This window comes from Xenopus laevis, chromosome 5S, assembly GCF_017654675.1.
Source record: "Xenopus laevis strain J_2021 chromosome 5S, Xenopus_laevis_v10.1, whole genome shotgun sequence".
Taxonomy (NCBI): Eukaryota; Metazoa; Chordata; class Amphibia; order Anura; family Pipidae; genus Xenopus; species Xenopus laevis.
The window spans coordinates 142,168,176-142,240,264 of record NC_054380.1 but is presented as its reverse complement, the minus strand read 5'-3'; the positions used below and the strand labels follow the sequence as shown (position 1 = coordinate 142,240,264).

At 44.4% G+C, this 72,089-nt stretch overlaps 1 protein-coding gene across 1 annotated transcript; it reads right to left on the bottom strand.

Annotated features, from left to right (window-relative positions):
* Positions 1 to 41,355: 41,355 nt before the first annotated feature.
* On the bottom strand, positions 41,356 to 45,885 carry LOC121393127 (dystrobrevin beta-like). The gene is made up of 3 exons (XM_041565153.1): positions 45,555 to 45,885; positions 42,835 to 42,854; positions 41,356 to 41,593 (listed from the first exon to the last, which is right to left on the bottom strand). Exons 1-3 carry the CDS (start codon positions 45,783 to 45,785, stop codon positions 41,569 to 41,571), a joined length of 276 nt encoding a protein of 91 aa, XP_041421087.1. The 5' UTR covers positions 45,786 to 45,885; the 3' UTR covers positions 41,356 to 41,568.
* Between the last annotated feature and the right edge of the window lie 26,204 nt (positions 45,886 to 72,089).

Genomic DNA, 72,089 nt, shown 5'->3' with positions numbered 1-72,089 from the left:
GCACACTTCTTCATCTTCTTCATCACTGGAAATGCTTCTTCATCTTTTTCATCACTGGGCATGCTTCTCCATCTTCTTCATCGCTGGGCATGCTTCTTCATCTTCTTCATCACTGGGCATGCTTCTTCATCTTCATCATTGGGCATGTTTCTTCATCTTCTTCATCACTGGGCATGCTTCTTCGTCATTGGGCATGCTTCTTCATCATTGGGCACACTTCTTCATCTTCTTCATCACTGGGCACAGTTCTTCATCACTGGGTATGCTTCTTCATCTTCATCACTGGGCACACTTCTTCATCTTTTTTATCACTGGGCACGCTTCTTTATCACTGGTCATGCTTCTTCATCTTCTTCATCACTGGGCATGCTTCTTCATCTTCTTCATCGCTGGGCATGCTTCTTCGTCTTCTTCATCACTGGGCATGCTTCTTCATCATTGGGCACACTTCATCTTTTTCATCACTGGGCACACTTCTTCATCTTTTTCATCCCTGGGCATGCTTCTTCATCTTCTTCATCACTGCGCACACTTCTTCATCTTTTTCATCACTGGGCACACTTCTTCATCTTTTTCATCACTGGGCACACTTCTTCATCACTGGGCACGCTTCTTCATCACTGGGTATGCTTCTTCATCACTGGGTATGCTTCTTCATCTCTTTCTGTTTCGTAAATCCTCAGATAGAAACACTCTGCTCCATTACAATTCATTCCATCCTATGCAAACTAAAAAATCACTACCCAAATCGCAATTTGTCCGCGTCAAGCGGATTGTGACAGAGGGCAGTTTACAACAGGAAAGACTGAATGAAATGGAGAATAATTTTTTGCAGAGAGGTTATCCCCCAGGTCTTCTTAAAAAGCAACGTGAGGGGATTGAGGATCCTCTGGTAAATCCCCAATGTGATTACAAAAGGGATCAAAAACGTATCCCTTTTGTTTCTAAATTCAATACAGCGAGCCAAGAGGTCGCCAAGATTATACGAAAACATTGGGGTATACTAAGAGATGGGGTCCCTGAGGTAGAATCTTTCCAAAATATGCCACTTATGTCATACAAAAGGAACAATACCATTGGATCCACTTTGGTTAAATCAGATTTGGAGGAAATTTAAGGGAAGAACGGGTCTTACGCCCTAGAAATAATGGCACCTTCCCCTGTCTGTCGTGTAACTGTTGCTCCAATGTCCTTAAAGGGATGTCGTATATCACCGCGGAAGGGCACCCCGATAAAAATTCATGGCTTTTACACATGCAATACTACTTTTGTAGTTTATGTGATTAAATGCCCATGCGGACCGATTGTATGTAGGGCAGACAACCCGTGCCATCAAGGATAGAATACGTGAGCACAAATCCGCAGTGAAACTTAAAAAACTGGATCAGGCGGTTTCCAGTCATTTTGCTGAAAAGGGTCATGGGGTCCAGCAATTAAAGTTTCAAGTAATAGACAATATTCCAATACTTCGCCGCGGTGGTGACCGTGTTAAAATGTTACTTAAAAAAGAAGCTAAATGGATACGCCGCCTAGAAACGCTGGAGCCCCATGGCCTTAATCGCGAATATGACTTGCATCCCATATACCGATAGAATTTTAAAGGTTGTTTTTAATCATAACATTATGATCAAAAATTTTTTATAAATATTGGTCATTTTTATTGTTTTACAGATACTGTACTATGAGATTCAAACCTTTACCGTGATGAATGCAATTACCAGGAAATAAGTGGACACTTTATCTATGTACTACTATGTATCTGACAATGTTGCCTTTATGTGTATATACATTTTTTCTTTGTATCAATTAATTCTGATCGCTCACCTATAGAGGGCGATCTAATGTGTGAGTATAAAACCTTGCAATCTGCAGTAGTTCATTAACTTGACAAAAGGCCATGGAGGCCTGAAACGTTGTTCGTTTGAGATCCAAGCCAGAAAAATCCAATAAAGGCTTTTTAAGATTATACATGATTTGCATGGTGCTGTGATTCCGTCTTGCATTGCTTTTCCGGTTGGAGTGGACAACCTCGCACGTGCACCTGCTTGATAAATTTGTGGTTTGGGTGAGTGCTGACCAATTGTTCCAGTTCTTCATCTCTTTCATCACTGGGCACACTTCTTCATCTTTTTCATCACTGGGCACACTTCTTCATCACTGGGCACGCTTCTTCATCACTGCGTATGCTTCTTCATCTTTTTCATCACTGGGCATATTTCTTCATCTTTTTCATCACTGGACACACTTCTTCATCTTTTTCATCACTGGGCACACTTCTTCATCTTTTTTATCACTGGGCACGCTTCTTCATCTTTTTCATCACTGGGCATGCTTCTTCATTGCTGGGCACACTTCTTCATCTTTTTCATCACTGGGCAATCTTTTTCATCTTTTTTCATCACTGGGCACGCTTCTTCATCTTTTTCATCACTGGGCATGCTTCTTCATCACTGGGCATGCTTCTTCATCTTCTTCATCGCTGGGCATGCTTCTTCATCTTTTTCATCACTGGGCATGCTTCTTCATCTTTTTCATCACTGGGCATGCTTCTTCATCTTTTTCATCACTGGGCACTGTTCTTCTTTTCATCACTGGGCATGCTTCTTACTTCATCGCTGGGCATGCTTCTTCATCTTTTTCATCACTGGGCAGCTTCTTCATCTTTTTCATCACTGGGCACGCTTCATTTTCATCACTGGGCATGCTTCTTCATCTTTTCATCACTGGGCACCTTCTTCATCTTTTTCATCACTAGGGCACACTTCTTCATCTTTTTCATCACTGGGCAGCTTCTTCATCTTTTTCATCACTGGGCACACTTCTTCATCTTCTTCATCACTGGGACACTTCTTCATCTTTTTCATCACTGGGCACACTCTTTATTCTTTTTCATCACTGGGCATGCTTCTTCATCTTCTTCATCACTGGGCACACTTCTTCATCTTTTTCATCACTGGGCATGCTTCTTCATCTTCTTCATCGCTGGGCATGCTTCTTCATCTTTTTCATCACTGGGCACACTTCTTCATCTTTTTCATCACTGGGCATGCTTCTTCATCTTCTTCATCACTGGGCACACTTCTTCATCTTTTTCATCACTGGGCAGGCTTCTTCATCTTCTTCATCGCTGGGCATGCATCTTCATCTTTTTCATCACTGGGCACACTTCTTCATCTTTTTCATCACTGGGCATGCTTCTTCATCTTCTTTATCGCTGGGCATGCTTCTTCATCTTTTTCATCACTGGGCATGTTTCTTCATCTTCTTCATCACTGGGCATGCTTCTTCATCGCTGGGCATGCTTCTTCATCTTCTTCATCACTGGGCATGCTTCTTCATCTTCTTCATCACTGGGCACGCTTCTTCATCACTGGGCATGCTACTTCATCTTCTTCATCGCTGGGCACTTCTTCATCTTTTTCATCACTGGGCATACTTCTTCATCTTTTTCATCACTGGGCACACTTCTTCATCTTTTTCAACACTGGGCACACTTCTTCATCTTCTTCATCGCTGGGAACACTTCTTCATCTTTTTCATCACTGGGCACACTTCTTCATCTTTTTCATCACTGGGCGTGCTTCTTCATCGCTGGGCACACTTCTTCATCTTTTTCATCACTGGGCACGCTTCTTCATCACTGGGCATGCTTCTTTATCTTTCATCACTGGGCATGCTTCTTTATCTTCTTCATCACTGGGCACACTTCTTCATCACTGGGCATGCTTCTTTATCTTCTTCATCACTGGGCATGCTTCTTTATCTTCTTCATCACTGGGCATGCTTCGTCATCTCTGGGCATGCTTATTCATCTTCTTCATCACTGGGCATGCTTCTTCATCACTGGGCATGCTTCTTTATCTTCTTCAACACGGGCATGCTTCTTCACTACTGAGTATGCATCTTCATCTTCTTCATCACTGGGCATGCTTCTTCATCACTGGCAGTGGCGGAACTACCGGGGGAGCAAGGGGTGCGAGCGGGGCAGGGCCCGCACCCCCTCAGGGCCCCCCCGGCAGCCCGTGCTCCACTGAAAATGCGGCCGTACGGAGGGGACGGTGCCCGGCTGCGCGTCATGCACCAGGGCCCGACCCCCTCTAGTTACGCTACTTTATCACTGGGCACACTTCTTCATCTTTTTCATCGCTGGGCATGCTTCTTCATCTTTTTCATCACTGGGCACACTTCTTCATCTTTTTCATCACTGGGCATGCTTCTTCATCTTCTTCATCACTGGGCACACTTCTTCATCTTTTTCATCACTGGGCATGCTTCTTCATCTTCTTCATCGCTGGGCATGCATCTTCATCTTTTTCATCACTGGGCATGCTTCTTCATCTTCTTTATCGCTGGGCATGCTTCTTCATCTTCTTCATCACTGGGCACGCTTCTTCATCACTGGGCATGTTACTTCATCTTCTTCTTTGCTGGGCACACTTCTTCATCTTTTTCATCACTGGGCACACTTCTTCATTTTTTTCATCAATGGGCACACTTCTTCATCTTTTTCATCACTGGGCATGCTTCTTCATCTTCTTCATCACTGGGCATGCTTCTTCATCTTCTTCATCGCTGGGCATGCTTCTTTATCTTCTTCATCACTGGGCATGCTTCTTTATCTTCTTCATCACTGGGCACACTTCTTCATCACTGGGCATGCTTCTTTATCTTCTTCATCACTGGACATGCTTCGTCATCTCTGGGCATGCTTATTCATCTTCTTCATCACTGGGCATGCTTCTTTATCTTCTTCATAACTGGGCATGCTTCGTCATCTCTGGGCATGCTTATTCATCTTCTTCATCACTGGGCATGCTTCTTTATCTTCTTCATAACTGGGCATGCTTCGTCATCTCTGGGCATGCTTATTCATCTTCTTCATCACTGGGCATGCTTCTTTATCTTCTTCATAACTGGGCATGTTTCGTCATCTCTGGGCATGCTTCTTTATCTTCTTCAACATGGGCATGCTTCTTCGCTACTGAGTATGCATCGTCATCTTCTTCATCACTAGGCATGCTTCTTCATCACTGGCAGTGGCAGAACTACCGGGGCCAGGGCCCCCCCGGCAGCCCGTGCTCCACTGAAAATGCGGCCATACGGAGGGGGCGGGGCCCTGCTGCGCGTCATGCACCAGGCCACGCCCCCTCTAGTTACGCTACTGATCACTGGCATGCTTCTCCATCACTGGGCACGCTATCTTCTATGGCTGCAGTATGTGTGGCACTAAGTACAGCCTCAGATGATATGGTGGGTTTTGGTAGATGAATGTTTTTGGCTGTACCCACCACTCATCACATGGAGACATATAATTTATGTGTTTGGCAGATGATAACCAGCACTGCAAAATATGTTGGCGCTATATAAATACATGTTAATAATAATAATAAGAGCAGGAAGAGCATGGGACCCAGACACCATCAAGCCTTGCAAGGTCACTGCCTTTGTCTTTCTAGCTCATCCAATGTCTACCTCCCTTTACCCCCTCCCAAAATGAACTAAAGATCCTTGCGCTGGCTACATTGTTACACCACGGAAGAAGATCTGCTCTTGAAAGGCAGCAATGTGTCACTAGTTACATAAAGTATTTTAGGTGAAAGAATGCGTGGATTTTTCACTACCAGAGAGAAGCCCTGGGGAGGGGTAACACAAGAACAAAGAATATCATTGGCTTCCAATGAAATAGGGGGTCAAGTTTTGTTGTAAATGAGAAAACCACACCTGATTGTCCTGTTCTATATCCTGTCCTGAGGAAGGGGTTGTGTCCCCGAAAGCTTGTGTACTCAATAAATCTGCAAATGATCTAAGGCATTGCCTGCTTATTCTGGTGTGCTCCTTCCCACTTTGGATATACATTTGTTGTAACAATTGGCGTGGAAGCAGCCAGGGATACGGATGCACCCAGCAAGAAAGTAAGTGGTGTGCGGCAAAAAACTTTTTCTGCTGACCTGTTCTATATCCGCCAGCCCCAAAGAACCTCATACAGGGCTACAGGTTACAGAGAGATGCAGGAATGTGACCACCCTTAGCCCACATTATCTCTGTTACAGGCTGAAAGCTCTTGCGTTACTCGTTGCCTTTGTATTGGGGGAGAGAAGAATGTGGAGCTGTGATAGGCGACATTCCCGGCCTACGCCCTGCGCCCCAGACAATGACTTGACAAACAAAGGGCCGGCTCCTCTGGAATAAAGTTGTTGAAATTTGCCCATTGTTCCTGAATAAACAGAGGTACGAATCTCTCCTGTGATGTTCACCTGCTATTTACTCACTGGCCCCTCCATTCATTGCAGAGTGGGGGAGGGTCATGCTACGACTTGTTTGCCCTTTGTACCCGTCTCTCTCTCCAGGTACAGACTGAACAAAGGTGATTTACAACTCCCAGGGGATATGAGGACAAGTCAACGTTTAGTTCTTCTGACTTTCTCTTGAGACACATTGACTGATCTTTTTGCGACAATGAGTTTTCTTTTTTGCTCTTCCACAACTAAACTTTCTTCTCTCTTCTCTAAGGGAAGGCCAGGCATAAAATGAATAATCTGACAATTGAGTTAAGGTGGCCATACACTGAGGCAAGGTTGCTAAATGAGAGGTTCTCTACCTGATTTAGTCACCCACACTCTCTGCCTAATCCAGCAGATCCCTTCATTGGTCCAGGGAGCAGTGATTAGATGATACTATGCACCTATGAAACCCATTGGGGGGCCCATATTCACAGGCCAATAAGCTCCATTATTTTTCCAAGGCTTTAACCCCAGGCAGTAATGAAAGAGTGCCCCCTGCTTTTTTGTACTGAAAAGCTTCTTGGCTGCAATTCAGTCATTTCTCAGGTTATGCCGAGCTTTGCTGCAGAGTTTAATGTGCATCATCCGCCGGGAGCCACTCCCTGACCCTTATCCTGAATTCCCATGTAGGAAAATCCATAGTGAGATGAAAGACGGATATAAAGTGCATTTCCCTTTCTCTACAGTCCGTTTCCATCTAATGAAGTCTCCTGGTTTAACCTCCTGTCTCTGCTGCTCTGGCTCATCCACGTCCCTTTATTTCACGGCCCTGGCACATATTGTCATTGAATCTAACTGCTCTGGAGAGAATTAGTGGGCACACATATCCTGCTATATATATATATATTATATACACACAGATATATGTATATATAAGGCTGGCACCCATAGGTACTTATATATATATGTGTGTCAGAGAATGTGGATCAGTGCACCTTTAAATTGCCTGGCACTGCCCTACAGATGCCCCTCTTCTCTCCTACCCAGTTGGTTTGTGCACAATATTGCCCATGCTCAGAAAAAGACAAAATATTGGGGCTCCAGTTATTATTGGCTGCAGATAGTGGCAACTGCCCATTTGTTGTGCCCTCGCTCCATCAGCAGCTAATCCCGAGTGTTTGCCTATTTACTGTATGTTATATCGATACTGTATGTTTCACTGTAGCTGGACATTTGCCTAGAAATCCATCGTTACATTTAATATGTGAGTTCTAATTAGTAATATTACTGGTGCCCTTTCCAACCAACTGGCGCCTCCTGTTAATCGAGCCCTGGTATAGGAGCACAAGGCATTAGTGTATAAATCTACATGTTCATCACTTCTCTCAATCTGTTGCCTCTTCAAATGTCAAATGTCCTGAGTTCCCCCCTCCCTTTTATTTATTTATTTTTTATTATTATTTCCTTATTTATCTTTTTCCTGCTAACTGTTTTGTTTTGTTGTCCTACTTCAAGAAAGTTGTATATAACAAAATATACAAATAAAGAGAAATAAATAAAAGGGAAAATCTGTCAGTTGAGGGTCACTGTATGAGACTGTACCTGGCACAGGCGGGTTCTGGTATCACCTGGTTATGGGCACAATGATTTCCGTATAATAAGTAATAGAGCAGCAGGGCCACATTCCGGAGGGGTCAAAGAAGCCATTACCTGGCTGAGAACTCTCCCTGCTCTAAACCTCAGCTGTTAGACTTCAGTGGCCCATATAAATCACACCCTAGGTGGTCCCGTCATCCCATGATATTATTTTAAGGTGAAATGATTAGTAACACACAAGCAGAATATATGGATCCCCCTCCCTCGTGGGTTACTGAGCCGTGTCCTATCACATGCCGGGACATTCACTCCTAGGAGCCAGTTTTGGTCTCTCTAGTACCCAGATTCCAGCCAAAAGCCAAATCAGGTGCAGAGTACAACCAAATCCTGGGCAGAAGTGATCTGAGGTGCGTGCTCTTGCCCTCATGCCCCCTATGGTTTTGCAGATAATTCTAGGTACTAAGTATATTGAGCCCAGGCCTTATCAATTGAGCACATGGTGAGCGAGGGGGGGCACCCCTTTTGCACCATATACAGCAATATTTGCTTAGGTTGGAGAGTCTTGGGGCCTCTTTCTGCTCTACCAAAAAAAAAAAATCAATTCTCCATGAATGGGTGCGGAGCAGCTGATTCAATGGGATTGCTGGCCGCCATGTTAGACCCACACTGGTACTTCACACCTCTGTACCCCAAAAAGAGTGACATGTGGGTGCTGAAGCTGAGGGAATCCAGAGATCTCCTAGTGCAGCAGCTCCAGTGCAGGGATTGTTTGCTCTTGATGACGAGGAGGAGGAGGAGGGTGGATTGAGTTGCAGCCTTTGTGATCAGGGAAATCACAGTTTAAAAATAAGCTCTCCGCTCTGCAGGTTTCTCTTAACTCTTTCTCCCAAAAGCTGAACCTGCAGAGCTAAGGAACAGTTCAGAATGAGCTCTACTGAAATTGGAAACTATTACCCGGTAAAGATTACTAAATGAGTTTATTTAGTTACATTTCTAGTATTCACAGTACATTAAACTGGGTATAGTATAGAGCCTGGCAAGTCTATGTGCGTTTTATGGGCTTTTGTATTTACTTTAATGGAAGTGTAACCAGTAAATTCCTGTAAGTTTCCACCAGGGTTTATATCAAATTTGTAAGGTTATTACTATAGTTAATGGCTTTTCTGTAGCTGTCCCCAACTATAGTAGGACCCACCGAGAAAGAATAGACAGCATAGCAATAGTAGGGTAAATTGAGACAGTGGGTCAGGATGGAGACAGTAGAGCAAGATGAAGACAGTAGGACAAGATGGAGACAGTAGGACAAGATGGAGACAGTAGGACAAGATGGAGACAGTAGAGCAAGATGAAGACAGTAGGACAAGATGGAGACAGTAGGACAAGATGGAGACAGTAGGACAAGATGGAGACAGTAGGACAAGATAGAGACAGTAGGACAAGATGGAGACAGTAGGACAAGATGGAGACAGTAGGACAAGATAGAGACAGTAGGACAAGATGGAGACAGTAGGACAAGATGGAGACAGTAGGACAAGATGGAGACAGTAGGACAAGATGAAGACAGTAGGACAAGATGGAGACAGTAGGACAAGATGGAGACAGTAGGACAAGATGGAGACAGTAGGACAAGATGGAGACAGTAGGACAAGATAGAGACAGTAGGACAAGATGGAGACAGTAGGACAAGATGGAGACAGTAGGACAAGATGGAGACAGTAGGACAAGATGAAGACAGTAGGGCAAGATGGAGACAGTAGAACAAGATGGAGACAGAAAGAGGAGATGGAGACAGTAGGACAAGATGGAGACAATAGGGCAAGATGGAGACCAGGGCCGGAACTAGGGGTAGGCAGAGTAGGCACATGCCTAGGGCGCCAAGCACGTACCTCCTCTGTCGCCTAACCCGAGTCCGGTTCCCTTTCTCTGGCCGACTACGTAGTGTTCGCACATGCGCACGCGCGCAAATTCCCGCATGCGCTCTCGCGCCAATTCGCGCATGCGTGCGCGCGTACACTAAATAGGCGCTGCGACTGCCGGGCCTGCCTAGGGCGCCTGCCCAGCATGGCCCAGCTCTGATGGAGACAGTAGGACAAGATGGAAACAGAAAGAGGAGATGGAGACAGTAGGACAAGATGGAGACAGAAGAGGAGATGGAGACAGTAGGACAAGATGGAGACAGTGGGAGAAGATGGAGACAGTAAGACAAGATGGAAATTATAGGACAAGATGGAGACAGTAGGACAAGATGGAGACAGTAGGACAAGATGGAGACAGTAGGACAAGATGGAGACAGTAGGACAAGATGGAGACAGTAGGACAAGATGGAAACAGAAGGACAAAATTGAAACAAGAAGAAGAAAGAATCAGTATGAGAACATGGAAACAGTAGGAGATGATGAAGAACAAGATAGACTTGGAGTAATATTTAAATAAATAAATACATTGTTTATTAAAACTATATATAATGGGGGTCCACAGTTGGAATTTGTTGAACTGCTGTACATGCACATACAGTATACTAGTGACAGTATAAGGGCATCTCTGCAACATATTAAGTGGGAAATGCTTTTCACAGGGTTAAACACAGAACAAAAATGGGAAGTCTTTATAATAAATCTACTTGTCAGTATATTCCACTTGTAAGCAAGGAACGTCGTTGCAAAGCAAAACCTTTTTGGTTCAATAGAAGCGTTGGTGTTGAGGTGGGTAAGAAAAGACCTGCTTTTAAGGCTTTCAAGTTAGCTGGTACAGCCGAATCATTTATAAGGTACAAGGAGGCCAATAAATCATGCAAAGAAGCTAAAATCCATATTAAGTAAAAAGAATATTTCTTAAATATGTAAATACTAAAAAAAAATAAAGCAGAAAGGGTTGGCACCCTTAATATCAGAGGGGGGGGAGGTTATTTTATGTCCATCTATAACAGCTCAGCTCTGTGATTGCCAAACCCCTTTACATAATCTTTCAGGATTCATTGAGATCTGGCATAGTGCCGAGAGACTGGTGAATTGCTAATGTGGTGCCTCTATTCAAAAAAGGATCCCGTTCTCAGCCTCAAAACTATAGGCCAGTTAGTCTGACGTCAGTGGTAGGAAAGCTTTTTGAAGGGTTAATAAAGGATAAGATACTGGACTTCATAGCAAATCATAATACTATGAGTTTGTGCCAACATGGTTTTATGGGTAATAGATCTTGCCAGACTAACTTAATTTCTTTTTATGAGAAGGTGAGCAGGGACCTCGATTCTGGGATGGCAGTGGATGTGATTTACTTAGACACACACAGAAGGCCACGGTCGGACTGGGCCGGCGGGACACTGGGAAAAAACCCAGTGAGCCCCATGCTCTTATGGTGAGTGTATGGAGGGTGAGTGAATGTAGGGTGAGTGTTTGGAGGGTGAGTGAATGTAGGGTGAGTGTTTGGAGGGTGAGTATATGGAGGGTGAGTGTATGGAGGGTGAGTGTATGTAGGGTGAGTGTTTGGAGGGTGAGTGTATGTAGGGTGAGTGTTTGGAGGGTGAGTGTATGTAGGGTGAGTGTATGGAGGGTGAGTGTATGTAGGGTGAGTGTATGGAGGTTGAGTGTATGTAGGGTGATTGTATGGAGGGTGAGTGTATGGAGGGTGAGTGTATGTAGGGTAAGTATATGGAGGGTGAGTGTGTGGAGGGTGAGTATATGGAGGGTGAGTGTGTGGAGGGTGAGTATATGGAGGGTGAGTGTTTGGAGGGTGAGTATATGGAGGGTGAGTGTATGGAGGGTGAGTGTATGTAGGGTGAGTGTTTGGAGGGTGAGTGTATGTAGGGTGAGTGTATGGAGGGTGAGTGTATGTAGGGTGAGTGTATGGAGGGTGAGTGTATGTAGGGTGAGTGTATGGAGGGTGAGTGTATGTAGGGTGAGTGTATGGAGGTTGAGTGTATGTAGGGTGAGTGTATGGCGGTTGAGTGTGTGGAGTGTGAGTGTGGAGTGTGAGTGTATGGAGTGTGAGTGTATGTAGGGTGATTGTATGGAGGGTGAGTGTGAGTGTATGGAGGGTGAGTGTATGTAGGGTAAGTATATGGAGGGTGAGTGTGTGGAGGGTGAGTATATGGAGGGTAAGTATATGGGGGGTGGGTGTATGTAGGGTGAGTGTGAGTATATGAGTGTATAGAGGGTGAGTGTATGTAGGGTGAGTGTATGTAGGGTGAGTGTATGTAGGGTGAGTGTGTGGAGGGTGAGTGTATTTAGGGTGAGTATGTGGAGGGTGAGTGTATGGAGGGTGAGTGTGAACTTGATGGACTATTTAAAGGGAGTGTTCCTATGTGAGTATATGCAGGTAAGTCAGGGAGAGCCGGGGAATGGCCTTTATTATAGTAATTGCGCCCCTGTATCATATTAACATACTCAGTGCCCCCCACACACACTGAAAGCTTCTGTCAATCATATTAAATGTCTCCCGGGAGTTCTGTTTCCATGGAGACAGAGAGATGTAAAATTCGTATTAATGCACAGTGTGTGCCCGGGGGCTGCTCAGCTGCAGGATCAGGTTTTGGGGACAGAGTCATATAAATCCATTTGGGGGTGAGGCTTTTTATCTGGTGCCCCTAAGCCCCCTAATGTATAAACCTTGTAACTGCAGCGGTCAGTAGGGGGCGCCAGTGGCCATTCTCATTGCTTCCCAGTGTTCTACATCCAACCAATAATTCCCACATGGGATGAGAGAAGCATGCGGATTGGTTGTTACAACACATCTATTCAGATCTAACGGCCTCCCCCCAACTCCCTGACACTGCACTCTGCAATTCAGCTTCCATATGTTTGGTTTCTAGGCTCATCCACCTTAGCAACTACCTAACATTTAACATTCCAGATTACAAAGTGGCAGAATAGCAAAGCAAATACTTCTATGACAAAATGGAAAGTAAGGACAAGTCCAACTAGATTGTATGAGTTTGTAACCTTCCCAATTATAGAAACTAAACCAAAGGCCTGTAATGTCCACAGCCATCTAGTCATTGGAGGCTGGAGACTGTGTCTACTAAGTGGAGCAGGTACTGTATGTCACGGACCTGTGACTGTGGGATAGCAGGTATAGTAGGGAAAGATGGTGTCTATAGTAACAGTGGATAATAGTCTCTGGGAAGGGAGTGTGACTGTGGGATAGCAGGTATAGTAGGGAGAGATGTGTCTATAGTAACAGTGGATAATAGTCTCTGGGAAGGGAGTGTGACTGTGGGATAGCAGGTATAGTAGGGAGAGATGGTGTCTATAGTAACAGTGGATAATAGTCTCTGGGAAGGGAGTGTGACTGTGGGATAGCAGGTATAGTAGGGAGAGATGGTGCCTATAGTAACAGTGGATAATAGTCTCTGGGAAGGGAGTGTGACTGTGGGATAGCAGGTATAGTAGGAGAGATGGTGTCTATAGTAACAGTGGATAATAGTCTCTGGGAAGGGAGTGTGACTGTGGGATAGCAGGTATAGTAGGAGAGATGGTGTCTTATAGTAACAGTGGATAATAGTCTCTGGGAAGGGAGTGTGACTGTGGGATAGCAGTATAGTAGGAGAGATGTGTCTATAGTAACAGTGGATAATAGTCTTGGGAAGGGATGTGACTGTGGATACAGGTATAGTGGAGAGATGTGTCTATAGTAACAGTGGATAATAGTCTCTGGGAAGGGAGTGTGACTGTGGATAAGCAGGTATAGTAGGAGAGATGGTGTCTATATAACAGTGGATAATAGTCTCTGGGAAGGGAGTGTGACGTTAGTAGGGATAGTGCAGAAGTATAGTATGGAAGGAGGATGTGTGCTTATGAGTTAAACAGTGGGATAATAGTCTCTGGGAAGGGAGTGTGACTGTGGGATAGCAGGTATAGTAGGGAGAGATGGTGTCTATAGTAACAGTGGATAATAGTCTCTGGGAAGGGAGTGTGACTGTGGGATAGCAGGTATAGTAGGGAGAGATGGTGTCTATAGTAACAGTGGATAATAGTCTCTGGGAAGGGAGTGTGACTGTGGGATAGCAGGTATAGTAGGGAGAGATGGTGTCTATAGTAACAGTGGGATAATAGTCTCTGGAAAGGGAGTGTGACTGTGGATAGCAGGTATAGTAGGGAGAGATGGTGTCTATAGTAACAGTGGATAATAGTCTCTGGGAAGGGAGTGTGACTGTGGGATAGCAGGTATAGTAGGAAGAGATGGTGTCTATAGTAACAGTGGATAATAGTCTCTGGAAGGGAGTGTGACTTGTGGATAGCAGGTATAGTAGGGAGAGATGGTGCTATAGTAACAGTGGATAATAGTCTCTGGGAAGGGAGTGTGACTGGGGGATAGCAGGTATAGTAGGGAGAGATGGTGTCTATAGTAACAGTGGATAATAGTCTCTGGGAAGGAGTGTGACTGTGGGATAGCAGGTATAGTAGGGAGAGATGGTGCTATAGTAACAGTGGATAATAGTCTCTGGGAAGGAGTGTGACTGTGGGATAGCAGGTATAGTAGGGAGAGATGGTGCCTATAGTAACAGTGGATAATAGTCTTGGGAAGGGAGTGTGACTGTGGGATAGAGGTATAGTAGGGAGAGATGGTGTCTATAGTAACAGTGGATAATAGTCTCTGGGAAGGGAGTGTGACTGTGGATAGCGGGTATAGTAGGGAGAGATGGTGTCTATAGTAACAGTGGATAATAGTCTCTGGGAAGGGAGTGTGACTGTGGGATAGCAGGTTAGTAGGAGAGATGTGTCTATAGTAACAGTGGATAATAGTCTCTGGAAGGAGTGTGACTGTGGGATAGCAGGTATAGTAGGGAGAGATGTGTCTATAGTAACAGTGGATAATAGTCTCTGGGAAGGAGTGTGACTGTGGGATAGCAGGTATAGTAGGGAGAGATGGTCTATAGTAACAGTGGATAATAGTCTCTGGGAAGGGAGTGTGACTGTGGGATACAGGTATAGTAGGAGAGATGGTGCTATAGTAACAGTGGATAATAGTCTCTGGGAAGGGAGTGTGACTGTGGGATAGCAGGTATAGTAGGGAGAGATGGTGCCTATAGTAACAGTGGATAATAGTCTCTGGGAAGGGAGTGTGACTGTGGGATAGCAGGTATAGTAGGGAGAGATGGTGCCTATAGTAACAGTGGATAATAGTCTCTGGGAAGGAAGTGTGACTGTGGGATAGCAGGTATAGTAGGGAGAGATGGTGCCTATAGTAACAGTGGATAATAGTCTGTGGGAAGGGAGTGTGACTGTGGGATAGTAGGTATAGTAGGGAGAGATGGTGCCTATAGTAACAGTGGATAATAGTCTCTGGGAAGGGAGTGTGACTGTGGGATAGCAGGTATAGTAGGGAGAGATGGTGCCTATAGTAACAGTGGATAATAGTCTCTGGGAAGGGAGTGTGACTGTGGGATAGCAGGTATAGTAGGGAGAGATGGTGCCTATAGTAACAGTGGGATAATAGTCTCTGGGAAGGGAGTGTGACTGTGGGATAGCAGGTATAGTAGGGAGAGATGATGTCTATAGTAACAGTGGATAATAGTCTGTGGGAAGGGAGTGTGACTGTGGGATAGCATGTATAGTAGGGAGAGATGGTGTCTATAGTAACAGTGGATAATAGTCTCTGGGAAGGGAGTGTGACTGTGGGATAGCAGGTATAGTAGGGAGAGATGGTGCCTATAGTAACAGTGGATAATAGTCTCTGGGAAGGGAGTGTGACTGTGGGATAGCAGGTATAGTAGGGAGAGATGGTGCCTATAGTAACAGTGGATAATAGTCTCTGGGAAGGGAGTGTGACTGTGGGATAGCAGGTATAGTAGGGAGAGATGGTGTCTATAGTAACAGTGGACTATGGATAGCAGATGTAGAAGGCTTATACTTTATAGAAGTGCTGTCCAATATGTAATGTGGGAGTTGTAGTTGAACAACATATTGGACAGTGCTACTATCAGTCTATTTTGCTATGAGGAATGTCTCAGGCAGATGTAGTTGGTTATGGGGAGAGGCAGGAGCCGGGGAAGTGGTTGGAAGTTGGACACATGGAGGGGGAGCTGCTCGTTGTCTTATAAAGATGATAAATAGGAGGAACAGGATTAATGGAGTTTGGGGGAGTCACTTTATGACAAGAATTGAGATAAATAACCTTGTGCTCGGCCTGAGGTCACTAATGAGAGTGGATGTGGGAGGAACAGGACGAAGGGAAAGTTACTTCCTGAAAGTGACCTTATTAATTAGCAGAATTAACCTCCCCTGACCCTGATTAGTTCATGTGGCTCATTAGAGGGGACGGTGCTCAATACAAGGGAGGGATCCACATCCCCAGAATCTCTCAGTTACACAGGGTGACAATTTATTGAGGAGACATTTAGAAGGGGGGGGTTCTGGGAAGTAGAATGAAACAAGGCAGCAAAACACTTCCTATTTCCCCTTGATTCTCTCCTGTTGATAATTGCCTAGTGTTGGCTGGAGGGGTCGGCACCTCTCCCAATTGTATCAAAGAAAAAAATTGCCAAACACAAAAGGCTGTTGTAGTGAGGAAATCCCCTGCACGTTTATTTCGGGGGGGGGGTGTGCCCCTTCCTCAGACATCCCATTTAGTCATGGGTTACATCATGTGACTAAATAAACACCAGCCTTTTGTCTTTGGCAATTTTTTTCTTTGAAGTAGAACAAAACCCAAGAGCCACCAGTTGTGTTACCATATGTATCTTCTTGCCCCTCCTGAATAGTACATGCTGGGGGGGGGGCAACTTCTCATACTCTTTGGTACAAATTCATGTTACATGAGAATTCTACTTTTAAAATATAAATTATTATCTCTTTCCTATCAGTCACCCTGTTCTGCTGTCTCCACCTTCTATTAACAAAGCCATGTCTCCTGCTGTCACTTCTACTGTCACTATGTTCTCTATTTATCTGGCCCTGCTCTTGCCATCTTCCCATACTGTTTCCTATTTGCCCTTCTACTACCACTTTGCCCCAGTGTCTCCATCTTGTCCTACTGTCTCCATCTTGCCCTATTGTCTCCATCTTGTCCTACTGTCTCTGTCTTATCCTACTGTCTCCATCTTGCCCTATGGTCTTTATCTTGTTCTACTTTCACCAACTTGTCCTACTGTCTCCATCTTGTCCTACTGTCTTGCCCTACTGTCTTCATCTTGTTCTACTTTCACCAACTTGTCCTACTGTCTCCATCTTGCCCTACTGTCTCCATCTTGTCCTACTGTCTCCATCTTGTCCTACTGTCTCCATCTTGCCCTACTGTCTCCATCTTGTCCTACTGTCTCCATCTTGTCTTACTGTCTCCATCTTGTCCTACTGTCTCCATCTTGTCCTACTGTCTCCATCTTGTCCTACTGTCTCTGTCTTATCCTACTGTCTCCATCTTGCCCTATGGTCTTTATCTTGTTCTACTTTCACCAACTTGTCCTACTGTCTCCATCTTGTCCTACTGTCTTGCCCTACTGTCTTCATCTTGTTCTACTTTCACCAACTTGTCCTACTGTCTCCATCTTGTCCTACTGTCTCCATCTTGCCCTATTGTCTCCATCTTACCCTACTGTCTGTCAGGGAGCCGGGAGCTCCCTCCAGGGAGGTAGTCAGGATCGAGGAGGAAGCCCTCTTGAGGGAGCAAGGTCGCGGTGTCCAATGGGTTAATTGAAAGAGTAGTCAGGATCCAGGCAAGAGTTCACAGGCAGGCAGAATTCAGCAAAGTCCAAAGTCCAGGCAAAGGGTCAGGAAATCAATCAGGAACAAGATTTTAGCAAATAAGCTTCACAGGAAACCCAGGATACTATAAGGAAAGTAGTCCTATACTTGGGCGCCATTCTGGCGTCTAGTTGGCGTTTTTATTTTGAATTTGGCGCCATTGTGACGTCATTGACGCCCTTGCGCCACGTGGCTGCCATGGGCGCCGCCATTTTGGGAGCGACGCCGGCAAGGAGGGACGCGCCGCCCGGAGCTCTTGGACCTGCTCCGGGCGGCGATCGTGACACTGTCTCTGTCTTATCCTACCGTCTCCATCTTGCCCCATGGTCTTTATCTTGTTTTACTTTCACCATCTTGTCCTACTGTCTCCATCTTGTCCTACTGTCTCCATCTTGCCCTACTGTCTCCATCTTGTCCTACTGTCTCCATCTTGCCCTACTGTCTCCATCTTGTCCTACTGTCTCCATCTTGCCCTACTGTCTCCATCTTGTTTAATAAAAAATCCTGTATTTAAACAATCTACACATCATATTCATGGAAAGTAACCCTTTACATGTCTTGGTTGTTGCAGAGGAGTCTAAGTCGTGCATCACATGTGAAAGGTATTGGGTGACAGTAGGTCTGTGCCGTGTGGGTGCCAGTGGTGAGTCAGTGTGAGGAGCTGGGTGCTCGTGAGCAATGTGCTGGGTCATTGCAGTAGGAGGCTTGGATCACTTCAGTCTAAGGGCTGATAATGTTATTCATAGGTCTGTTTGTGGAAAGCTTTAGAAATTTTTTAAAATTTTGTTCTGAAAAACTTCCTTTCATGTCTAATTAGTGCACCTCACTGCCAAGCACCCCCACTCTTTCCAATAAAGGGGGAAGACTACTAGATACTATGCCTTCCCTGCAATCTACTGCTCTCTGACTGGCATCTCCACTGTCACATAAATGACTATTCCTCGGTTAGAGGCATTTCCCACAGCCCTTCCATCTCCAGAAGTAATCAGTCCTTGCCCCCCTTTCCTCTATATAAATGGTATAATCCAGTAATTGCTCTTATAACAATGTCTCATATTCTTCCAACCTCAAGAAACAATTATCCCACAGCTATTCAGCCTACAGAAGCAATATCATACCATAGACCTTCTACCTCTTGAAACAACGATATTCTCCAGCCCTTCCACCAATACAAACAGTGGAGTCCCACAGATCTTCTATCTCCAAAAACAATGATGTCCCACATCTGTCCATTTCTAGAAACAATGATGTCACCAAGCCCTTCCACCTCCAGAAATGATGGAGTCCCACAGACCTTCCAACTCCTGAAAAACATTGTGCGTTGTGACACTCCTGCATTGTGACGTCTCACAACCCTGTCCTCCTGGTCTGTTCGGAGGTCAGAAATGCTATGTCCCCTATTTGGTATCAAGCTTGGTTCCTATGGTTACCCTGCCTTTCCCTTTTTTAAGATTTGATCTGGTTTGACCCTTGCGTTACTTGACTACTCCTGCTCGCTACCTGCCCTGACCTCAGCCTGTCTCCTGACCTCACATTCTGTTCTACCTGCCCTGACCTTGGTCTTTCTGATCTTTGGTTTTGTTCACTAAATATTCAGGGTTGTCCTGAAATTATCTTGTAGATCTTCTAAGGTTCTCCAGTAAACCCTTTTTGATATACAGAATATGGGGTTGTTCAAAACCCATTGCACCCCACTTAGTAGATACTCCTATTGTTTGTATTTGTGTGCCCTATTATTCTTAATAGAAACTAGTTTTTTGGGTACTTACACTTCGGGGGGATACAAGAGAATAAAAGAGGCTACAAGACTATTGCTTTGCTTGTGCAGAGGAACATTTTAGAGGATAATCCCCAAGTAGAGTCTGGGATCAGTAGGTGTATTAGATTGCAAGCTCATTTGCCACTAGATGGTTTTGGCCTGTGAAAGTCTGAACACAGTTATCATGCCAGTAGTTGCTCCCTGCCAGTCATAAGGAGAACATGAGCAAGTGTCAGTTCCTGTGAATAATCTTTATTTCTGTGTATCAGTGAGTAGGAAGGTGCAAAGTATTGAATTGGTTCCATCACAACAAGAAGTGGGAATGTGTCGGCAGGGAGGGAAGTGGTGTCACCCCCAGGGAGTGATGAACATGAACGATGAGGTGCCCACGGGGGGTAGAAAGTGTCGTGCTGAGAGATGAGTAAATGACAGAGAGGAGCTCAGGCTGCCAGTTGCTTTATATGGATCCGTCTTGTTGTCATCTGCCGTCTGTCTGTCTGTCTTGCACTGGGGCAATAGGGCAAATATTCATTATACAATCTGAGCTCCCCCTGCCAACTGCCCCCCCCCAAATCATTCTCCATAGGATTCTATACCCTGTCACCCACCAGCTGCTCTTACACTACAACTCCCAGCAACTGCCCGTATGTCTGAAGAACAAAGTTCTTGTATAGGCCGTGCCCCTATAAAACCCCACATGTTGCCTGGTATCTCCTGACTGGACCAGAGGGGTTTCTGCTACAGAACCACTGACACTGGGATGGACAATGGGGTGGACAATGGAATGGAAAATGGGATGGGCACTGGGATGGACAGTGGGACATGATGGGATGGGCACTGGGATGGGCAATGAGAAGTGGCAGTGCCAGGGGAACAAACTGGGTCATGAGTTTGAATTAAACATTAATAAGCCCCAGTGCTCATTGGTGGAACATCAAAACCAGCACCTGAGCTCTCCAGGTACAGCCCAGAAACCAACACCTGTCACAACCAGACCATTGGGGGGTAGAACTGGTACAGGGAAAGGCCACCACCAGAAACCACGAGGCTCCTTACTACTATGTCATTTTTAGTCATTAGGCCACTCCCCCCATGGGCCCCCATTATTAACCCACTGGGCAAACAGCCCTGCCAACAAATAGAATGTGGCTCCAATAAGAAAAATAATAACAGGTACATGTACATGCCCCCGATCTATGATGCCGTGCGACATTATGGGGAAGCCCCACCCATTATCCAGAAATCCCACCCACTTTGTGCAAGCCCTGCCCACTATTTACACTTATATGTGTCTATGGGACCACCCTGACTGCAGTACCATGTATAGCCTCCTGATGGAGACAGAGCAGTAACATCGTACCTCCCAGCTGTCCCTTTTTTGACAGCTTTACCCGCAGTACGGGATTGTTACTGAAATGTCCCGACATTCTCTTTCATCTCCTGCACTGAACAGCCAGAAAAAGATACAATGTTTCTGAAACGTAATTGACTTTTAGCAGAGAACTACGAATACGTGGTAGGTGCACTTAGCTACTTGTGTAACAATTTAAGATAAGCAAAGAAACAATTACAACAATTTAAGATAAGCAAAGAAACAACTGTAACAATTTGAGATAAGCAAAGAAACAATTGTAACAAATTAAGATAAGCAAAGAAACAATTGTACCAATTTAAGATAAGCAAAGAAACAATTGTAACAATTTGAGATAAGCAAAGAAACACTTGTAACAAATTAAGATAAGCAAAGAAACAATTGTACCAATTTAAGATAAGCAAAGAAACAATTGCAACAATTTAAGATAAGCAAAGAAACAATTGTACCAATTTAAGATAAGCAAAGAAATAAGGGTAACAATTTAAGATAAGCAAAGAAACAATTGTACCAATTTAAGATAAGCAAAGAAACAATTGCAACAAATTAAGATTAGCAAAGAAACAATTGTACCAATTTAAGATAAGCAAAGAAACAATTGCAACAATTTAAGATAAGCAAAGAAACAATTGTACCAATTTAAGATAAGCAAAGAAACAATTGCAACAAATTAAGATAAGCAAAGAAACAATTGTACCAATTTAAGATAAGCAAAGAAACAATTGCAACAATTTAAGATAAGCAAAGAAACAATTGTTCCAATTTAAGATAAGCAAAGAAATAACTGTAATAATTTAAGATAAGCAAAGAAACAATTGTAACAATTTAAGATAAGCAAAGAAACAATTGTAACAATTTAAGATAAGCAAAGAAATAATTGTAACAATTTAAGATAAGCAAATAAACAATTGTTGAAATTCAAGATAAACAAAGGAACAATTGTAACAATTTAAGATAAGCAAATAAACAATTGTAACAATTTAAGATAAGCAGGTCTCTTGGGGAAATAGTGACTTGCAGCTTAAAGGGCAATTCACCCTCATTAGCAAAACTGTGATAACACATAAAAACCACAGAAATGTGTTCAGACTTTCATAACTTGCCAAATTGTGTAAAAAGGACATGGTAATTAGTGGGTGTGGCCACACAAATGGGCGTGGTCAAAATATATTTCTCTTTTTATCCCTCATTTTATTTCTATGACATTGGGAGGGATAATAACATGAGCCAGGGAGCAGGTCCGGAGCTTGTATTGGGTTTTCTGCACTAGCGACGTGGAACCCCCCGACCACCTCTGGGGCCAAAAGAGTGAGCGCCATGGGGATTGGGGGGCCACAGATGAAAGCCCCTCGGGCAGCAATATGATATACAGCAGGACTGGGAGTCAAAATAGGCCCCGGCATTTGAGGTTGAGAGAGGCCCAATAAATAGTGACTGTGGGGTCTTACAGTGGCCCCTCAGATATTTGTCAGACAGGGGGTGCAGGGAGGGTTCAGCTCAGTGTTTGGCTCCCCCACACCCCGTAACTCCCTCACCCCCAATACACTTGACACCTGGATGGAAATAAGAGGAATAAGCTGAGAGTATAATGAGCCACAAAGTCTGCTGATTGGACGATGAGCTGAGGATGGGCGGGGGGGCCCCACACACGGTATAAACACAGGGCCCAGTCCCTACAACCCCCGGCTGTGTCTGCCCTCAGGGGGCTTTAATCCTGTATAAACCTGCCCGGGGGATTCCTGCAAGTGACAGTTGCCCAGGACTCTCATTAACCCTTTGCCTTCTGGGGCCAGGCAGTAACTAGTGGGACCTGCTTGTTACACCCCTTAGGGCTAGTTCACATGAGGAGATTCGGGGAGATTTTGTCGCCTGACGACTAATAGCCTCGTCTTTTGAGCGACTATCCCCCCCGAACTGCCTCAGCGTTTTTCCCCATAGGCTACAATGCAAAGTCGCCTGCGGTAATGCACACGCGGCAATGCGTTTTCAATAGTCGCCCAAAGTTGCCTCATTGAGGCCTTACCCTTAATGTAATTGCCCCCACGTCCCACCCGCCCCCCCCTCACGGCACTAATACCCCCACCCCTAGTACCAAATACCCCGGGACACTGCATTGTGGGTAACAGCACTTTGTACCCCCTCAGTAAATGAACTCACAGTAATAAATCCAATGCTCAGATTTGGGGGGCTGGGGGGACCTTCATAGTTAGTGGTACCCCAAACCCCCTGTGTCTGTCAGGCTGGGGGGGGGTCATTTCATAAAATTCTCCTTTATTTAATGTGCTTGGGGGCCAAACATCTGTGCAACTGTCATTAAACTGCAGGATCATCTCCAGACGGGCCCCGGGGCCCTGACACTTTCTCTGCACTCGGGAATTTCCCCAAAACCCGTTGGAACAAAAATTCTGGAATCCGAAACTAAAGATCCTTGGGGGGGGGGATCACCTAATCCAGGGGTCACACCAGGTCAGACGCCCGGGGAGGCTCCGCTCGACACAATGTGGGGGCCCAGATGGGTTTCTACATCGCTGGTTGATATCGATTCCTGGCACCGGATAATGGGTCGTCTCTTTGGGCCCCTCAGCTTTTAATTTGGGGGAGGGGGGTTAAGGCATCTGGGGGGGGGTTTCCTTTGAACTTGGCCCTGGTTTAAGGGCTGGTCCGTTTCCATGGTAACTAAACAGTTTGAGTCCTGAATTGTAACCAAGGGATTTGATCAAAGCCTGAGATACAGAATATTTAGGGGGGCAATTAATTATTTACTTATTTAATTAGTTATTTACTCATTTATTTACTAATTTATTTACTTATTTATTCATTTATTTACTTATTTACTCATTAATTTACTTATTTACTCATTTATTTACTTATTTACTCATTTATTTACACATTTAATTAGTTATTTACTCATTTATTTTCTTATTTACTCATTTATTTACTCATTTAATTAGTTATTTACTCATTTATTTACTTATTTACTCATTTATTTACTCATTTAATTAGTTATTTACTCATTTATTTTCTTATTTACTCATTTATTTACTCATTTAATTAGTTATTTACTCATTTATTTTCTTATTTACTCATCTATTTACTCATTTATTTACTCATTTAATTAGTTATTTACTCATTTATGTTCTTATTTACTCATTTATTTACTCATTTAATTAGTTATTTACTCATTTATTTTCATATTTACTCATCTATTTACTCATTTATTTACTTATTTACTCATTTATTTACTAATTTATTTACTTATTTATTCATTTACTCATTTATTTACTTATTTACTCATTTATTTACTTATTTACTCATTTATTTACTTATTTAATCATTTAATTACTTATTTACACGTTTATTTACTTATTTACTCATTTATTTACTTATTTACTCATTTATTTACTTATTTACTCATTTAATTACTTATTTACTCATTTATTTACTAATTTATTTACTTATTTATTCATTTATTTAGTTATTTACTCATTTATTTAGTTATTTTCTCATTTATTTACTTATTTAATCATTTAATTACTTATTTACACGTTTATTTAGTTATTTACTCATTTATTTACTTTTTACTCATTTATTTACTTATTTACTCATTTATTTACTTATTTACTCATTTATTTACTCATTAATTTACTTATTTACTCATTTATTTACTTATTTACTCATTTATTTACTTATTTACTCATTTATTTACTTATTTACTCATTTCTGCTGAGATTGACTCAGATTGACTCCAGTTATTAGTGAAGCAGATTTCATCTACATTTATATCAGTAGCCCACGTCTGATAGATCTGAGCCCTGGGACCCGTTATACAGACTCTATGTTTCCAATTGTGTCTTAGTGTCATTATCGGGGGTGACGCGCAGGTTTGGCTTTTGGAGGCAAGTGATTCTGGGAATAGAAATAGAACGGCGCCCCCTCAGACTTTATATCTCGGGGCAATAGAGACAAAACTGGGCTGTGGGTTGTGGGGGGCCGGGACCGTACAGGGAACAGGTGGGGGGATTAGGAATAAAGGGGAAGTAACAGCACATTAATATTCCAGCTGATTAGGAGCCTCGCTTACTGGCAGTTAGGCAGGTTAAAAAAAGTAAAAAGGTTGAACTTGATGGACTTGTGTCTTTTTTTGACCTAACTTACTGTGTTACTGTTTCTTGCTGCAGAATTTTCCTGTGCCCCAACATCCAACATGCAGGATATTCACAAGCCTTTGTATTGGCCTCATTAACTCTGATACTGGGACTCCCCCCCCCCAACTTCTCTATTCTTGACACCCCTTTCCTTTTTTGCAATAAATAACTTGTTTGTGGCCTCAAATTTTCTCTGTATTGTGAAGAGACACAGGGGCTCAATTCTGTCTTATGCCACCTGGACCCTGAATTTAACTATAACTTCAGCACTTTCTACATTCCCTGTATCTCCTTATACATCAATACATATTTATATAGGATATCCTTATCATTTACAGTAGGGGGTACATTATCCCTTATAATACATGAGTGATACTCAGAGTTCCCTGTATAACTCAGCCTGCAGCCTTGTGTCTTTATATGGTCACAGAACAACCCCTCAGTGACTTCTAATATCCTTATCATTTACAGTAGGGGGCACATTATCCCTTATAATACATGAGTGATACTCAGAGTTCCCTGTATAACTCAGCCTGCAGTCTTGTGCCTTTATATGGTCACAGAACAACCCCTCAGTGACTTCTAATATCCTTATCATTTACAGTAGGGGGTACATTATCCCTTATAATACATGAGTGATACTCAGAGTTCCCTGTATAACTCAGCCTGCAGCCTTGTGCCTTTATATGGTCACAGAACAACCCCTCAGTGACTTCTAATATCCTTATCATTTACAGTAGGGGGTACATTATCCCTTATGCCTAATTTACAGTATATTCTTCCACCTCAGTCTTTCTGTTTTGCTGAAGTCGACCTTCTCGTACAGTTTCCCCAGCAAGTTATTTTAGTTGCAGGGGGAGAGTCGGGGGGGGGGGATGATCTATTTTAGTTTAATGATTTTCAGTTTTTCCCATAAAGAAGAAGAAATCTCTTTGTAGTTTCGCAGGATCAGCATTTTTGATCTCCAGAAGCCCAGGACACAGAATATTTTCCCAGTGAAAAGTAAATGTATTTTATTATTACACTGCAGGGGTCATTGGGTGCCGGGGGCTGAATAAAACACGGGGGGGATATGAAGTTCCAGTGCGAGAGTCACGTGGGGGTCACTGAACTTCTTCCAACTGGCTGGGGGATTAAAGGACAAGTTAGGGATCTAAAATAGATCCTAAAATAGAGCCTGACCCATACGTCCCATGTTGTTCCTGTTCACTTATTGTAAGGCTTCTGTACAATATGGGGACATAATGAGAAATCATCCAATTACCAAGGCAACGGCAGAATGTTAAACACCAAATTTTACAATTCTGACATGTTAATACTTGATACTATTCCAGCCCTTTCAATCTATAGTTTCCCAAGTTCTCGTAGCCAAATCAGTGGAAGAGTAGGGCTGGGAGTGAAGAGTTGGGGAAGTGAAGAGTAGGGAGGGAGGTGAAGAGTTGGGGAAGTAAAGAGTAGGGCAGGAAGTGAAAAGTCGGGAAAGTGAAGAGTTGGGGAAGTAAAGAGTAGGGCAGGAAGTGAAAAGTCTGGAAAGTGAAGAGATGGGGAAGTGAAGAGTAGGGAGGGAGGTGAAGAGTTGGGGAAGTAAAGAGTAGGGCAGGAAGTGAAGAGTAGGGCTGGGAGTGAAGAGTTGGGGAAGTGAAGAGTTGGGGAAGTGAAGAGTAGGGCTGGGAGTGAAGAGTTGGGGAAGTGAAGAGTTGGGGAAGTGAAGAGTAGGGCTGGGAGTGAAGAGTTGGGGAAGTGAAGAGTTGGGGAAGTGAAGAGTAGGGAGGGAAGTGAAGAGTTGGGGAAGTGAAGAGTAGGGAGGGAAGTGAAGAGTTGCGGAAGTGAAGAGTAGGGCAGGAAGTGAAGAGTAGGGCTGGGAGTGAAGAGTTGGGGAAGTGAAGAGTAGGGCTGGGAGTGAAGAGATGGGGAAGTGAAGAGTAGGGAGGGAGGTGAAGAGTTGGGGAAGTAAAGAGTAGGGCAGGAAGTGAAGAGTAGGGCTGGGAGTGAAGAGTTGGGGAAGTGAAGAGTAGGGAGGGAAGTGAAGAGTTGGGGAAGTGAAGAGTAGGGAGGGAAGTGAGGAGTTGGGGAAGTGAAGAGTATGGCAGGAAGTGAAGAGTAGGGCTGGGAGTAAAGAGTTGGGGAAGAAGTTAAGGGTAGGGCAGGAAGTGAAGGGTAGGGCAGGAAGGGTTACTGTATCTTGAGGCACATAATTGCCCTGTGCCTTCTATTAGCCTCATCCAGGAGGTTCATAACTATTTGCTCTTCATATTTGTGCCCATTTCTATCTCTGTGATGCCTTTGCCAACCATTGGTCATTTTTCAGAGTCCTAGCCCTGTTGGTTGGCTGTACACACACAATAAGATCAGATTGGCCCATAATATCACTTGTTGTGGAGAAGACTGGACACAGCGTCAGAGTAATGGCGACTCCCAAGTACAAAATGGCTGCTGTAAGGATCTCCCACATGATGAGGCTTTGCCCGAGGGGCCCAGACTGAGTGGCACATTCCCACAGATAAAACATTTTTATGAGGCAGATTCCTAATTGTTTGCAGTTCATGGATTGGGCCGCGGGTCTGGTGGAGGGGCAGCTTGAAACCATTATGTGTTGGAGTTAATGTTTGAAGGATTTCATTCTCCTACTGAAGTATCATAAACTGGTGTTGGTTCTGTGCCAGAGAGGGAGTCACGGAGCAGAACAATGACATGGCACCGTGCCCAGGCTCCATTTTCCCTGTTTGCTTTGCTGCTCTGTTACCTGCTGGGAACGAGGGCAAATCCTTTACTGGTTATTTATTCTCCCGACAGGATGTGAAACGTCTCCTTAAGGGTCTCCCTTCAACTTCTTCTCCGCTGCCAGTAGCCCCTCCCCAAGAGACCCCATCACATAGTCATGTGTCATTCTCCTCATGGAGAATCCATCCACCCTACAGCCCAATATTCCTATTAAATGCCATTTTAAGCACAGCACTCACCCCACAACTTCCAACCTCCATGAAGCAGTCACTAATTCTTCCCATTGCTCTGAGAAAACCAGAGAAATAGGGCGAGCACTGAAACCCGCTCCTCAACTTTGAGCAAATGGCGGAAGAATTCCTACTATATTTCAACCAATTTTTACACAATATACTTTAATCAATGTTCTCTCCATCCACAAGGGCCCATCTGATGCTGGAACCCAGGGCAAATGTGATTTATGCCCCAAATTTCCCTCTAAATGACCTTCAAGCTGGGCTTACAGGGGTATCTAGAAGAATAGAGTAGCGGTTGGGCTTCTGGTAGCTTCTTTGGGGGATGTGTGAGTAGACATCTGCCCCTAATGATGTTTAAGGCTTCTAGTTGCCAGCCTAATGGCTCAAGCTGCTCTTTAAAGTAAGAGTAAGGCTTTACACAAGTAGGACTGAGCTTGGGGGGGGGGGTTCAGAGAAGACCTTGGGGTAAATACTATGAGGGGAAGATGGAGGGTAATCAAGTGCTGCTTCCCTCCAGTGGAACTCTATAAATTGTTTTATACAGTAACTGAAGGAATGGTTTCAATTTGCTGGAAATTTCACAACTCTGAGAGGTTTATCCAGCTATCCAAAGCCCAGGGGGGAGGGGTACTGGGTTTGGGGTACTACTTCCACTGATGGGTCTAGCTGCCTCCCATTACTGACAACTGGACCATTCCAATATTACTGCAGTTGCTGAGGTTTTGCTAATACTCTCCCTAGGAAATGTACCATGTGACACCTACACAGCTGAGGTGAGGGGCCCGTCTCTTGAGAACACATGGACAGACTGTTCTAATACACAGTGGCATGACTGTGAGACCAGAGTAGAAAGAGCCTACGAGAAACTGATGGGAAACAGAAAACTATGATGTTGGCTCCTGACTCGCTGCCCAGCCAATGCCCCGGGACGTGCCCTTCTCCTGTACTATCAGGTTTCCCGCAGGCTCCATGCTTTTCCCATGAATACGGCGTGTGAATAGCAGTGTTAGGTTGCAGTGTGACCAACGGGCGCCTATAAGTCACTCATTGCTGAGGGACAAGCCTGTTAGCTCTAATCCTACAGAGCTGCTGTTCACATAGGTAATGGCATCTGCTGGGGCAGGAGGGGGGTTATGTGAGAAGAAGTAGAAATGACAGTTGGGCTTATTACTGCTCAGTAGCAAATCTCATTCATTAGGGACAACATGGCTGCCATTGTGATACTACTTACCTGGTTCTAGTCAAGGTGTATTTGGGCTGTGCCAGGAATGTCCCAGTGTGAATAACTCATACCCCCTGTACCCACCATGCACCCTGTCATTGGGTCAGTTATTACCTGAGGGCCAGTCACATTGCTGTTCACAACCTTTGGGTCTCAGTCACCTAGATGGAGGGACCAGTGGCCCCCGAGGAGAAGTGCAACCGCTAATTCCAAGACCCCATCTCTTTATGGGTTCTGCACTTTGTGCCAGTTACTGCATACTTAAATGAAATATATACTGTACAAACTGCCACGGGTCTCTGGCTAATAAGTGCCCCCTTGTGGGGCAGGAGGTGGCCCTCTGCATTCCTCCTCTGTGGCCTTCTGCCCCCCATTCACAGTTCCACGTTACGCTGAGATCCCAGAAGATTCCAATTTAGATTTTGGTAGCACAGAGCATGTAAAGAGCCAAGTCTGTGTATGGAATGGACATTATCCCATGGAAGATGATGAAGGTACCAAGATACCAGAAGTGATTTGGTTCAACCGTCCTGGCTGAGTAACTTCTTGAATAATGTCCATCAACTCAGTGCTAAGCAGGCCCGGAGACATTCCTTTGTGTGCAATTGCTAGAACATTCCAGAACCAAAGAACCAGTAACTGGAACAAAAGAACTGGTTAAAGGGGGCAACACCCAGATCAGCCGAAACAAGTGGACAGAATGACCTACTAGTTGTTCATATTAAAGTAAAGTCTATTCATTAGAAACAGCAGAATTTTAATTTCCTTCTTTTGCCAATTCACCAGTAATTTGATATTTGGCCAACAGCATCAAGCTACAAACCATGACTTGCTCACCAAAATACAGTAAATCCTCTTCAGGAACGTCTAGTCCTTCATTTCCACTGACCCTTTCTAGTAACACTGACATTTCACAAGGAAAACAGGTCGTTTTTGCACCTGGACATATTGGCCCCTTGATTTGTTGTGAAGGTGCCGGGTCCCTCTCCAGGGCTACATTAGTGGTAAAGGTCATTGTGGATGTAGAGCAGGATGGGTAAGTAAGAGCAGGAGAAGACAAGCTGGCCAATAAGACACAAGCCAAGGTTGCTCTTTCCCATATTTTGTTGGGTTTCCATCCCTCATGACTGGCAATCTATGAGTTCTGGCAAATCCCAGAGGGGATGCTGTAAATTACCATAGACAGTCACTGTGGAATGGGCTGGTGGGGGACTGGTTGGGAGTGGGCTTGTCTGTGTATTTGAAATGCCAGGGCCTATTTTGAGTTCCAGTCCAGACATGCCTTGTGCCCACCAGTCACGTTAAGATTCAGGAATTCCATGCCTGTTATGTTGGGATTAAGCAATTTGTTCCACCCCATTATTTTGGGATTCTGCACCTTCTCCTTACATACTGTGTTGGGATTCAGAGCCGTCTTGATCCCTTCATTTAGGAATTCAGAGGCTTCTGCCAACCCATTAACTTAGGAATCAGTGCCTCATGCCCACCCATTATTGTGTCATTCAGTACATTGTGCCTACCAGATAAAATGGGGTTCAAGACCTTCTGCCCATCCAAATTAGGGAATTAGTGCCTTTTTCCCACCCATTACCTTGGGAGTCTGTGCCTTCAGCCTCCCCATTACTGTGGAATTCAGTGCCTTGTGCCCACCCATTACATTGTAAAACACTAACTTCTGCTCAACCACTGCATTGGAATTAATTGCCTTCTGCCTGCCCATTATATTGGGATTCAGTTTGTACTGACACATCAAGGTGGGATTCAACACCTTTTGCCCGCTCATTGGAATTCAGAGTCTTCTGTTTCCTATTTCTCCTAATCCAATTATTCCATGCCCACAACGCTCCTTTCCTAACTGTCAGTCAGTTCTAGGGCAGTGCACCCACAGTGGCTTGAACCTCACAGTGTCCCAGGCCTCTCGTTGATGGACGGGATGAATAAATTAAAGTCAGAAGCAGCAGTGTCTGTTCAACATTACAAAAGCCTCATCAGCTGCACAAACTCACTCACTCAATGTGATTCACAAACACACACTCACACTCACTGTTTCTGGTGTGTTTTTCACAAACACACGTTTTCTCTCTCAAGTTTCTTCATGGGCATGGTAGCAGCTGGCCCAATCACAACGGCAGAATATCACACCAATAAACCAGCATGTACTAACAAAAGTATTATTATGTCTGTCCCCGTGTGTCGGAGCCCTGGTCTCTAGTCCTGGTCTCCACCTCGTTCACATCACATCGCTGCTGGATGAAGAAGATGACAGCTGGAATGGTTGCTCAGAAGTACAGTACATGGTGATTTTGGAAGACACTGTGCCTGGAAGGGGAAGAGAAGATGATGATGATGAGGGTACCAGTTTTGTGTTTGTAGAGACCAGCAGAAATAATGTGTCTCTAACATCCATCACTGGTGGCTATAACCTTATCATGGACCTCTTCAACCTTCTTGTGCAACATGCGCTTCACTGCTGGAAAAATGTATCTCCTTCTTGCACATCACAAATGTTCTAAGCTACTCTACTTACCATAAGTGATGCTCACAGGATAAGGGTGAAGTTGCCAACATGAAATGAAACTGTAAGACTCAACTGTGTCTGGAAAGATTAGACTAATGAGACCCATGTGATTTCCAGAAGCCAGAGTCCGACCTGCCACCGACTAAAAAATGTTGTGCTTGGCCAAACCTGTCTGATCCAAGAGTTCTAGGTTGGCCTACACAACACTATCAGGGGCTCTATGGAACTACCAGATGGAATATTCTGGCATATTCTTGATGGATTGAAAAATTGTTGGAATTAATGAATGCCTGGTCTGTCTCTAAATACTTCTGGTTTGAGACATAAACTTCCTTACCTTCCACCATGAGTGATTCAGTCTCTAATGTGAATAACAGTGCTGGGGACCCATTACCATTTTGTATAAAGTGTGAACAGGAGAACAATGTGGCAGTTTCAGTCTGGGTCTCAGGTAGAACAGTACAGGGGCTTTAGGATATAAACAATAGAGGGGTCTCAGGTAGAACAGTACAGGGGCTTTAGGATAGAAACAATAGAGGGGTCTCAGGTAGAACAGTACAGGGGCTTTAGGATAGAAACAATAGAGGGGTCTCAGGTAGAACAGTACAGGGGCTTTAGGATAGAAACAATAGAGGGGTCTCAGGTAGAACAGTACAGGGGCTTTAGGATAGAAACAATAGAGGGGTCTCAGGTAGAACAGTACAGGGGCTTTAGGATAGAAACAATAGAGGGGTCTCAGGTAGAACAGTACAGGGGCTTTAGGATATAAACAATAGAGGGGTCTCAGGTAGAACAATACAGGGGCTTTAGGATATAAACAATAGAGGGGTCTCAGGTAGAACAGTACAGGGGCTTTAGGATAGAAACAATAGAGGGGTCTCAGGTAGAACAGTACAGGGGCTTTAGGATATAAACAATAGAGGGGTCTCAGGTAGAACAATACAGGGGCTTTAGGATATAAACAATAGAGGGGTCTCAGGTAGAACAGTACAGGGGCTTTAGGATAGAAACAATAGAGGGGTCTCAGGTAGAACAGTACAGGAGCTTTAGGATATAAACAATAGAGGGGTCTCAGGTGGAACAGCACAGGGGCTTTAGGATATAAACAATAGAGGGGTCTCAGGTAGAACAGCACAGGGGCTTTAGGATATAAACAATAGAGGGGTCTCAGGTAGAACAGTACAGGGGCTTTAGGATATAAACAATAGAGGGGTCTCAGGTGGAACAGCACAGGGGCTTTAGGATATAAACAATAGAGGGGTCTCAGGTAGAACAGTACAGGGGCTTTAGGATATAAACAATAGAGGGGTCTCAGGTAGAACAGTACAGGGGCTTTAGGATATAAACAATAGAGGGGTCTCAGGTAGAACAATACAGGGGCTTTAGGATATAAACAATAGAGGGGTCTCAGGTAGAACAGTACAGGGGCTTTAGGATATAAACAATAGAGGGGTCTCAGGTAGAACAATACAGTGGCTTTAGGATATAAACAATAGAGGGGTCTCAGGTAGAACAGTACAGGGGCTTTAGGATATAAACAATAGAGGGGTCTCAGGTAGAACAGTACAGGGGCTTTAGGGTAGAAACAATAGAGGGGTCTCAGGTAGAACAGTACAGGGGCTTTAGGGTTTACAATAGAGGGGTCTCAGGTAGAACAGTACAGGGGCTTTAGGATATAAACAATAGAGGGGTCTCAGGTAGAACAGTACAGGGGCTTTAGGATAGAAACAATAGAGGTGTCACAAGTGTGAACAATACAGGGGATTAGTCTGAATTTGAGGTTTAAACAATGCAGGGGCCAGTTAATCTCTGTAGTGAAGTTTACATATGGTAAACAGACACAGCATGTGGGGGGCCACAGAAGGGGGTGGCCCGTGTGCCGCCAGTTGGACAGACCTGGTCTATATGGTAACCCCATGGGCATGGACAGTCTGTAGAAGACTCTATTTGAAGTAAAATTATATTTTTATGTCTACTAAACTTGCCTCCAATGCAGAAAAAACAGTCACTTTAGGGCCACTGGGATTTACAAGTCATCTAGCACTTTTGTTGGCCATATTTGCTATAAATCAGTTTCTTTGGGCCACTCTTGCTTAGAAACTCTGATCCAGTTTAAGGTGATGATTCCTTGGCCAAGCTCTACTAGAGGCTTCCTGCAGGTTCCTCACAAGCACATGAATTCTTTCAGATCAGTAAGCACCTGAGGGTGATGAGTAAGTGGGTACAAGCAATGCTATGGTAGGTGAGTAGCTAAATGTGGTTGGTAGGTAGTATCGAGCAGAGGTACAGAAGTAGAGTTGATTGCAACACACACATGAGATGGGGAGAACATCTGTTACTGGAGATAAAGGTCTGTGTCAGGTTTGGGTCCCACCACATTGGACTTACTAAGGTCTCACCTGGGCCCATTTCAAACCTTCCATCCATAGAGATAGAGCTAAGTGGCTGAGAATGATGGGAGATGAATTATGATTGGACACCAATGCTCTGTATGCAAATGGGCAAAAAACACTGGATCTGCATGTATTATGGTCACCCTTCTGTCCTGCTCTGGTGCCTCATCCCATAATAAAGAGAGTGAAAGATGGGGTCACTATACAGGATATCACCCCCTAACATAATGAATGGTGGATGTTTCCATGATGCGCAGCTGGAGGGATTTACTCATCACAAGGAGACGGAGCTCTTTCATCTCCAGTCAGAACATTAAGCACATGGCTCCGACGGGTCTCCCGGACTCTGTGCATCATACGTGTGCTGTGATCTGGCACCACTCTCAACTGTCATTTAATATTAGCTGAGAGGGATAAAACAGAAACAGCCCTGGCACCCTGCGTATTCACTGCTAGGACACAAAGTAAAATGTTTTACAGCATTGCTGGGTAACAGGGATGCTGCCATAAAGCAACACCGACTCATTATAAGCAAGAATCTGCTGCATCTCTCTGTACAGACTATGAGCAAACTTAGGGACTGTTCCTGCTGAATTGTGCTTAGTACAGGGGATACCTATGTACCATAGTTTTATGGGATCTCTCTGTACAGACTATGAGCAAACTTAGGGACTGTTCCTGCTGAATTATGCTTAGTACAGGGAATACCTATGCTGCCATAGTTTTATGGGATCTCTCTGTACAGACTATGAGCAAACTTAGGGACTGTTCCTGCTGAATTGTGCTTAGTACAGGGAATACCTATGCTGCCATAGTTTTATGAGATCTCTCTGTACAGACTATGAGCAAACTTAGGGGACTGTTCCTGCTGAATTGTGCTTAGTACAGGGAATACCTATGCTGCCATAGTTTTATGGGATCTCTCTGTACAGACTATGAGCAAACTTAGGGACTGTTCCTGCTGAATTGTGCTTAGTACAGGGAATACCTATGTCTTTTTGTACCAATCTATTACTACACCTAATAGTAAATTATTTGCCATGTACCAAAAACCAGTGATCAGGTTAGTGATGTCGCACTGCTAATATTCTGAACAGAACTGGATATAAAGAATAAATTGCAGCAAGTGTTGAACGTTTCACAGAAGGAAACACAACAAACTCTCTACATGTGAGTGGGATCCAAAGATACGACTCATGAGCATCTCCAACCAGTCGTCTATCACTGGGACACACATTGGAACAAGTGGAATTTTCCAGAAGGATCAACTTTATGGGTTTTCCTGATCCAATACCGGAATAGTGACAGTAGTCTGAGTGGAATCTATTGGGATTTGGGGCGTCGGTTTTAATGGAATCTGTTGGGATTTGGGGCATCGGTTTTAATGGAATCTGTTGGGATTTGGGGCATCGGTTTTAGTGGAATCTGTTGGGGTTAGGGGTGTTGATATTAGTGGAATCTGTTGGGATTTGGGGCGTCGGTTTTAGTGGAATCTGTTGGGATTAGTGGCATTGGTTTTACTGGATTATGTTGGGATTAGGGGTGTTGGGATTAGTGGAATCTGTTGGGATTTGGGGCGTCGGTTTTAATGGAATCTGTTGGGATAGGGGCATTGGTTTTAGTGGAATATGTTGGGATTAGGGGTGTCGGTTTTAGTCTAATCTTTTGGGATTTGGGGCGTTGGTTTTAGTGGATTGTGTTGGGATTAGGGGCGTTGGTTTTAGTGGAATCTGTTGGGATTAGGGGCATCAGTTTTAGTGGAATATGTTGGGATTAGACGTGTTGGTTTTAGTGGAATTTGTTGGGATTTGGGGCGTCAGTTTTAGTGGAAACTATTGGGATTAGGGGCGTCGGTTTTAGTGGAATATGTTGGGATTAGGGGCGTCGGTTTTAGTGGATTGTGTTGGGGTTAGAGGTGTCGGTTTTAGTGGAATCTGTTGGCATTTGGGGCGTCAGTTTTAGTGGAATCTGTTGGGATTAGCGGTGTCGGTTTTAGTGGAATCTGTTGGGATTAGGGGCGTCGGTTTTAGTGGATTGTGTTGGGGTTAGGGGCTTCAATTGTAGTGGAATCTGTCGGGATTAGGGGCGTCGGTTTTAGTGGAATATGTTACCACGCTCCTTCCCATTTTGTATCTTTTCTTCCGCATCGTCACCACCTTCCTCCGCTGGAACACAAAGAGAGGGCAAATATACGGGTGAATGCTCTGCACCCATAAAGGGACAGTCACTCTACCTCCCCAGGGCAGATTGTGGAGAGAGGGGCAATTAGCAGCACTTGCCTGAGTGCAGTTCTGTTACCAGTGAGGACATTGTATTAGTGATGGAATAAATCGTTTCTCTCAGTCGGTCGAGAGACTCGTTATTAACGTATTGACTGTACAAAGTACATAATGCTGCACTCACCTTGTGCAAAGGCCTCCTGTACATCTCCCGAGCCAACCAATGAATCCTGAGGTCCATGCGTGGGGGTGGAGCCGGCCAAAGTGGATCTGACGGGCATGGGCAGTGGCCTATTGGCACCGTGGCTTGGGGAGGAGTGAGGAGATCCAGTGGCTTGTGCCTGGGAAATAAATAACATTATTAAACTACAACTTTACCCACAACACCCATGGCTCCAATTTGGAGTTTATAATGTCTGGTTGCTGTGGTCATATGTACCCTAGCAACCAGCCAGTGGTCTTAAATGCAGATCAGACACAAAGTGACTCAATACCCTTCCTACACTGAACTAGAACCTTTACCCTGAACTTCCCTGGCCAGAAGCATTTGCAATGCAGGGTATCTGGTGAGTATGAGCTGGGCACAGGCTCAGTGAGGTGGGTACAGCCAGGTAAGTCAGCCAGTTACATGACGGATGAGTTCCAGATTGTAGGTCGGCCATGATGCAGAGACAGAATGAGACGTAACCGCCCAGAATCTGGCCAGACAAGTCAGCTTAGCACTTCAGCTACGGAGGAACCTTTCCCAAATCTTTGCTAAAAGGCCTCAGTGAAAAACTCCAAGCGGCCGTGCTCATGGCAACGCAATGAAAGAGCCATTTGATCCGGGAGTCTCATCAGCACATGGACAGCAGCCAGGGAGCAGATGGTTCTGCAGGACAATTGGGCTCATTCTGGGGAACAAGACAAGGTCCATCCTCTGGCTGAAGGTTTATTAAAGGCAGAGGCACCGCTGGGAGGGGGGAAGGTTCTCTGTCTCCCCCCGATTCTCTCACTTTCCCCCGTTTATGATTTTTGGAAGACCAGAGACCTGAGCTGTATCCCAATTGCTGGCAGGGCCACAGGCAGGACTATTTGAAGTAGGGATGCACCAAATCCAATATTTTTGGGTTTCGGCCGAATCCCCGGTGAAACATTCAGCCGAATACCAAGCAGAAAAGGAAAAAGTGGAAAAAAATTCTTCTTTTGTGACGAAAAGTCCCGTGATTTCCATACCGGCCCATAATTTACATATGCAAAATAGGATTCGGTTCGGCCAGGAACAAGGATTCGGTCTCTGTATCTCCTGCCTCTCACCTCTCATAGTCACACAGGTCTCTTCCTCCAGCCAAAAGAGCTGTCTCACTGTGCCCCCGACAAGCCTTCCCATAAGTCTCTCTCTCATAGACAGAGGGGTCACTTACACCTGCCATGCCAGACAAAATCATGGAAATGTCAGCACCTCTTATATTTATAGGCCAAATATTCATCTTGTTACCCAAATATTTGTCCATCTCTAGAGAGCCTGGCCACTTCCCTGGCACGACACAGTCTTGACTTCTTGGTATAGATTATGGATTTACCAGCAGCCGGCACATACCTAAAGGAGAACTCCATGGAGCATTTACTCATACTGAGTAGCTACTCACCTCTCCTACACTTTGCTTCTCACTCCTAAGGATTTGCTGTGTCTTTCCTCCTCACACCAATGTTACACAAACCCTATAAAACTAATTGTATCTGCCTGGGACAAACTAACCTGTGGAGTATCTCGGCTTCATCCATAACTACTGTGTGGTGTAGCCTGAGAGATCACTGTGGAGTATCCCTGGCTACATCCATAACTACTATGTGGTGTAGCCTGAGAGATCACTGTGGAGTATCCCTGGCTACATCCATAACTACTATGTGGTGTAGCCTGAGAGATCACTGTGGAGTATCCCTGGTTTGATCTGTAACTACAATGTTGTGCAGCCCAAGAGATCACTGTGTAGTATCCCTGACTCCATCTGTAACTACTATGTAGTGTAGCCTGAGAGATCACTGTGGAGTATCCCTGGCTCCATCCGTAACTTCTATGTGGTGTAGCCCAAGAGATCACTGTGGAGTATCTCTGGCTTCATCCGTAACTACTATGTGGTGTAGCCTCAGAGATCATTGTGGAGTATCTCTGGCTCCATCCATAACTACTATGTGGTGTAGCCTCAGAGATCATTGTGGAGTATCTCTGGGTCCGTCCGTAACTACTATGTAGTGTACCATGAGAAATCACTATGGAGTATCCCTGGCTTCATCCATAACTACTATGTGGTGTAGCCTGGGAGATCACTGTGGAGTATCAAAGGGCAAATGAAAAGGATATTAGAGCACAGGGGTTAGGGGAGCGCATGCATGTATAGTGATGGTGTGTTGGGGGACCAGGTTAAGTGATGAGGGGGAGGTGGGGAACCCCAAACACAAGGTAGGGAGACAGGAGAGGAACATGCCTAGTGCCCCCCATCCTTAGTTTTGGCCCCGCCCCTGCAGTAAAATCAAACTTGGGAAACAGAAAAGCAAAGAAAGTTCATGGGAACAGATTAATATTTCCAGGTTAAAAATAATCAGAATTCTTTGGCTAAGAAGCGAGAGAAGGAAACGATGAAGGAAAATGGAGTAAATTTATACCAGACTCAGTGCAATTATCTGCGGCCTCGTGGGGTTGGGGGCAACAAGATGGGGCGCTGCGGTTACGGCACCTCATTTCTGCTTGTTAGTCGGGCCCATAGGCACACACACAACCTTTATTCTTATACACGTCATTATTTTCTGCAAAATATGAATTAAAATGCTAATAAAAAGTTCATAAAAGAGCCAATTAGAAGCAGAGGTGGCCCCATTGCTCCGGCTTCACAGCTGCCCATTGACAAGACGCCAGTTAGAGGAGCGGGACAGGCTTAATGGGGTGTTGGGAAGGGGCAATAAAGAAAAACACAGAGAGAAATGAGGTTTTATGAGAAGTTCTGTGATCACTGGCCAGATACAAATACACTGGGGGTACAGTGGGTCCCAGTCCTGTAACCCAGGGCAACCAGTTAGCCAATCTCTAATTAGTGGCACAAGGGATCATTTGCTCAGAGCAACTAGGGGTGCAACCAACCCACTGTCCTGGGATTCAGTCAGACCCCCCAAATGTTTCATGAAATATTCTGCATATGCAAATAAGGGCAAAAAAGGTTCAGTAAGAACATGTGGGAAAATACTTTCAAATTCCTTGTTTGTGGGACCAAAATTCACATGATTTTAAGGATTCTGCCAAATCCAAATCCTGCTGCCAAAAAAGGCTGAATCCTAAATGTGGTGCACCCCTGGGATCAACGCTACTCTCTAGGGCAGCTCCAATCTGTTCTGGGCACGTGCAGTTTTGCTGAGGGGTAAGTGGACCTTCTGTCAGAACCACGTGAAACCACCTGGAATAATACAGTAAGTACAGTATCAGCAGGCAGGTTCTGACTCCAAAAGCAATCATGGGGCCCTCAAGGGCCCGGACAACTCATGCCGCAGCCTCCCTGGGGTGTGATGGTTTGTGGCGACCTCAAGAGGAGGTAACGGTGGGGTGGTTTTAAATACTCTGGTCCAAAACCACCATTACGGATTAAATGGGTGCAGGGCCTCTGGGAAAATCAGGGGATGAACGTCTGGGACAGGGAAAGAACCTGTGGGATGGAGGAAAAACTTCTGGGACGGGGGATGAACCTCTGGGACTGGGGAAAGAACCTCTGGGAAGGATCTCTGGGACGGGGGAAGAACCTCTGGGACGGGGGAAGAACCTCTGGGGTGGGGGAACAACCTCTGGGACAGGGATAAACCTTTGGGGGGGGAAGAACCTGTGGGGCGGGGGAAGAACCTGTGGGACGGGGGATGAACCTTCAGGGTGAGGGGGGGAAGGAACCTCTGGGACCGGGGAAGAACCTCTGGGATTGGGGGAAAAACCTGTGGGACAGGGGAAGAACTTCTGGGATGGGGGGAGAACCTGTGTAACGGGGGATGAGCCTCTGGAAGGGGGGAAGAACCTCTGGGAGGGGGGATGAACCTCTGGGACGGGGCAAGAACCTCTGGGACGGGGGAAGAACCTGTGGGGCGAGGGAAGAACCTGTGGGACGAGGGATGAACCTCTAGGACGGGGGAAGAACCTGTGGGACGGAGGGATGAACCTCTAGGACGGGGGAAGAACCTGTGGAATGGGGGATGAGCCTCTGGAAGGGGGGAAGAACCTCTGGGACGGGGCAAGAACCTCTGGGACGGGGGAAGAACCTGTGGGGTGAGGGAAGAACCTGTGGGACTAGGGATGAACCTCTAGGACGGGGGAAGAACCTGTGGGACGGAGGGATGAACCTCTGGGACGGAGGGATGAACCTCTGGGACGGGGGAAGAACCTGTGGAATGGGGGATGAGCCTCTGGAAGGGGGGAAGAACCTCTGGGACGGGGGATGAACCTCTGGGACAGGAGAAGAACCTCTGGGACGATGGAAGAACCTCTGGGACGGTGGAAGAACCTCTGGGACGGGGGATGAACCTCTGGGGTGGGGGAAGAACCTGTGGGATAGGGGATGAACCTGTGGGACGGGGAAGAACCTCTGGGATGGGGGATGAACCTCTGGGACGGGGATAAACCTCTGGGAGGGCGAAGAACCTCTGGGGCGGGGGATGAACCTATTGGACAGTGGAAGAACCTCTGGGACGGGGGAAGAACCTGTGGGACGAGGGATGAACCTCTGGGAGGGGGGAAGAACCTCTGGGGGGGGAAGAACCTCTGGGACAGATCTCTGAGAGGGGGGGAAGAACCTCTGGGGTGGGGGGTGAACCTGTGGGATGGGGAAGAACCCCGGGAAGGGGGGGAAGAATCTCTGGGGTGGGGGAAGAGAAGGCAGATAGTGGATGGTCTGGACCTCTAAATTTTCTATTACTTTGCCTGGACAGGTAGGAATAAAAGGACCAACAGGCAGAAATAACAGGACTGACAGATACTACCCCCCCCATAAGTGCTGACTCTTTAAAAAAAATCCTTCTGAAATGATTTGCTACCAAAGCTACTTGAATGGAGAAGAGAATGATGGCCCCTAGAGGATGCTGGGAAGTGCAGCGTTTCCTGGGCACTGAGAGCTGGAGGTTAAATAGTTAAATCAGGAGCCGCTGCGTGTTACAGGCAGAGATACATGTTGCTGCACCGTGGGGGCAATCTAACCAGCCATGTGTGATTATTACACGCTACATACAATGCTTTGGGGGGTAGCAGATGAAATGTCCCAGAATGCACTTGCCTGGGTTGGTTCCAATGTTCAGTAACAGTCGTGGACTTGTAGAGAATGGCTGGGAAAGTGACACAGCGCCCCCTGCTGGACATGGAAGGACTGGAGCTTTCCCTGCGCTGCTGCTGCTGCTGGACTCAGGCTGCCAACCAATCAGCTTCACCGTTTGCTGCATTTATGAAGAGTTTGAGTGGCAGAACCTGCACCCCCTTCCACCCCCTGGCAGTGTTACTTTATTGGAGCTCCTCCGGCCCTGTGGAATGTTCCAGAAAGCCTTAAACATATTGCTGTTTCCAGAGCAGCCAAAATACAACAAATGCACCAATTCTAGGACTGTATGTGTCAGTAACCCCCGAGGGGCCACAGGGGCCAAGCCAAGAGGAATATATCAACCCCCAGACTGCCCAGCACACAGGGAAACTGTAACTTTATTTTCATGTGCTGCATGTGGTTCTTTTAACCCTTCCCTGCGCTCATTTGAATATGCTAATTAGTATTTGGCTTTGTTCAGAATTTGCCCAAATCCTTCACAAAACATTCAGGATTGAGCAGAATCCCGTGTTTAGTATATTTGGTGCATCCCTAGAGCGTAAGCACAAGACCCCCCCCCTGCCCATATGGAACGGACCTGTCTGAGATCTGGGACCTGAGAAACATTAAGCTGAGAGGTTGGTGTACACATGGCCACGCCTGACTGATATGCTATACAAGGGGTTAAAAATGACCCAACAATTTGATGTTTAATACATTATACAAATCAGTGAAATTATTCGATGATTTGGCTGGATTTGCCCTTTACACAGCTCTCAGCATATCAGTATAGCCTTATTATGCTGTAATTTCCTGGCACGTGAGCTTGCAATCATAAAGTGTAACCCAGAGGCACCTCCCATATCTACAGCCCAATTCCGTGCCAATGAGAGAAATGTAGCGTGGGCAGGAAAAGGATTATAGTTAAAGGGATCCCAACATATACAGTAGAAATGAATCTGATGGGCGTGCGAGGAGTATTACACACGTGTGCACTACACAGGGCTTGTCCCAATAAACAAGATGTGTTTTGCTCAGGGCAGAAGATCTTGTGTACAAGCTGCCATTTTCCTTATGACTCCTCCTACTAACTGAGAGCATGGTGGGTAGCGCAATACGGAGGCAGATGAGAGGAGGGTGATGATTGTGCAGATACATTGTATCAAACCTGAAGTGAAACAGCGATATTCTTACTGTGGCCAATCACAGCAAAGTGCCCGGAGACACACCCACGTCTCACTTGTGGCCCTTTCATATAGTCCAAGGGCTGCAACTGTCACATAAAGTATTGGGTCAGCAGGGACACCCCGTAATGGAATGACTGCAGGGGATGGGGCTGGTGATAGGAAACATAACAACCTCTACTAAAGGGACACAGATATGAGCTGACTGCTGGGCACAGAGTGTAGGACACAAACACACTGGGTTATTCACTGGACATTCCATGTAGAATATAACACTTACTGATGTCTTTGTTCCTCCTCCTTTGGTAGTGGAGAGAGAGTGTGAGAGTAAATAAAAGAGAAAAGGAATAAGAATCACATGTGAATCCAACACACAGTGAGCAGCCCCCCAACTCTAATCTTTCCCCCTACTACTCACTGGCTACACAGCTGTAGTATATGCAGCCTCTACTAGTACTGCCACACACAGCATTCCCACTGAACACTTTCATTTAAAGAACAAGAACATAATCAGGTTCTTCTATAAGGTAAAATAACCCACCAGCCCCAGGTCACTAATGTCCTTAAAGGGACCAGAAAACATTGATGGGGAAGGACCTAGGGGTAATTATGAGCTCCAGTGCTAAAAAATACTATTAGTAAAATAAAGTACAGAGAAGAGCGACTAAGCTGATAAAGGGAGTGGAAGGGATCAGTTATGGGGAAAGGCTGGCCCAGTTTGAATTGGTTACTATATAAGGGGGTAGTAATGAAATATATGTATATATATAATAAAGTTAGTGGTAGGTCCATGCAGCAATTTGCACTCTAACACAAGGCCTCCTGAAGAAGATTTGACAGAATGGTGAATATATATCAAATATAGAAGAGAATTTGTGAATGGGATTTAGCGGTTGTTCTACTCTACTGTGACTTTCTTAGTAGCCATATCGCTCTACTCGGTGGCTTTGCAGTACACTACTTCTATAAATGTGTAGAGTCTGTATGAAAAGAATTCCAAGATCCTGAGTGCCCAGGTATTTTGTGGGTTAAGAGATTTGGCCCAGTTGAGAGACTTATATTTAGTAGAAGCTCTGCCCCTGGTTCTAGGAATGTCTGGCAGCAATGACATGGAGAACAATGGAAAAGGTTACCAAGGATACAGTGTTGATGGGGCTCAAGGCTATCATTTCTCTCTCTAGGATGACACAACGAGGGGAGAAATATCTCAAGTTCTCAAGAAGATCTAATGAGTAGGGACGGGGCAGGAACCAGGTGATTGCTACAGCTTGTATAAATAACACATAAATAACACATGTGTGAAGCCAGTTATGGTACAGTCTGAGAGTAACAGGACAGGATTGAAGATGTGAAGGAGTATTTGCTCTTCATTCACCAACCAACAAGCTCCATTCTCCATCGCAGGGGTGTGACTGGATCTTCTACATTCTGACAGGCTGTTGAATGATCAATTATGAAGTTCAGCTTGAGCAGGAGGGACATTGCTTTGGAAAATGACCATGGCCCACCAAGAACAGGAAGAGGACCAACTCTCTTTGATGTGGCCCTTCTACAATACGCTCATTCTATGATGAGGCCCTTCTCCAATATGCTCTTTCTCCAAGGATGTGGTGATGTTCTAGTGACGATCAGGCTGGAGCTCCTACTTTCTGAAGGTACTGTTGGTGAGTAGTGTTGCCTAGAGACTGGGTTGACTCAGGTAAACCAGTCCCTTCTCATCCCAGGCCCAGGTTCACCACTGTACCTTTTTTTTCCTGCACCAAAAGATTGGCCAATTGTAGCATGTGGTCCTGATTTGCCACAGTCTATGGACAGTTAGATAGATAGATATAGCTCTGGGCAGAACAATAAGATGCTTTGCTACAAGTCAATGACAAGTCTATCAATTTTATATTTCAACTGCAACCTTTTTTTAAATGACCCCCAGAAATGGCAGAATCTTCTGTGACCAGTTGGATGAGTTATGTCCCATGTGGATACAGAATAATGGCATCAGTAAGCTCTGGTCTCTGTAGAACTGCCAATTTTATCGATGGAGTGGGAGGTTTCTAGCGCAAGCCAGACTGTCCCCAGTTGGATCAGCCCAATGTCAGCTTATTTCTTAATCTTCTGCCTCAGAAACATATTGAAGCAAAATATTTATTTTGGTCCTTACAAAAGAATGGGCATAGAATGGGCACCTGTTTCCATCTTATGTGCATGTCACATGATACTGGGCTTGTTCTGAGGTCGGAGTGTCTGACAGTTGGGTAGGGCATTAGAAGTAGACATGGGAGGCTTGGCACTAGATGATAAACACATTGATGACAACACTTTATACTGATGTCTCTATGATTGTTTCATTCCATAAAGGAACTGCGGCTTAATATTCATGCCCCGTCGAGGGTGAACTTTCCAGGCTCAGGGGTATTTAAGACTATGATGTGAAGACCAGCTGACCATCAGATCTGGGTTATTTGCTTATATTTCTGAATGCCCAACCTGACGGTCATTTAAGGTGAAAATTAAAGGCCATATACCTGGTATTATAACAAGGTGACTGATATGCAAATTGCTTGTAACTTTATTATGAGATTAAGGGGTGTAGGACTGGACTTGCCTGACACTACCAGAGGATCTCCTGGGTCTCCAAACCCGAGTGCAATTCTCATTGATAACATTTAATCTACATGGAATTGTTGTGAGGGTGGGCCCTAAGTTCAGGTTCTCTGGTGGGTGCTAGGAGGCCTGTGATTATGTGCCTTAGAGGGCACGAAAAGTGTGGGGCCAATGGAGATATTGTTCCTTTTTTAATGAATCTACAATAAATATTCAAATTTTAACTTTGATTTTGGCAAGCCCTTGTGGAATTTTTCTGAGTGCCCGATACCTCAATTTTGCAAACATAATGCCAAGTTGTGGAAATCAGGTCTCATTCAGTGGCCTGGCTAATAACGGATTAAGGAAACTCCCCTATAGAAGTAGAGATGAATTAGGCAGATATTTTAGGGTATAGGTTACCTTGAGCAGCTTCATAAATCCTTCCAGCTGAACCATAAGCTCTCGTCGGCTCTCCTGCAACGCAAACATCCTCTGTTCCAGCTCATCCTTCCGTTGCCTAATCAAATAAAAGGAGACCTTAGTTCCCCCAAAGTTACATGCCGGTGGTTTATACAGAGAACAAAAGGAAACAACACAGGGATCTAACCCCCAGCCGAAGCACTGGAACCAGAAAATGAATCTCCTGCCCATTTACAGTAAAGAAATCAGCTGAAATCTGACTTACAGGAAACCAGCGGATAAAAAGATCAGTCCGTATTGATCTGTTTCTTTTTCCTGCCAACAATATCTTCCTCCCCACATCGGCTACCTGTCCTAGCGGATTTTGCATGTACGCATTTGATCAGCTTCTATTCCAACCCCTGAAGGACCAAACAGGGGCCTCCCAACTGGACTGTAAGCTCTTTTGTACAGGAGTCTCTTTAATTCTTCTGAATCCTTGGTCCTTATACTCAGGTGCAATTTTAGCACAAGTATTTAATGAGATTCTCCTTCTGCTTGAGACACAGGCAGTATAAGGTGAAGGAGATCATCCCTTGCAGTTGCACAACTATGAACTGGGCCTGAGTTATAGACTGAACCAAGGGTAATGGAAGAGAGTTTCGGTGCGGAACAGATGTGCGTGTCCAATATGGGAGCGACAGTCAAGCCCAGGACGGTGGCAGATTTGTCCTATTGTGAGTCAACAGGAGGAGTCACCTCTACTGTCCTAATGACACAAATATAACATGGAATGGAGTGTCCTGGAAAAATCCAGCTGATATGGGATGCACTGGTGCTGTAATGATTAACACGTTGACTTTCCACCAATCCTGTACAGCCTCTCCCCCTCTAGGAAACACCAGAGACACCATCCAGAGCCAGACTGAAATGTTGGAGACATTAAAGGTCTCATGTTGTTACATCCCCATACAAAGAAATATCACAGAACACGTCTAACATCCATAAGAGCTGTGGATATTAGAGAATATGAATGACAAGGAAAGCCCTGTTCACTGGGGGGTTAGTTCCACAGGCAGGTGCTTCTGTTACAAAACAAATGCCCTGGAACAGGGAAGTCTAAATCAAAGTGCCATCTTTCCATTCTTTCTTCCCTTTCATTCCAAGAACAAGCTAAATATTAGGAGGTGGGCAAGATGGCGGCCAGATACAGACGACACTGGCCATCCCAAGGATTGATCGGATTGATCTGCTAGGGTCATGTTCCTTTCTGGATTCATATAAATACAAACAGGGTCCCTGAGCCCCAATGAAACATCTTGCTCGCCGTCAGCAGAGTTGAGAATCAGAATGTCAGTAGCAGCTAAACTGCCACCCGCCCATCACTTACAGTTCATTAAAGTTGAATTAAGAAGTTTGTATTTGTATCAGGCCTGTTGACCTTCTAAATAGGGGTTTTATGTGAGGGTTTATGGAGAGCTTAGTTGCCTTCTGCCTGAATTATACACATCTTTCTTCTTCTCTGATTCCCCAGGAAGGCGCTGTCAAGGCAAATACATGGGACTTTCATTAACATGTTTAATTAATGGAACTCTACTCCACGCAAGCTGCCTTCCCTGAAAGACTAGAAGGAAGGGAAAGACTGGCATTTGCAAGGATCAACTGTGAGCCAGCCTTGGCTGCCATTTAAGAAATATTGCTGGGATTAACCTTGCTAGGGTCGGACCATTAACCTACACTCAGCAGATCAAAGGAACACACTATTAAGGGAGGGGGGTGATGTTCTACCAAACCACAGCCATGTGAAATAGTAATGGAGGCTCCCAATGCTGGCCTGCATGAGAGTCCTACTTCTCCCAACTTAAGGCCCAATTGTTATAAAACACTCACTGAATCATAGAAACACAAGGAAAGACAACATACTCACTGCAGAAGACGCAGCTCTGCCAGAAGAGTTGGGATCTGTTGGGCCTTTTCTGGTGTTGGCTGGGAGGCTTGTTCATGCTCTAACCTTAAGCGCTGGATCTCTTGCAGAATTTCCCTGTAAGAGTGACATGGACATGAGGTTCTGCACTGGGGATACAACATAATCTAGTAGATCCCCACTAAACTGTAATTCATAACACATTCATTTGGGATCTGATTTTGAACATACGCTTAATACCTGACAGCAGAGAGTTACAGTTTCCACAGTGACCCAGACGGCAAAACTGGAGACAAACTGTAGGTCCTCTACATGGTAACAGAAGCCCCCACAGAAGTGGAGATAAAGCAACAGGACAGCAGAGCAGCACATTCAGAATAGAAGAGGCAATACCAATGAAATGGTCTGTCAGTCCATGAGATATCAAGTCTAATTAAGATGCTTATACTTGCCTTTAAGTGCACCTTGTCTCTACTGTATGCAATCGACCTGCAGCTTGTATGGTCCTGATACAGAAGTCCTACTTACTGAATTGGCCAGACTGCACCTACAGTACGCATCATGACCTGCATCTAATGCTATAATGCTCCTCTTTAAATATCAAACTCAGGTACAGCAATCATTCTGCAGCTACCATCTGGCCACACCCAGGTACTACTTTCATACAGTTTGCCCAAACTCCAGTGGGACATCCATACTGTCCATCCATCCACCCAGGTTTCAGGAATTTCAGACCAAAGAACTCACCTGTTCTTGTTCTCCAGTTTGGCAATGAGTTGCTGCTGTTGCTTATTTGCATCAAAGTTAAAGCTGAGCTCATTTGGAGGACACGGCAGGCAAAGAAACCAGAAGGCTTGTCACTGTAAGCTCCACAAACTCTTCCAAGGCTCTGAGTTCACTGTTCATCATACATTTGGGTAAGCATGTGTCTACTGATCTCACATGTCCCATTGGGTCTGTTGACTTGGGGAAAGGGACCAGTGCTGAACACAAAAAATAGACTTGCCCAATAATTATTGCATTTATAATTGATCTTCTTCCCTATCAAGTTCAATAGGAGACACACTAGCCGAATTCTATTTAGAAGGATGAAGACTAAGGAGTCCATATGAACTGCACCAAAGCATTGCTGTGTAATCTGAGAAATGATATCGTATAATACCGATCGACAGGGCTCTTGCCATTTGCCTCCTACTTACTTCTCCTTATACAAAGTGGCATCTAAGTAACTGATCACTTCTTCTCTGGAAGTCTGAGCAGGACCTAAAATATCTGTGGGGATAATACATACCCCTAGAACAGCTGCAGGGTGACCATGTTCTCAAGCCTTGTACAATGCTGTTGGGGTCTTGATCACATGTTGGACAGCAAAGAAGAGCCTAAATCTAAAACTCTGAAAACTTCTCGTCTGCTCCAACAGGGACGTGGTGACTCTGCAACAAATTATGTCAAACCAAATAAATACAGGATGATCCCTTAATTCGCTGTGTTATAAAGTAGATCTAAACAAGTGAATCCCTACTCTTCCTGCAGTAAGCCACAGTGACCTATCCACATGACAAATGGGTCAGCTGAAAAATATGATTTTATGATGAAAATGTGCCTTGTTTTGGGGAAAGCTCCAAAAAACCTATTTTTACTGCATCCAACACATGTGGCATTCAGGCCTTATGCACTGATGTCATGGCCTTCACTGTGCAAATACACCTAAAATCAGCCCTGCAGCATTTGGATTTGATAGGTCTTGAATTCCACAAACCCACAGAAGGAACACACGCTCAAGAAACCAACTTGAGAACTTATAGTTCAGGATTTAGCTCACTGAATTCCCAGCTTCTGCTGCTAACCTTGCTGCATATCTCGCAATCAAGCGATGTTCTTCATCCAGTCGACTGGGACTGTCCAACACACTGTAAGAACAAAGGTACAACATAAGCAAACATATCTACATGGTAAGGTTGGTGAGTTCCCCTATTCTCTCCTCAAAGAGTCTCAAAAGGTCCCATACAAGCAGTGTTGGGAGGTGGAGGGTCGTAGACTCAACTGTCATGGACATTATCCATCTCAACACACTGGAGAAGATGTTGCCACTGTTATATGTTTCTTAGATATTTTCATCCAACTGAGCAGGAGATATCCAGGCAAATAGATGGAGTAATCATACCCAAGGAGTGACCATTAATGAGACGGGAGTAAACGTGGGTCAGGAAAAAGAGATGAATCTACACAGTATGTCATGTAACTCAACCCTGTAGTATATCGCAGACTGTTCCAAGCCACAGCGGGTACATAGGAAGGAAACCAAAAAAACATGAATTGTGGTGCCAAGAAGCTTCAGTTCTGACACAGCTGCAGACCTACCCACAAGCCTAATACCCAAAATGCCCACCCCACTGTAGCACGCTGCCATATTGTACTCTGCTTCCCTGCCATAGACTGTAATGGCACCAAGTGCATTGACACTTTCCCTTGAAAGAAAAGCACTTAGGTACAAATAAAACAATGGCACGGCCACTAGAATGAGCTGCTGCAAATGCATTAGGGAGAGCCTGGGTTCAGTACCAGACTAGAGTAGAAATGAAATATACAAGCTACAACCAGGCATAGATACTATCTGCTCTCAGCTTCATTTAATTTCTTTATGTAATTACCCCACACAGCAGCAGTCTGAAGAGACCAAAACATAATGTCCGTGTAATAGTACTGCTATGTCCTTTCCTTCCTACAACTGTCCATCTGATGCTCAACATAAAGGCTTTTATAGCCCCAAGTCTTGTCCTTAGCAGGTAACGAGTCTATGAGTTATTGCAGTGAAACCATTTGCTTCTCTTCTGTAAACAGACCAACTAGACATTTACACCCAGTGGTGCTATTAGCAATTACTATTTGTCCTATTTCTTCTGTCCTCCTGCACAACTCTTACCCTCATCTGTAGCCTCCTCAGAACTTCATCACCTGCACCAGATCTCACCTCATCTCTTATATCTGCCTCTAGAACATTCCATGGCTGGGAGACAATCACTGGGTCTAAACTACAACTTTCCAACAAGCTCACGTGTTTCTAAGTATCTGTAACCTGGGTGAGTGCTTATTTGTGCCCTGGGTACCCCTGGAACTATATAGCAGGGTGACACCCCAATGTTTCTATATATCTGTAACCTTGTTATGAGCTAAGGGGACCCAGTCTGAAGGCCAGTTAGGGGGAGATTTGGGGTGAGTGCTTATTTGTGCCCTGGGTACCCCTGGAACTATAGCAGGGTGACACCCCAATGTTTCTATATATCTGTAACCTTGTTATGAGCTAAGGGGGCCCAGTCTGAAGGTCAGTTAGGGGGAGATTTGGGGTGAGTGCTTATTTGTGCCCTGGGTACCCCTGGAACTATAGCAGGGTGACACCCCAATGTTTCTATATATCTGTAACCTTGTTATGAGCTAAGGGGGCCCAGTCTGAAGGTCAGTTAGGGGGAGATTTGGGGTGAGTGCTTATTTGTGCCCTGGGTACCCCTGGAACTATAGCAGGGTGACACCCCAATGTTTCTATATATCTGTAACCTTGTTATGAGCTAAGGGGGCCCAGTCTGAAGGTCAGTTAGGGGGAGATTTGGGGTGAGTGCTTATTTGTACCCTGGGTACCCCTGGAACTATAGCAGGGTGACACTCCAATGTTTCTATATATCTGTAACCTTGTTATGAGCTAAGGGGGCCCAGTCTGAAGGTCAGTTAGGGGGAGATTTGGGGTGAGTGCTTATTTGTACCCTGGGTACCCCTGGAACTATAGCAGGGTGACTGTTACCCCAATGTTTCTATATATCTGTAACCTTGTTATGAGCTAAGGGGGCCCAGTCTGAAGGTCAGTTAGGGGGAGATTTGGGGTGAGTGCTTATTTGTACCCTGGGTACCCCTGGAACTATAGCAGGGTGACACCCCAATGTTTCTATATATCTGTAACCTTGTTATGAGCTAAGGGGGCCCAGTCTGAAGGTCAGTTAGGGAGAGATTTGGGGTGAGTGTTTATTTGTGCCCTGGGTACCCCTGGAACTATAGCAGGGTGACTGTTACCCCAATGTTTCTATATATCTGTAACCTTGTTATGAGCTAAGGGGGCCCAGTCTGAAGGCCAGTTAGGGGGAGATTTGGGGTGAGCAATTCTCTGCTTTTTTCAATATATTGGAGACATAAGGTAGTTGGTGCTTTCTACATAAAACCCTACAAATAATATATTCCTTGGGAAGAAAACAAGAGTAAAAGGTATATTATAGGAGTGTGAGAGGGATGGGGGGAGCGCAGATGAGGATCAGTGAATGAATCTGTGGCAGCTAAAGTCTTATTTACATTTCACATAAACCAGTGTGAAGTTTCGGGGAGGGAAGACAAATTGGGAGAAAATAAGTAAATTGCCCAATGTTTTGCTAAAGAGGTGCAATAGCGCAGACATGGCTAATAAACCAAAATCTCAAAATAAAGTGAGTTCCCCGAACCCAGCGACAAAAAAGGCTCTTCTCAAACCTCCAAACGAAATCAAAGTCCAAAGTGTGTCGCCGGTCGATCCTCAAAATAAGAGAAAAGGGGGGAAAAAACAAGCCAAATAATAGTGTAGCGTTCTTTTCTAGAATCACACCTCCTGGTGCTAATATTCACACATTTATCAGCGTTGATAAACCCACTTTAGCCTTTTAAAGTGCAAGTAATTATTTACCCAGTGCAATTACAACAGCATCAAGTAAAAAGTGAGGACAAGTAGCCGCACGATTGTGGTTCCACTTCTGCTGGTTTATTATCCTCACAGACGGCCCATGTAAAATCATATGTCACCACATTAACTGCTCTTCAAATGCTTCCTTGGGCAATAAAAGAGTGGCATGTGCGGAAAAGCGTTTAAAAATACTTTAATACAAATATATGGCACTCACAATGTGTAAAAACACAACGGCATCCTCTCCTATGAGCTGGAGTCCCTGCACTGTGTGGTATGGTGTCCGCGGTGTCCCTCTCTTTGCCGGTAGAGTATCCGTCCAGTAAGACCTCCGTGGCGTCCCTCACAGTCCACTGCGCATGTGCGTATCACTTCCGCCTACGTCACCGCTGACGCGTTTCACCACACAGGCTTCCTCTTTGAGCGATGACGATCGTTCTTTGTGTCCACTCTTAAATGTCCAAAATCTCTTGAATGTTGCAACTTTATTACATACAAATGTCTCTTTCCTTAACGTTGATTTCCCCCACAGTCTTTAAACCGAGAACACGGCAATTCCGGCTGGCCGGTGAGCCCGCACTAATACAAGGAGCTAAGCACCCAGCAGCGCCAATGGACAGAGAAAGGAGGGCAAAGTGAGGGAAATCAACGTTAAGGAAAGAGACATTTGTATTGTCAGGACTGCCAGAAGTACCCGACCCAGAAGTACTCGACGGCGCTGTTTACATTCCCGGCGGTCACAGTGAAGATCCAAGATGGCGGCGCCCATGCTGAACACATGGCTGCAGCGTCGCTGCATGATGATGTCATCACTGGTGCCGGGATCTCGTCATAAAAGGGTGCCCAACACACTGTGACGGCGCCCAAGAATAGGATTTGCTGCCATTAATCCTGGGTTCCTGTTTGTGTTTCCTGATTTCTTATTCCAGCCTGATTCCAGCTCCCAGCCTGAATCCTGCTCCCAGTCTGTTTCTAGCTCCTACCTTGGTTCTGACCCCCTGCCTGAACTCTTGATATTTGCATCTGATCTGCCTGCCCTCGTTAACTCCTGCCTGTGACCACTACTACCGATTCTGCTTAACCCTTTGGATACCGCGACCTTGCTCCCTCAAGAGGGCTTCCTCCTTGATCCAGACTACCTCCCTGGAGGGAGCATCCCGGCTCCCTGACATGTATGTAATAAAGTTGCAACATTCAAGAGATTTTGGACATTTAAGAGTGGACACAGAGAATTGCTCAAAGAGGAAGCCTGTAAGGCGAAACGCGTCAGTGGTGACGTAGGCGGAAGTGATATGCACATCATCATTTATTTATATAGCGCTGTCAAGATACGCAGTGCTTTACACTCCACATAGGGGCTACCAAATGGCCAATCACAGCCCTTATTTGGCACCCCAAGAACATTTTTCATGCTAGTGTTGCTCCCCAACTCCTTTTACTTCTGAATGTTGTTCACGGGTTCAACAGGTTAGGGATTCCTGCTATACGCCATTGTTCTATGCTCTTTCCATCTCAGCCACAGTCCAATTTATTTCCATCCTACAGCATCTTATTCCTAACCCCACAATGACATTCATCCTGATGTTGAACAACATCTCACCTGATAGCCCTTATCTGTAAAGTGCTTTAATCCTGATAAACCTGAACTCCAAATAACTCATAAGCTCATATGTGTATTCTACAACTGGTGATATATTGCTCCTAAAATAAAGCCACCCCTTTATTATAATGAATTATATTATAATTGAATTTAATAATGAATATTTAATCTATATTTAATTTAAATAAATATTTAAATTATTTATGTCTTATGGCCAGTTTGGTTACATCTTTCAACATTTTGTGTCCTTAAAGGGATGTTATCATGGGAAAAATGTTTTTTTTTTTTTTTTTTAAAAAAACTCCAAAACAAGTTAATAGTGCTGCTCCAGCAGAATTCAGCACTGAAATTTCTTTCTCAAAAGAGAAAACAGATTTTTTATATTTAATTTTGAAATCTGACACAGGGCTAGGCATCTTGTCAGTTTCCCAGCTGCCCCCAGTCATGTGTCTTGTGCTCTGATAAACTTCAGTCACTCTTTACTGCTGTACTGCAAGTTGGAGTGATATCACCCCCTCCCTCCCGCCCCCCCAGCAGCCTAACATAAGAACAATGTAACATAAAAAATCTTTTCCTGAAAATTCATTAATATACAAAAAAAAAAAAACAGCAACACAAATTAAACTCCAAAACAGCAATTGGCAAATTATTGCCCAAGGAAGCATTTGAAGAGCAGTTAATGTGGTGACATATGATTTTACATGGGCCGTCTGTGAGGATAATAAACCAGCAGAAGTGGAACCACAATCGTGCGGCTACTTGTCCTCACATTTCAATCTCTCTTTTCCCCTCAGCACTTGCACTTTTTACTTGATGCTGTTGTAATTGCACTGGGTAAATAATTACTTGCACTTTAAAAGGCTAAAGTGGGTTTATCAACGCTGATAAATGTGTGAATATTAGCACCAGGAGGTGTGATTCTAGAAAAGAACGCTACACTATTATTTCTCGTTTTTTCCCCCCTTTTCTCTTTTTTTGAGGATCGACCGGCGACACACTTTGGACTTTGATGGCTAATAAATTATCTGAAAGTGTCAGTGAGTGAGACGATTAAATTACAATCCATGTCGCTGCTGATTGATTCAGCCCATATTTGGTCCCTCCAGCACGGGAAGGGTTACAGTAGGTGCCGAACATGATACACATGATGCCGTGAGAGGGTGACCAGACCAGGACTGAGACAGGGGGCAACACGTATGTAGAAATGCAGGGGGCACTTATTATGGGCCTGGAAAAAGCCAGGACATGGGGGTAAATGTGTAGAGTCTAAGGGGGGATTGGTCAGAAAATAGACACAAGATTGTGTGTATAACAACAACATTCTTTATACATATTTGCTACTTTTTGGGTCTGTGTGCTCCCCCGCGGCCTCTGATGTGGGGGCCAGAAGTGACGCCATGTTGACTGCAATTGGCAAGTGATTCACAGAAACACAGTTTTTGGTGCGATTTAACCCACAGTTGCAGTGACACTGGAATACTTAGAAAAACACAGCAATTGCTTCTAAAACGTGCACTTAACACCATCCCCATGTGTAATAACAGGCACTAAGTTTGCCCCGGAGCAGTAACCCATTCATTGTTCATAATTCATTGTTCTTATTACAGACTGATCGGCTGCAGCAGAAGAGCAGAAAAGAGTATTCAGGAAAGTAGGTAAAAGCAGGTTACAGTAGTCAGGGTGGGAAGTCAGAAGAGCAAGAGCCAATCAGAACCTTGCTTACAAGCAGAAAGTGCAGAGGTAGACAATGACAGATTTACAGATATTTGCAGCAGGAGAGAAGTTACAACGAGGAGTAAAAAAGCAAGGGCATGTTGTTGTGGGATAAGGAAAGGCAAGGAAAAGCCAAAGGAAGGGGGAGTAGGGATGAGTTGTAAGCAAAAAGAAAGAATAACAGAGATGTAAGACATATGGAATGAGTAGGCCGAGCTGAAAGGCATTGGAAATGAATAGGGCCAAGCTGAAAGTCATGGAGATTTGTAGGGCTGAACTGAACAGTATAGGGAAAGAGTAGGGTTAATATGAAAGGCATATGGAATGAGTAGGGCCAAACTGAAAAGCACAAGGAATGAATAGGGCCACGCTGAAAGTCATAAGGAACGAGTAAGGCCAAGCTGAAAGTCAAGAGCTGAATGGTGTAGGGAAAGAGCAGGACCAATATGAAAAACACAGGGAATGAGAGGGGCCAAGCTGAAATACTCAGGGAATAAGCAGGAGCTGAGGTGAATAGGGAAATATAGGTAATGTTGAAAATATGAAAATAGTATTACAACTATTCACAATGCCATGGAAAGGGAGGAATGTGGTTAAAAGGAATGATTTATGTGTACTACAGTGAATTCCAGTTGCAATTGTGTTAAGTTCTACGAATCCCGTTCTGCCCACCGCATTACTTTCTATCACAATAATTCCTAAATTCCTCCACTCAGTACAAGGATGTTCTGAAACCAGAGAGGCCAAATTCCACTCAGCTGTCTATTGTTATGTATCAGTGCAGTATGTACAAACATCTCTTCTCCTGCCATGTGTTGCCTCTGCACAAATAATCAAGGCTCATTACCATGGAGAAGAGAAATTCTAAGATGAATGAGTAGAACTTGGCTCCTTAAGAAGGATCAATGGAAATCAAGAACTGAGGAGAAGCTGTTGCATCCATTTCAAATGGTCTTAGTTATCAAACTGTAGCGAACGTAAAGAATATGGTTCCCAAAGTCCAAAGAAGTCTTTCCAACACATATAGTGCCTTGAGCTAATGGAACAGGGTGAAACTCTCAATAAGAATCACAATGATCAAAACATGCCTCTCACCAATTCCATGGAGAATGATGCCTTGATCTCTGTAACATCATTAAACCAGTCAAAATTATAAACCTATTATACTGGTTCCCAAACTCTGGCCTGATACCTGAACAGGAATGTTCAATATAAGGTTTAATCCAATGGGGTTCCTGTAGGGTAGTGGAGTAAATGTTGGAGGGAGAAAAGAAGATTATGTCTTTGAAAAATGAAGGTACTGTTGGGACATCCAAGTAGAAAAGCCTGACAAGAACAGACCCAAAAAATATTGTGGGTGAGAATGAGGGAAGACAGGTACATTTGCGTTTCATTAGCTTGGTATTGGACACCATATGAATTGATAAGATGGCCAAGAGAGAAAGCATACAGAGAGAAGGGAACTAGGACTGGGTGTCAAAGAATCCAACAGTTACTTCATCATAGGAGACAATTTCTTCAAAGGCAAGAGGAGAACCAGCTGACAGCAGTGTCATGAAGGACAAGACTATGTAGAATATAGATGGTGTCAAAGCTGTTGAGAGATGAAGAAGAATCCATAAGCACTGGTGGGTTTCAGCTTTTGTAGAGCACAGGCCATGTAAGAGTTGCAGTTTCAGTGGCATGTGTTGGCCTAAAAAAGATTTTAGGTTTCAAGACTGAAGGGATCACAAGATTTTTATGGGTGATTACTCCATGTTTTAATTGGGAGGTGAAGGTTTCAGTTGAGAGGGAAATAATAGACCTTTAGAGAGAATTAAAAGGGGGATGGGATTATATAGCTTGGTTTGAATTAATTCATTTAGGTTCCGTTCCTGACAGTTACCCACCATGTGCCATATATTCCAGGATTATTGTACCACCCCCAACCTTTTTCCAAAAAATGCAAATGTTACTGTGATGCTCCCAAGCCTCGTCTCATCCTATCTGTATAAAATAAACAGAAATGGAGAGTTTGCCAAACAAGTGGATCGGATGACAATGATGGGCGCTGATAGGATCAAGGCTGCATCAACTAGCTACTAGATGCAGTTTCAAACGCTAGGAAAGTCAAACCTGTCCTATCGATATCTGGACTATTTTTAGCCAGATATCGGTCGGGGTAGCCTGTCGGAAGGCCCCATACAAGAGCAGATAAGTTGCCAAATCAGTCTAATGGACCTTGCCCGTGTATGGCCACCTTTAGCCTTCTTAACAGCCAAATCAAACATTGGGGTTGGGAGTGAAAATGAAAAATCACATGACTTGGGGCAGCTGGGAAATTGACAATATGTCTAGCCCCATGTCAGATTTCATTCATTTTTTGAGAAATGGATTTTAGTGCAGAATTCTGCTGGAGCAGCACTATTAACTGATTCATTTTGAAAAAAAATTTTTTTCCCATGACAGTATCCCTTTAAATTTCGAGGCTTGATAAAGGGCACAGTGGAGGCCCGAAACGTTGCCGTTTTTTTATGAGATGAATAAATACTAATCACTTATTCAATTGCAACAGTTGTGCCGCAGGTCTCTTGTTTTGTGATACACAATTTTTGGGCTTTTTGGGCAGTATTGAGCCCGACACCTGAAGGCACCTGACACCAACCCGGTGATACAGACCTGTGACAGCACGCCAATCTTGGGATTTGAGTATCCCTTTAAATGTCAGCTTGTTGCTCTACTGCGCATGCACATCTGTGCCAAAGAAGAAGGAATAGGAAGAGAATCACTCGGTGGTGCTCACTGGAAGAACCTCAGGTTGCGGCAGCTTTCTACTAACAGGAGCACTGGCCTGGGATATCAGACAAGTGCATACAATCACGGGGGGTTGGCTAGCTTTTGGAAACCCCAGCAATTCTGACTGTCCTTCTCCTTTAAGTAGGAATAGGTCACTACTGAACTACTGGGTAGGAGAAGGTCTATAGACAATGAGATGAATATGATGATAGTGGAATGTAAGCACTTGGCCACTTAATGGTCTTCTTGTGCTCCCTACTCTGCCAGTGGTTCCGCATGTCTTGTGCTTGTGGGTTATGGACCTTCTCTGTATATATTGTTTGTCTACTGAAACTACTCCTGGCACTAATGGAAATGTGCTTTACTCTTCAGTCTACTAATGGGTTGTGCCACAAGTAGAATCTTGTGCAGAAAATAGAGACTAAAGCAGTTTAATAACCTGTAAAGTGCTCATGCTTGTTGGACATACTCTCTGTAATGTACTCTATGTACTGACATTTACAATTGCAATTTCTTACGTAGGCTACTGGCAGACGAGGGGATTTGAATGTTAAATCTGCTCTACAGTGGTCCACAACTCTCCTGAGAAGCCTTCCCCTTGCCTAATATCCAAATGCCTAACCTTTCCCAGGATTAAGCCAGTTCAGTGGGAGTAATGTGTTTTATTTGCAGTGATTTGAAGGTTAGGAAAGGATATTTTGTTTGATCAATTGTTCTTCTACTTAGGAAAAAAATTAGAAACCTATCTCAAATCTTTCCTAAGCAGAAGAACATCAGCCTCTTTCTTTCTCCTGACAACTTCCTTGACTACTTGCTGGTCAGACTGGTGGGAAACTGACCAGCAGGTGGCGCTGTTGGAACTGATTCATTCATATTAACAGCACATGTATCCCTTAATATCTTGCAATTAAAATAAATAATGAATGTACATTGCAGAAGTGCTTAGAATAGCCCCCTCATCTATTTTACATTCAATTATTTTAAAGGTTTACTTATCCTTTAAACATAAGGGACTAATTCCTAACTGCAATTGCCATATTGTGCTCATAATGGGGGGAATATACCTACAAACTGTAGGTACTGCTGTAGTATACAACAGTCTTCTGCCTCCTGTGCAGCCCATCTGCATTCTGTGCAAATCCATATAAAGTATCAGGAATTCTACCAGCCCCATTAACCCTCCGGAATGCCAGACAAACAAATAGAGACAGAGAGAGAGAGCACAAACCTTTGGAGCGAATGCTTGTTCCTTGTCCTCTCGGATGAGCATCCTTGTGCAACACATAGTGCAACACATAGTGCAGGCGTCTCTAAGAAATCGGCTGGTCACATGGGCAGGGGCTGGCGCTCATGAGATACGTTATCCCGGAGCAGGTGCATTTGCTGGGCACTCTCTGGGGCAAATTCACTAAGCGCCGAAGCGCGGAACGCTAGCGTTAATTCGCTAGCGTTTGGCATTTTGACTACTGCGCAAATTCACTAACGAACGCTGGCGTAGTTTCGCTAGTGTTACTTCGCACCCTTACGCCAGGCGACGTTTCGCTAGCGACGAAACTACGCAAATTCACTAACTTGCGCAGTGTACTGAACGCTACCTTTTACGCTAGACTTCCTTCGCCACCTCAGACCTGGCGAAGCGCAATAGAGTAGATAGGGATTGTTTAAAAAAAAAGTCAAAATTTTTTCTAAGTCCCAAAAAACGCTGGCGTGTTTTCTACATTATGGGTGATAGGCTGAAAAAGATCAAAACTTTTTTTGGGGCTCCCCACCTTCCCCCCTACATTTCCTGACTCATGGCAACTTACCTATACAGTGGGCACATGTGTAGGGCAAAATAAACATTTTATTAGATGATTTGAAGGTTTTCTAGGCATTTGTAGTGCTGATACCTATTCCTCCATTGAAATTTGAATTTGGCGCCGTATGCAAATTAGTCTTCGCTAGCGTAACTTTGCTTTACATAGCGAATCAACGCTAGGGCAACTTCGCAACCTTACGCTACCCCTGTGCGCAACTTCGGATTTTAGTGAATTTGCGGAGCGCTGGCGAAACTACGCCTGGCGCAACTTCGCATCTTAGTGAATTTGCCCCTCTGTGTGAGTTGGTTGGGGATGAGGATTCAGCAACAACTATATGAGACTGTTACTTTGCACTGATCATGTAACACAGGGAGCAATATGATAACACACACCTATAATATATGTATCCAGCTATTCAGCTCTCTGTATAAGCATAATGCAAAGGCAATAAATGGGATGTACTCTCCATATGCAATTAGACAAGAAAGATTAGTGACACTTTTAAATAAAAATGTATAAAAATAAAAACTGGGTAAATAAATAGGCTGTGCAAAATAAATAATGTATCTAATATAGTTAGTTAGGCAAAAATGTAATGTATAAAGGCTGGAGTTAGTGGATGTGTAACATAATAGCCAGAACACTACTTCCTAGTTTGCAGCTCTCTTGCTTTCCACTGATTGGTTACCAGACAGTAACCAATCAGTGACTTGAGGGGAAGCCACATGGGACATAACTGTTGCTTTTGAATCTGAGCTGAATGTTGAGGATCAATTACAAACTCACTGAACAGTTATGTCCCATGTGGCCCCCCTTATAGTCACTGACTAACTCAGAGTTAGAGAGCTGAAAAGCAGGAAGTAGTGTTCTGGCTATTATGTTACACACCCACTCACTCCAGCCTTTATACATTACGATTTTGGCCTACGATGCTCCTACTGCGCATGCGCCAAAACGCCGGTCAAAGCAGGAAGAAGATCGCGTGGAAGAAGATGGTGACTGTGAACTCCATGGACTGGACCTGCACAGAAGGGTAAGTAACAAGTTAGGGGCATTTGCCCAGTGGGACGGGTAGGACAGGGGGGAGGAGGGAGGGTGGGCAACACACGGGAGGGGGGGGGGAGGATTTTTGCACCGACTGGGTTTCCTTCTCCTTTAAGAGTAGACAGAGGCTCACTGTCACCAGCACAGGCTCTGCTCCAGCATAGTACAGGCTCCGCCCCCAGAACAGTGCAGGCCCCACCCTCAGCACAGGCTCTGCCCCAGCATGACCCAGGCTCCGCTGCAGCACAGCTTAGGCTCTGCCCCCAGTATGACCCAGGCTCAGTCTGCAGCATGGCCCAGCCTCTGTCCCCAGCATGAACCAGGCTCCGCCCCCAGCACCAATCAGGCTCCACCCCAGTATAGCCCAGGCTCCGCCCCCAGCATGGCCCAGGCTCTGTCCCCAGCACAGCTACACTGTCCCCAGCATAATCCCCAGCACAGGTATTGTCCCAACAATGAAAACAATGGGGCAACTCCCCACATCAATTTACTCTTGGGGAGGAAAATGACATAGACAAGTCTCCACGTGATACATTAACTCTCTAGGTTCTGGCCCTACAAGCAGTCCTTGCTCATAAGGACCAGGAACACATAAGACCAGTAGTATAATTTAATGGTAACAGCCCAGTTGGAAGGCTCAGCAAGTTCAGCACAGAAATTCTAATAGTTCAGCTGGATAAAGAATCAACATCTAAGTGATATATGGCAGATACAGCTCTAGGGCTACAAATTCCACCTACAAATAAAAGACAAGCAAACAAGCTTTGTCACATCAATAAGGAGATATATCCCATCATTCACCAGGATCCACCAGCATCTGTCCAAGAAGCTTCACCAAAATCCTTATCTTAATTCAGCAACAGAACGATGATTCGAAACGAAGCCTTAACCCAACATCCGCCATTATTTCCTTTGGTTTGTTCTGCAGGGCTGACAGGTTGATGCCCTTGGGAGCACTTATGTACAGAGACTGTGTGTATTACAGAGATTTGACCATTCAAAGACCAAACGTGGAAGGAATGAAGTCAAGGCAAAGAATGAATGGGGTCAAGTGTAAGTCAAGACTGAGATATGAGAGTATTAGTCAAAACTCACATTGCAACAGTCAAGTACAAGAAACAAGGCAGAACCAAGAGCATTAATAGAACAGAGCCAAGACCTCAACTACTGTGGGTCAAGTTCAAGTCAAGGCTCTTCTGGGTCAAGGTTATAACAAGGTTATCTGTAACCTTGTTATGAGCTAAGGGGGCCCAGTCTGAAGGTCAGTTAGGGGGAGATTTGGGGTGAGTGATTATTTGTACCCTGGGTACCCCTGGAACTATAGCAGGGTGACTGTTACCCCAATGTTTCTATATGTCTGTAACCTTGTTATGAGCTAAGGGGGCCCAGTCTGAAGGTCAGTTAGGGGGAGATTTGGGGTGAGTGTTTATTTGTACCCTGGGTACCCTTGGAACTATAGCAGGGTGACACCCCAATGTTTCTATATATCTGTAACCTTGTTATGAGCTAAGGGGGCCCAGTCTGAAGGTCAGTTAGGGGGAGATTTGGGGTGAGTGCTTATTTATGCCCTGGATACCCCTGGAACTATAGCAGGGTGACTGTTACCCCAATGTTTCTATATATCTGTAACCTTGTTATGAGCTAAGGGGGCCCAGTCTGAAGGTCAGTTAGGGGGAGATTTGGGGTGAGTGTTTATTTGTACCCTGGGTACCCCTGGAACTATAGCAGGGTGACACCCCAATGTTTCTATATATCTGTAACCTTGTTATGAGCTAAGGGAGCCCAGACTGAAGGTCAGTTAGGGGGAGATTTGGGGGTGAGTGCTTATTTGTACCCTGGGTACCCCTGGAACTATAGCAGGGTGACTGTTACCCCAATGTTTCTATATATCTGTAACTTTGTTATCAGCTAAGGGGGCCAGCCTGAAGGCCAGTTAGGGGGAGATTTGGGGTGAGTGCTTATTTGAGCCCTGGGTACCCCTGGAACTATATAGCTGGACTTGCAGTAGGGATTTGTGGTCAGACAAGTAACAAATAAGGTCGCACACAACAGTCACACACAACACAACACAACAGAGCTGGAGTGAGAGGAGGAGATAAAGGTAGTGCAATAAACAACAGAATTGCTACTTCAGGAACACATACTATGTACAGGGTAAAAACCTTGAATGTCACTTGAATGTATTTTTCATTTTTGTTGATTAATGACAGAAGGAAAATCCACCAGACAGAATGAATAACCGGAGTATAAATATCCCAGCTGGGATGAGGCAAGTTTATTTGCAGATGCGCATAAATATTTTAAGGACTTGCAAGTCACACACATCTAGATGAATCAAATAAAATTATAGCCCAAACTTGCTGCAGCCAAAAACAAAACAAGGTTGAGGCCCATGTCAAAGTACACAGGTTTGACGCCTCTGATATATACAAGGTTGAGGCACAGTGTGTACATGTTTGAGACCCATATGTTCGGACCCAAGTTTGAGACCCATATGATCCTACACAATTTTAAGGCCAAGACCACCCTAGACAAAGCCCTGACACTGTAGACTTGATGTGGACACAAGACAAAGACTGATGAAAAGATTATAGAGAAGGAGTGTTTGAAACGAGGCCCATGGTGTGGAAATATCATGAGATACAACAGTTTTGACTTGTTGCCTCAGTGAAACTAAAAGAAGAAGTCCATCCCTACAGCCCAACACAGAGGACTTTCCCTGATCTTTTGGTCAGCGCAGTTACTTGTTACGGAACTGTAACTCCCTGTACCCCGTCTGGACCCGGGAAAGAACATTCAGCATCTCATTGTGCACCTTCTGCTTTTGCCTTTTAATGAGAATCCCAATGTGGTGCTGCTGGGTCTTCATTAGAGAGAACTTGATGTTTGTTACACAGAAATATTTCATGGACCAGAGCATAAGACTTGCTAGAGAAGTGATAGAGAGAAAGCAGAGCCCTAATGACAAATTACATCTCACTGCCTTAAGCTCCACCGAATATCAAACAGCCCATAATATAATCAGCTCAGCCCTCTCACTGCCAACCCCAACTGTCACCAATGTGTCCTACTAATGAAAACTGATGGGACAGACACAAATATTACAATTCTACAGATTGCTGCTTTTATTTATTCTGTTTATACTACTCTAAGCCTGCAGCCTTGTGTCTTTATATGGTCATAGATCAACCCCTCAGTGACTTCTAATATCCTTATCATTTACAGTAGGGGGTACATTACCCCTTATAATACATGAGTGATACTCAGAGTTCCCTGTATAACTCAGCCTGCAGCCTTGTGTCTTTATATGGTCACAGAACAACCCCTCAGTGACTTCTAATATCCTTATCATTTACAGTAGGGGGTACATTATCCCTTATAATACATGAGTGATACTCAGAGTTCCCTGTATAACTCAGCCTGCAGCCTTGTGCCTTTATATGGTCACAGAACAACCCCTCAGTGACTTCTAATATCCTTATCATTTACAGTAGGGGGTACATTATCCCTTATAATACATGAGTGATACTCAGAGTTCCCTGTATAACTCAGCCTGCAGCCTTGTGCCTTTATATGGTCACAGTACAACCCCTCAGTGACTTCTAATATCCTTATCATTTACAGTAGGGGCCACTCCATCTATTACTCTATTTCTAGGCCAAAGATCTGGGGAGCCCCATATATATCTCTCAGATAGACCCCAACACTTGGCTCAGTATGGCAGCAATATGGCACCAGCAGAAGACCCCTGTGCTATACAGACCCCAAGACTCTATGCTCAGCCTTATAGGTTCAACCCCACCCCCAGAGCAAGGGGCTAAAGAAACGAGGCCTTTGGAGTATATTAACCCTGCGCTGTACAGTCTGTATCTGCACATATATATATATATCCTGCCTGTATATCGGGGGTCTGTGTGTAACTTTCTACAGATGGAGACACAGCGTCATTATGTGCAATGTAATAATAGCCTGTAATAATAGACACAATGGGGCTCATTTATAAACAGTGGGCAAATTTGCTCCTGGGCAGTAACCCATGGCAACCAATCAGATGATTGCTTTCAGTGCTCAACCTGCAGCTGGATGAAAAAAGCTAATCACTGATTGGTTGCTATGGGTTACTGGACTGGAGCAAATTTGCCCAGTGTTTATAAATGAGCCCCATTGTCTGTGTCATGTGACGTTACAACTAGTGAATGAATAAGCACATGATCCAATCACAGAGCAAATGATGGTCTGACTGCAGAACTGTCCCCTTAGTATTGGGCCACTGACTGGTACCACACTTGGTACATACTGGGCAGCAGAATCAGGAATTGTGGGTGATTCTTATTGGTCAATTACTCCTACTATTCAGCTGTGTCCAGTCTGTAATGTGACAGGAGCAGAGCAGCAAAGGCTTTAGTTACTGATGCCGGAAGCAACTCCTGACACTTCTCTGCTCAGCTGACAGGAACAATAGAAAACATTCAATGGGAGAGATTTGACTTGAAGTTATTGCACAAGGGAACATGATAAATCATCATATTGATGCTGAAAGACTTTCCGTAGCAATAGAAAAGGTCACATGGATGTAAATATGATGAACTGGAGGGTCGTTAGGGAAGTGCCCTCCTATGTACTTACACCGCATGAGTCGAGTCAGGCACTTTCTCCGGGGGCTCGGGGAATACGGGGGGAGGCGGCTCTCTGCTCGGAACCAACCATTTACTGATCACCTGACTTAACTTTTTCACTGGCGATTTCTGAAAAGAAAGAACAAAAACCCCAAATAAGCAGCTTGATACAGAGGGTCCCTATAGCCCAAGTCTTCATTTAATTCTGTGTGAGCCCCCGGCTGATGTTTGTGTTTGCTGATCTGAGGGTTTGTAGCCACCCACAACTATTGGGCTATTTCATCTGTACATCAATAGCAAACCCGAATTTCTATCATATGAACAAGACTGGTACAATAGCCACCATATTAATGATATTCATGATATTAATGATATTCATGATATTAATGAGATTAATGATATTAATGAGATTAATGATATTAATGAGATTAATGATATTAATGAGATTAATGCAGCGACCAGGATATGCAGAAAATCTTGGCCAGTTCTACAAGAAGTGATTTACAGACTGTACTTTGCTGCCCCCTCTGTTCAAAACATGGAAGTGTCAGAAATCATAGAGCTGCTGGCAGGTAATTATATGATCATTATTATTATTATTAATAACACGTGTTTATAACATGAGCACATACACAAGGCACAATACACAACTTCTCCCTTGTTCCTGATTGGCAGATAGTCCTGTTTATCTAAAACTCACCCATGACGAATGTTCCTTCATTGGATGCTGGTTGCTATGGGGACCGTTGCCGTGACCTCACCAAAAGCAGTTGTGGCAAAGCTGATAATTGTGGCACCGCTGGCATCAATAGCGAAAGCCCATCATCCTCTCAGAGAGGCAAAATTATCATTCCACTGGATGGGAGACTGGGGGACACAAAGGAATCACATGGGAGAGGGGTGAACCCAATGTACATCTAGTTAGGGGAGATGGAGGCATTGGATTCTACAGAGAAATGATAGACAAGCAAGGGATTATAGAGAGGAATGATGGAGAAGAAAGGGATTATAGAGAGGAATGATGGAGAAGAAATGGATTATAGAGAGGAATGGGATTATTAGGGAAGAGGGGAATGGTAGGGATATACAGGGATTATAGAGAGGAATGATGGAGAAGAAAGGGATTATAGAGAGGAATGATGGAGAAGAAATGGATTATAGAGAGGAATGGGATTATTAGGGAAGAGGGGAATGGTAGGGATATACAGGGATTATAGAGAGGAATAGTATTATAAGGGAAGAAAGAGAAGAGGAAAATGGTAAGGCTATAAAGGGATTATAGAGAGAAGGAAGGGATTATAGAGAGGAATGATGGAGAAGAAATGGATTATAGAGAGGAATGAGATTATTAGGGAAGAGGGGAATGGTAGGGATATACAGGGATTATAGAGAGGAATGATGGAGAAGAAAGGGATTATAGAGAGGAATGATGGAGAAGAAATGGATTATAGAGAGGAATGGGATTATTAGGGAAGAGGGGAATGGTAGGGATATACAGGGATTATAGAGAGGAATAGTATTATAAGGGAAGAAAGAGAAGAGGAAAATGGTAAGGCTATAAAGGGATTATAGAGAGAAGGAAGGGATTATAGAGAGGAATGATGGAGAAGAAATGGATTATAGAGAGGAATGAGATTATTAGGGAAGAGGGGAATGGTAGGGATATACAGGGATTATAGAGAGGAATGATGGAGAAGAAAGGGATTATAGAGAGGAATGATGGAGAAGAAATGGATTATAGAGAGGAATGGGATTATTAGGGAAGAGGGGAATGGTAGGGATATACAGGGATTATAGAGAGGAATAGTATTATAAGGGAAGAAAGAGAAGAGGAAAATGGTAAGGCTATAAAGGGATTATAGAGAGAAGGAAGGGATTATAGAGAGGAATTGAAGAGAAGAAAGGGATTATAGAGATGAATTGAAGAGAAGAAAGGGATTATAAAGAGGAATGAGAGTGAAGAAAGGGATTATAGAGAGGAATGGGATTATGAGGGAAGAAAGGGAAGAGAAGAATGGTAGGGATATAAAGGGAATATAGAGAGAAGAAAGGGATTATACAGAGGAATGGGAGAGAAAAAATTGATTATAGAGATGGATGAAAGAGAAGAAAGAGATTATAGAGAGGAATGGGAATTAGGGAAGAAAGGGAAGAGGAAAATGGTAGGGATAAAAATGGATTATAGAGAGAAGGAAGGGATTATAGAGAGGAATGGGAGGGGTGAAAGGGATTAGAGAGAGGAATTGACAGGAATGGAAGAGAAGAAAGGGATTATAGAGAGGAATGGGATTATTAGGGAAGAAAGGGAAGAGAAGAATAGTAAGGGTATAAAGGAATTACAGATTACAGATTAACTGGCCAACAGCCCATGTGCCTTCCTACAGTGTCTCGTAGCGACCAAATCTCCTTCCAGCAAATCAGCTCCCTATTGTGAGTGATGTAATAATTATATCATGATGTCATACTGAGCGCTGCATTTAGCGCATGGAATCGTTTCCTTTTGACGTTTGTTTGCCATTGACTACTGTTTACTTTATGCGCCATGTCTGGAGTTCTTGCAGCCACTCGAGTGAGCCCATCGCTGTTATGAACTGAACACAGTGGGGCAAATTTACTAAAGGGCAAAGTCACTGACGTTAGATAAATTCATTTTGATTGATTTACTGGCGCAGGAGTAACTTCGCTAGTGAAGAGACTAACGCTGGTGCTCATTCGCACGCAATCGCCAGATGAAGTTGCGCTCTGGCCAATGGACGTTACTCCGCAAATTCTCCAAGATGCGGATTTTACTGAACGTTAGCTCTTGCGCCAGACTTGCCTTCTCCACCTCAGACCAGGGGAAGTGAAATAGACTAGATAGGACTTCCTCAAAAAACATTTGAACAATTTTTTAAGTCCCAAAAAACCGCTGGCGACTTTTCCGTTTTTCAGGGTGATAGGCTGCAAAACATGGTAAATTTTTTCTGGGGTACCCGGCTTCCCCCCTACATTTCCTAACATTATGTCACATAAACTATACACTGGGCTCATGTGTAGGGCAATATAACAACTTTATTTTATTCCCTGGACTTGTGTAATGTAATGTATTTGCTGCAACATATACGTCCATTGTACTTTAACTTCCCGCCGTATGTAAATGAGGCAACGCTAGTGTAACTTCTCTCTGCTTGCCGAGTTGCACTCTCAGTTACACACTCAGTTACACACTCAGTTACACACTCAGTTACACACTCAGTTACAGACTCAGTTACACACACAGTTACACACTCAGTTACACACTCCGTTACACACTCTGTTACACACTCAGTTACACACTCAGTTACACACTCCGTTACACACTTAGTTACACACTCAGTTACAGACTCAGTTACACACAGTTACACACTCAGTTACACACTCAAGTTACACACACAGTTACACACATACAATACACACTATAGTGTCACAGATACACACACAATCTCACACATTTATTGCACATTGTGGCCTATGTCACACACAGATACTCTCCCATATCCCACACACACATATAATACACACTTTGGCCAATGTCTGACACACACATACATTACCTGTGTCCAACTTACACACACACTGTATCAGCCCTGTAAGTGCTGCTCCCTGGAGACCCCTGTGTGTGTGTGACATGAGTGGGATGTGAGTGTGTGGGGAGGGGGTAGGTACCAGGTATTGTCTGAGTGGGATAGACAGGCCGGGCCTTTTCCCCCAACAAATAATATGCCCCTCTGTGGGGTCTCACCTCTTGTCTCTCCGCCCCCGTTACCCGATTTCTTTATTTCTCTCCCATGTGCGCTCCCTCCTTACTACAATCTCCAGCAGCTCGTTCCCTCAGGCGTGTCCCCGAGATTCCACACAAGCGTCAGCGCGCTCTTTCCTCTCGCTCCCACGCCGCCATCTTTCTTACTGGTACCTGTCTATTCTCACTGCCTGTGCAACTAATGGCACCGCACTGTAAGTAAGTGCAACCCTAGCGCTGCTGCCACAACCCCCCAACTGACTTCTTGTCTGTACTCCACAACTGTCCTGACTCTCTGAGACATCTCTAACATTGCTGAACTGAACTCTGACACTGCTCTGTGTCTCCTACACAACTCACTCATTAACACTGCTCCTCCTGCCTTCATCTGCCCCATTAGCCTGTCTGCTGCCATTCTGCCCTCACTCTTGTCCTACTGTCTTTATCTTATCCTACTGTCTCCATATTTCACCTACTGTCTTCATCTTGTCCTACTGTCTTCATCTTGTCCTACTGTCTCTATCTTACCATCTATCTCCATCTTGTCCTACTGTCTCCGTCTTGTCCTGTCTCCGTCTTGTCCTACTGTCTCCGTCTTGCCATTCAGTCTTCAGTTTGCCCTACTGTCTCCATCTTGTCCTACTTTCTCCATCTTGCTCTACTGTCTCCGTCTGGCCCTACTGTCTCCGTCTGGCCCTACTGTCTCCGTCTTGTCCTACAGTCTCCGTCTTGTCCTACTGTCTCCGTCTTGTCCTACTGTCTCCATTTTGACCTACTGGCTCCATCTTGCCATTCAGTCTCCATCTAGCCCATCTTGTCCTACTGCCCCTACCTTGGCCAATGTTTACCCACTTGCCCTATCATCTCCATGTTGTCTTACTATAACAAGCCTGCCCTACTGAGAATGGGAAAGCGCCTTTCATGGATTTCCAAACCACTTTTCTATTCTGCATCAAGGGAAAGCCAATGTTTTATGCTTCTTCTTTGTGTGCCAACTTCTTGGTACTTCATCCACAGTTCTGGTTTCATTTCACAGCAGAGGGATTGCTCCCCTACCAGCTAGGACATTATCTTGGTGATGGTGCACCCCTTTATCAGAGTAGAATTTACTCTCTCCTGTTCTCTCCTTCCTTATTTTTTTCTCCCCATCTGCCAGGCAAACATTTTAGGGCTAAATCATTTTTATTCTCTCTTCTTGTTTCTCTTTTCCATTTCTATTCCCACCAGCTGTTCAGCTTTACTTTCTTTCCTACTATATTTTTGATCACCTTTCTATTTCTCTCTCTACTCCATAACCTCCATTTCCTTTCTCCTCTCCTATACCATCTTTTATGCCCTCGGTTTTGCTTTTCTAATCTTCACTTTGTTTTTTCAACTCTTCTCTTTCCACAGGCTATAGAAAAAACGACAGAGCCTAGTGCGATATTGTTAATATTCAGTGCAGTCACCAAAGGGTTACAACACTAATCTGTGTGTGTCTTGAACCATAGAGAGTCTATGCACAGATTTTTTGTGTATGTATTAAAGTGGTATAATGATTTGTACAAGGTGCTATCTCCTCCAAAATAAAATTATAATTAAGTCAAACAAAGTGCTTTTAGTGGTTGATTCAAAGGTAAAATGAATAAAATAAGGTGCAATGGAGTTTTCTTCAATCAGTAAAAATCAGCATGTGGCTTCTCTACTCTCTGGTGGGATTGACAACTTACAAGATTCCTGATTTCAAAATCAACTCCAGGGGATTCCTTTTTCTGTAAAGACAATAAAAAGGAGGGACAGCGCCCATAGTGTAATTTGCCTTTATTTTTTTAAAGTAACTTCTTGCACTGACATAAGTGAAACTTGTGAGCGCATATCAAATAATCCAGTCTTATAGTGCAGATCATGGAGATGAGCCTCTGCAATACAAAGAGATGGTTCTGCCGGCGTCTCCCTCCCGTATGTTCCACCTGTACATCCGCAGTGGGTGGTATAACTGGATATTGTGTGGTGGGTGTGGGGGGCCCGGGTGTGTGGCCAGAGGTGCAGTTCCTATAGGCTTTTTTTTACCCTTTGGGGCACATTAGACTTAGACCCACTGCTCTGGGGACCCACGTGGGGGTGCAATAATAGCCAAGGCCACCTTGGGGGAGGGCCCTGCTTACTAAGTATTATGAGACACCGTGATTTGTTTAATGTCAATTAGTTTTCTAGAATAGCCCCCTCGTCTATTTTACATTCACTTATTTTAAAAGTTTACTTATCCTTTATAGCATTATGGGGTGGGAAAGCTTTTACAGCTGCACTTTTGCCTGGTTCCCATTGAAGTCAAGGGCAGCTCCAGAAAATGCCCTCTGGGTATCTGCTCCATGTGACATGAGCTGTGTTCTGCCCAGTTGTTCTCTAGCTCTGTCTGCTTATTGTCTGTTGCCTTTCACACAAATCTGGGGACTCTCTATACTAATAACTCTTCCATAGTGTGCCCATTGGTGCTGTTGGCTGAGCTGATCAGGGAAGATCTACTAGTGGTGTTTATGGGTTACTTTTCCCTCTGTGACTGACAAGTTAGAGGTATTTCTTGTCCCTCCTTTTCTCCCAAAGGTATTATGTCTCTTTCAGCACCTACTTGGGGGTCCAAAGGTTTCCTAGTCTATTA

Coding starts and splice junctions, on each gene's coding strand:
- LOC121393127 (XM_041565153.1), bottom strand. CDS start 45,785: ATGGGCAGGAGATTCATTTTCTGGTTCCAGTGCTTCGGCTGGGGGTTA. Junction 42,855..45,554: donor GATTTATGAAGCTGCTCAAG/GTAACCTATACC, acceptor CCACTACCAAAG/GAGGAGGAACAAAGACATCA. Junction 41,594..42,834: donor GAGGAGGAACAAAGACATCA/GTAAGTGTTATA, acceptor AACATTCCACAG/GGCCGGAGGAGCTCCAATAA.